We start from the raw sequence: 72,089 nt of genomic DNA on the forward strand, positions 1-72,089 counted from the left end.
CCAATTGGGACCAAGCATTGAAATATACGAGCCTATGGGGGTCATTCTCATTCACACCTCTACCACTCTACCCATAGATGAAGAGCTAAAAAAAAGTAATTAATGGCTGCTGAAAGGAAAAATCAGTCTCCTCTAGGAACAAGACCCTCGATAAGTTATCCAATCCCAAACCATCAGCCCTAAACACACACACACACACACACACACACACACACACACACACACACACACACGCATTAGTAAATGGACCCGGCAGGCTGTACTTATATGATACAGTAGTTATACATGAAAGTCTAAACAGAAAATACTTAAATAAAAAATCAAAGTCAAAAGTAGCAACGGCAACAAGTGTGAGGCTCCACAGTACTTTCTTCCACTGAGATTCTTGTTGCTAAAGCCGTGGAAGCCCAAAGCATTAACCCGTGTGAGAGCTCCAGGTCACAAACAAGCTTTGGAGGATTATCAAAGACCTTCATGTCAGGAGCAGCCGTCCAAAGAGAACAAAGATAGTCCAGCAGAACTGGAACTCCTGCAGAGGGTTCCAGGCACTGTGCACCAGGACAGAGGACAACACGGAAGCTACTTTGATCAGGTGTACAGGAGCACGGCATCAATGGGAGGCAATCTCTGCGAGTCTCTCTGTGGGAGACACAGACTTCAGGTCAACTCAAACCTGAAGTTCAGCCTTTGTTGTCTCTTGTGTTGGAGGAAACGTTTTTATTTTAGTTATTAGGAAATTTACTTCAAAAACAATTCTTCAGCATACACATAATTTTACCATTTATTGAAGGTTAAAGCAAATTCGCACACTGATATTTATATTCTTGTTTTACGTAAGAAACCCCTTCTTTTATTTATGGGGTGCACATATCTGCCACGGTGCGCTTGTGGAGGTCGGAGATCAGGTTGTAGGAGTCGGTTCTCTTGGAGGGAACAGGTTTTGGAGGCAAGCAGAATGGGCCCTGGCACTCCTCTGAGTAAAGCTTTAGTTTTCTTAGCTGTAAAACAAGAAGTTTCTCACTAATACTATTGCATTTCGATAAAGGCTAACATGCATTAAGTCACATAAAACCCTAGGATAGTGAGATTTTAATAAATTACAATTACTGAGAAATGTAGGCCTGCCAAAATAATGAGAACACTCCATGATCTACTATTGAATACATGGTTGGCCAGTGTTGGGTAAGAGCAGGCCAAACTGAGACTTGCTAGGGCTATCAGGTGTTGACCTACCCTAAGGTAAGAGATGAGACCCTGGGGTTGAGGTTTCTGGAAGCTATTTCTCCTCTTTTTCTCATAGAGGATGTTCAAATCAGGAGATGCTTGTTTGGTGTGGGAGGTGTTGATGGCTGTCATGACAATGTCACCTCCCTAAACTGGGACAATGGCGCATAAGATGTGCGGTGCTGACTGAAAGGAGATTGTTAGGTTTCAAAGGGTCTCAGGCAGTGGGAGACGGAAAAGATCACCTGCCCATTCTCAGTGACATCTTGGGTTATGGAAGCACCAGGTAATAACCAGACCCAGAGGCTTGCTGCCCATGGGTGCGAGGCAAGGATGACTAAACTGTACTCCCAGGAGATTCTGAGAAGCTGCCTTTCTCTCCTGTCCCACACATCCACTCGAAGAGATTCCTAGCCCTGTGACAATCCACAGAAAGAAGAAGAGGAGGAGTTGCTGCTGGCGTTTGTAGTAACAGGATGAGAAAGTGTGAGACTTCCTGTTATGTATGTGTGACAGCTGGTGATAAGTGGAGGGGCCCGCGCAGGAAATCCGCTCAGCTTCTGCAGTGTGACCTCCCCGAAACTTGGCAGCTCCTTTAGTCTGGACGTCGATGGCAGGACAAAGAGGCGCCTGCACCATGAGTGATGACGAAGTGGTAGAGAGGAGCTTGGAAGGCCCCTCAGCACTCACTACGGACAAGTCCTCCCAGAAAAGGGGGGACTTGGTGGAAATATTAAATGGGGAGAAGGTAAAATTTGATGACTCGAGACTTTCCTTAATTCTTCAGAACGGCCTGGAGACCCTCCGAGAGGAAAACGCTCTGACAGATGTCATCTTGTGTGTGGACATTCAGGAATTTTCTTGCCATCGTGTGGTGCTTGCTGCAGCCAGCAACTATTTCAGGTCAGCCTGCCTTGAATCAAAGTCAAACTGCATGCATGCTGCGGGAAAGTACCTGTAGATGTGAGAGCTAAACCTAATCTGCTTACTGTTACATTTATGGTTATTTATTATTGTAATATATAGGATATGTTACATATTATATCTTATATTACATTCTATATTATATAAAATGTAAATATGTATGTATATATACTAAGACTTGTGTGCCCAACTAAAATAGAAGAAAGGAAACTATCAAAGTTTAGATTTTGGATTTAGGCCATGTTATAAGAGAAATTGGGACCCTTTAGAAGCAGGGCTTATTTATTACAGTAAACTTTACATATATAAGTATGTTCTTGATTTTAAGGATGTGAAATTACTTAAGTCAGGGAGATTTTTTTCCCAATCTATTCCCTTATTTTGACTAATGTGTTAGGAACATGGTGTTGTCTTTGTTCATCAGTGGAGGTAGAGAAAAAGGATGTGGCCTCGCTCTTGAAGTTATCAGATGACTTGCTAAAATTCAGGGCTTCTGTTGTGCAAGGAGAGGTAGGAAGGCTAAATAATACAGTAAGTCTCTGTGTGTGAAAGGCTCCTGGCTGTCATAGTGGGAGACCTGGGGCCACAAGACCTGTTTCCATTTCACTTGGACCCTTTCTGGCTGTGAGGTTTTAGGCAAATTTCCTTGGTACCCTTGAGTTTCAGTGTGTGAACTGGAAGATGGGTTCAGTGACTGTTTCTCTTGTCGTTGTTGTAAGGGTCCTTCTAGTGAAAGGTCTTACACGGTGCCTGGCAGATACATTTGCTCAAAGCGGCTTTGTGGAAACCCCCTATGAATACAGCCGGATCAGCATTGTCCACACGAGTGTGGGCATGACAGGGAATCAGTGTTTAAGGGTGGTGTAGATGAGGGAGGTACTTTGGAAACTGGAGGGTGGAAGAATCACTTTGTTTATCTTAGTGAGATTTTCCTACCTTTCAGTTCTGATTGAGGATTTTAAGAGATTATCGTAGAAAGTATATTTATATATATAACAATATTTTATTTGGAATAGCTCCCATGTATTGACAAGGCAAGGGGCAAGGGGCTATGCTGATTTGAAGGAAGTCATGCCTGCTCTGCACCACAAACAATGGTCGCCGGTTTCACTCGGCAGTGGCATGATGAAGGTAACAGATGCCCCCTTTTCGGATGAGGAAATGCAAGCCACACTTTATGTACCTGGCTGTTGCTGGAGCAAGGATGCCACACATTCTGAAAGTATTTGCTTTAACTGCAGTACTGCTGCTAAGTTTGGAGCATCTTTCTACGGGCATCATTCTACGGACAGCATCCCTAGGTGAAATGCAAGCACAGTCATGAAAACGGGTTGACACAGCACGCTGCTTAGCCTGCCACTGTGCTGGCAACTAGCTTTCCACTTAGGAGTGAAGGAAATCCAGTTTGCCTCAGTGCCCTGGGTACTTGTTTTCAGTTTATTCTTTTTCCTTTGAGTCACTGAAAAACTGCTGTCATTGGTTATTAATATTAAAACTGTGTTTGCCTGCTCATGAGACAGGACTACTGGCTCTCTGCCCTTGAGACATCACTTTGTTTTGGTCCTTGGGTTTCTCCTCATAAGCAGAGGTGCCTCAGCTCAGATCTTCTACCCTTGCTGATGTAGAAAACACTCTTCTGGTCCTCAGGGCAAGTGGTGGTGGTGAGACGTTGAAGCACACGTGGGTGCGAGTGTCTGCCTGTGGACGGAGACTTTCTAGCCAAATTGCTTGATCTTATTTTTTCTTTAGATTGACATCTAGGTATTTCCAACATAGTTTTCTTCCTATAATGGGTACAGTTCTGGAGATAGGACTCTGTGTTTGTTGAACAATTGTGTGGGATGGGCCCAATGTCACACGCACCTAGTCCATTTAATGTGCACAACAACCTAATGAGGTGGGATATTGGGCTCATCTTACAGATGAGCGAATGAAGTCTAGGATGCCTTTAATTTAAAAAAAAAAATTAGCCAACTTGTGTCCTATGACCAAGGACCCACACTAGGTCTGACAGTGACTCACTGACTCTTTGCTGTTTCTAAGATTTTGTAAGGAGTGAATTATCTGTCATTGTCTTCACACCACAGCAGATGGAAATCAGCAGTCTCTGTGGTACAGTGTAGGCATCACTTCCCTAAGATGCAGCCCCTTGCCTTGTCAATATATCAGAGCTGTTTCGCCCACAGCAACCTGCTGGTCCTGTTTAACACACACACACACACACACACACACACACACAAAACTAGTTGCAAGAATTTAATTGTATGCCCAAAGAATGATAGGGTAAGAATGTGTCAGCCAAACAGGGACAATATTAGTCACTCAGACAGTGAATTTCCCTTTGTGGATCTATTTTAAAGTCTGGGGAGGAATGAGGAAGTTGGAGAAAAATACGTTTTGTTGAGACCGAGACATGAACAAAGGATGGTAAACCTTAAAAGTTAGCCCATCGGCTTCATAGAATCTGGGAGGAATTACTCGAGTTCAAAGGCTTAGCGCCCTTATCTATAGTTAAAGATTTCAGGTCTACATCTACTAGTGAGCTATCGTGGAATGTAAATAATACAATTTATTTATTAATCTGTTTGCCTAAAAACACATCTTGTGTGGCAGTAAGTCAGATTTCCTACTTTTGTGATCAGAAATGGTCTCTGGCTTATTTGAAAAGAGAAATTTACGTGTGTGGTGGTATGGGCTTGGAAAATCCCCTCCCAAGAAGTATAGAGAAGCAGACTCAGAAAAGAGACAGGTGCAAGGCAGGTCAGGCTGTAGTCCAGGTCTCAGCCACTGAGCCTGGGTCAGAAGCCCAGCTGCTACGGAATCTTGAAGGGGACAGCATGGACTGTCAACTCCCTCCTTGTTCTGTGCCCATTCCTGAAAACTGGAACTCACTGGTGCTTCTGTTTCTTCTACACAAATAGGCTTTCGTGTGTCCTTGCTTCTCTGTCTCCCCAAGCCAAAGGTTACAGCTCTGATTGTTTGCTGGGACAGGAGCTGGGAAGGAACATCAAGCCTTTCAACCTAGTAGAGCAGAGGCTCCTGCCACATGCCCACTCAGAAGGGGGAATTTTCCATGCTTATGGAGGGTCCAGTACCCCAATGACTTCTGTGGCCCCGAATTAGATGAAGAATAACTGCTATGCTCTGACTCTTGTCTCACAGGTGATGGCTGTGTAACTTAAGGTCCCCGCAGGCAAAATGGCAACCATTCACACTGTTTTTCGTCCTTTCCCCATCTTCTGTGAAAACAGACTGACCTGCCTATGGTAGCATACACCTTTAATTCCAACACTTGAGAGGCAGAAGCTGGCAGATCTCTGTGAGGCCAGTCTAATCTGCGTAGGAGTTCCAGGCCAGCCAGTGAAACAGAGTGAGCTATGTGAAGGCAGTGACTTCCTTATTCATTCCTGTGTCCTTGGTGCCACTTGCAGTAACTGATTTTTTAGGAGGATATATATATATATTCAGAGTCAATAAAACCTGGATAGTCCTCCTACAGTTGACTCACTGGTTAAGTAGAAGTTCTCATAAGATTGGGAGGCAGTGTATGCTTTAGAAAAGGGAAGGATGATGAAGTTCAGTCATCATAGGAAAAATTAGAAGGAGCATTTAAAATCCAAAATGCAAGCCTGGGAGACAGCTCAGTGGGTCACATGCTTATTGTGCAAGCAGGACTCAAGTTCAGATCCCTAGCATTCATGTTAAAATCTAGGCATAGCAGTGCAAACCTATAATCCCGTCCTGGGAAGTAGAGACAGCCTAGCCACTCAGTGAGCTCCACATTCAGCGACAGATTCTGACTCAAAACATATGATGGGGAGCAACAGAGAAAGACAGCCATGTCCACCTCTGGCCTCTATACATGTATACATGGGTCTGTTTTCTTAAACACACACACATGCCCCAAATCCAAAATGGTTCAGAATAGTATAGTGTCAATTCGTCCCTCATATAACCATGTGGACATAGGTATGCTATGCCCATATAGTGATTCTAGCAGCACTAGTTTAGACTAGGAGGTGTGTGTGGGGGGCGTGGGGTAGGGTGTTGGGACAGAGTGGGCGGTAGTATTATAGTCCATGCAAAAGATGAATAAGTTTCTTTGGTATTTTCCTAAATAAAATGGACCCATACCCATATCTAGTGTCTAGGGCATATGGAATTATGAATCATTAAATCAAGAACCAGAGTGTTGGTGTGATGCCTCAGCATAGATGCTTGTCTCCAAGCCTGAGGACCTGAGTTCCCACTGTAGAAAGAGGGAGCTCCTTCAGGTTGTCCCCTCACCTCCCACATGGCCATGACATGCACATGTGTCCATAAACACACATATATGCAACAAATAAACGTGGCAAAAAGAATTTTTTTATAAAGAACAAGAAGTCTAGTTGCTTAGTTCTGGGTATTTTTCATGCAGTTTTTCAATTAAAAAAAGCACAACAGAGAAATATTTCCCATGGGTGTGCAAGCAGTCCTTTGTAAAAGCACTGTGTGAGCCCTGGGCAGCGTGACGGTGGACAGCTAGTCCCTGAGAAGAGCTGACTGTGTGTGACACCTGAGCTTTTCATAGATGGGCCTGCAGCCCCATCTACCATGCTCACATTAGTCAGCATGGTTTCTTGGGTTTTGCTTGTTTGTTTGTTCTGGTGGGTGGGTTGGCGGGTGTTGCTTTGTTTTGTTTGATTTTGGTTCCAAGGGATGGAAACTCAAATGAAATTGGCTCTAATGTATAGCTATATCATAGAAAGACTGGGGTGCAGCAGAGAACAAGGAGAAGGCCAGGCCTGCAGTGCAGTTGGATGCTCACTCACTGTCACTCCCTCCCACTCCCTCTCACTCCCTCCTTCTTACTCCCTCCCACTCCCTCCCACTCCCTCTCTCTCCCTCTTATTGGCTGCACCTTCACTCACTCTCCACTTCTGCCACATGGTTGACATTTGCTTTTTGGTAGATTTGAGACTCATTTCTTGCAGCTTTGGCTCCAGAGGGAACTTAAGAGATTTTCTCTACTTTTAGTATAAAGAACCTTGGGAAAGATGCCTATTGGCCTAGATCCACTCAGTTATGATTCCTAGACCAATCTCCATGTCAAGGAATAAGGGCACAATGATTAGCCTAACTTAGGAGGTTAGCCAAAGAAGTAGGTGTGTGTGTGCGTGGGTGTGTGCGTGTGTGTGTGTGTGTGTGGGGGGGGAGAATCTAAAAGCAAGTGTCTCCACAGACCACATTAACCGTGTTGTCTGAGTGAATCTTGGGTAGGGGAGACACTCAACAAACAGAAAAACAAATTAATGTGCATTAAAGACAGATAGTAAATTCTGCTTTACTTCCTTTTACTGGCCAATTTACTGTAACTTTTTATTTGCTTTGGCTGTCTGGAAACTCATGCATTAATTAACATAACATCAATTTCAGTGAAAAGACCATACTAATTACATGACTGATATACTACTATGACTTTAAAACATGATAAAACTGAAAACTAACAGTTTGCATGAGGGATCTATAAAAAATGATAGACACAATGATCCATGCCTGTGTCAAATAAAAGCTTACCAGATTTGTGGGATCCTTAATTGTATAGAGTAAGTCTGATTATCTGGGACATTTTAGTTTCGGAGGCATCCGGAGAGGGTCAGAACTCTGTGACTATCCTAGAAAGAGGGATCAGTAGACAAGGACACACACACGGACACAGGCACACACGCGCGTGCGTGTGTGCGCACACACACACGGACACACAGAGAGACATACACAGCAGCACGTACAAACAAGGAAGATGAGGAAAGGGTAGTGTCAATTTGTAGCTGCATCCTAAGACTCAGGGTGGCGTATTAGGTTGATAGACCTGCAGTGGACCTGGAGCTGGCGGGAAGAACCATCTGGAGAGGTAGCATGCACACACACATGCAAATCGCTGGGAGAAGTAGAGTAGATGTGCATGCAGTTCAGCACGGCTGCGAAACTACTAGGGTCAGAGCATGAAAGGTTTTGTTATGACTGGCTAAAGAGTGGAATGTATCTGACCAGCAGAAGGACGCCATGGAGGAGTATTAGAGAATAAAAAAATGGCACGATTTGATATCTGTGAAAATACCGTATTGGGCTGTAAGGAGGGAGAGCCTCATCAGAGAGACTCTCTAGAAGTTCCAGTGGAAAAGTTACGGTGTAGTTGGGCATGGTGAAATGGGTGTTTGGGAGGTAGAAGCAGGAGGATCCGGAATAGGAGGCTGTTCTGAGCCGCATGGCAAGATGTTGTCTTAAGAAGAGAGGTTACAGTGAGAGTGATGTAGGCTGGGATGAAGGATGAAGGCAGAGGCAGTAGGAGGTAATCTCAGGTAACCTTCACTCCTCTCTGATAGCAGCCAGACCACAGACATCCCCTGGCAGCTACCACTGCCTAGGAGGAGACAGCGCAGAGCAGGGAGGACAGGGAGGTAACCAAGCTGACATAATGCTCTCCTGCAGACGGCTCTGAGTTTACAGATTGGGAAGGGACGGATAAGACAGGTGCTCTTGCCAGTCCTTCACCTGCCCACCCATCTCATTTAGAGACAAGGTCAGAAGTAAAACAAGTTCAAAGTATCTTGCCCGCCCCCAATCCAAAAAACATGGATTAATTAGGGCTGGGGAGATGGTGCTTGTTGCTCTTACAGAGGATGTAGGTTTAGTTCTCAGAACCCACATGGTAGCTCACAGCCACCTATAACTCCATTTCCAGGGGATCTGATCCCCTCTTCTGACCTTCTCAGGCACCAGGCACACCCATGATATACACACATGCAGGAAGTAGTCATACACAGAAAATAAAAATCAATAAGTTGTGATAAAATTAAATAGGAAGCATGGGTTGTTCCTGCTGTTTCAGGCAGGTACGATTTCTACGTTAACCAGCAGCAGCACAATAAGCCTCTCCGAGAGCAGCGTTCATCTGTGGATGTGAACACGAGAATTTAGAAGGCGCTTTGACATGACCATTCAGCAAAACAATAGTTGTAGTTTCCCTCCGGGGCCCAGGATCTTAGTCTATATCACAGAAAAGGAGGTGGCAAGATTCTGAGAGGCAGAGGAAGGGCAGATGCGCAGCACAAGGATGGCTTCGGACACCGTAACCCTGGCGCTCATGAGCTCACCGTAGCTCTTGTCTGCCCAGGAGTGGGCTCAACAGTGCATGATCATAGATGAGGGGTGTGGGAGGGGCCTCTAGGCCCAGCCTTCCCTGGGGTTATTGACAGTTAGTGGTTGCTGGAGGGGATGCCACTGATAAATTGCCCATATTCCAGCAGATAACTGCTCCCCATATACACACTTGTGAAAGCAGCTCTAGCTAACTCAGTGGGTCACACACAGGAAGGAAACTTAAAACTAGCTTGGGAATAAAGAGATTTCAACATGAGAAGGAGAGGGCTGAGATAGGGGAAGGGGTATGTGTGAAAATGACCGAAATCTATTTGATGCATGTGTTAACGGTGAAAGAATTATAAACCGTGGATTATTCAAAGTTGCAACTTCTTATTCTAGATTAAGGATCTGCACAGTTGTTCTGTAAGGGGCCCTGAAGTGCATGCTTTAAGCTTTGGGCTCATGTGATCTCTGTGCCAGTTGCTGGACACATAAATTAATGGGTGTTGCTGACGCTTTGTTCACAGAAACGGGGTGGATGCCGTTGTCCCCCTCCTTGGATGTGGTTGACTGGCCTCTCAACCCAGTTGTGTGATTTAAATAACGACTTAGCAGCTCTAGAAACTGCCTCCCCGTAAACAACTTCTTTCTTTCTGTGTCGTCTTTAACTATCGATGGTGTTTCAGTGTCAGGAGAGACACACTGACGTCAGGACAACCATCGTGGTTAAGAAAACGCTGTGCTCACTCTGGTATCATTTTTCTACTCTGTCATCTCCTCTTTGCACATGTGACTCTTTGTTTCAGATATCAGTTGCCCAGAATTCTCCTGTGCAGAAGCCTAGCTTTATATTTCCTTATACCTACCACTGTAAGTAATCCTACTGTTGTTTTTAATGCTTATTTTCTTTTACATAAATAGGTCAGATTTGTGAAGGCAAATCTGGGAAAAATAAGAAATATTAAAGACTGATGAATACATATTGAGCTCTAAATTTACAGAAAAAAATACCTAGAAGTCTTTTATTAACATTTAAATGTGCTGTCCCGTCTTTCTTCCAGGTATAGATGCTAAGAAGTCATTGTTCTTGTACCATATATTATCACTTATTCTTTATGTCCAATTCAATTACGTAGTGTAAGCATTTCCTCTGGTATTCTATACTTGCTAGGCATAGTTATTTCTTTCAAACTGTGGATATATTGCAATTCACTTACTACTTAATTATGAACACTATCATAATTATTCTCACAGGTTTTTGTATAAAGTTAGATATTTTGAAATTGGAACAAAATGAGTAGTTTTCATCTCAAGGGGACAAAAGGTATTTGTCCATTCTGGAGGCTAATATGAGAGATCATGGGCCAGGAGCGCAACTTCTGGTTCTCCCTGAATACCGTGTTCCAATGAGGTAGCAATGGCATGAAGCTTCTACAGAAACAGAACAAAGAAAGTAAGAGATCAACATGCTTGGTGAACATTGGTGGGTGTGCTGGATCAGTGGGGTGTTAGCAAAGTGAGAAACCCCAGCTACAGGCCCCAGACGTTATCTGAGAGCATTCTTCGCCTTTTTGTTGGTGAGAGTTAGTGTTTGGTTGGTGCATTCCAGAGATTACCTAAGAGTTAGGTCACAAAGACTTAGGTCACACGCAGAAGAGGGCAATAAACGACTTTAAGGGCACTAATGATGGCTTAACATAATTTGAGACTCAACACATCCAAACTCCCCCCTCACTGGTGCTCAAATCATTCAGTTGGCCTTTGTAGTCACAGCTTTTTTCCCCCCAGGAGTTCTCATTTACACAGGCATGGAACTATGGACTCAAATTATGTAAATAGTTTGAAAACAAATGAAGAATATGGCCCGATTGCTCTGAAAAACTTGCCTGCTCCCAGGCGTGCAGACAAGGTATCCAGAGGCTTCTGCGAGTGTCTCCTCCTCTTCAGTAGCACTGAAAGCTGCATTGCAACCACCTTGCAGGAAGCACCACAGCTGTTATTACACTCTGTGCCCTATGCCATCTAGACCAGCGTAGGCTTTGGGGGTGCTGCCCTTTGAGCTTTAAAGAGTTATCTATGAGAGAGGACTGGAAGTAGAGAATTCTTTCCCTGGGTACTGATGAAGTCTGCATTCAGGGGCAAAGGCTGACAAGTACCCTAGGTGCTGGTTTGATGCCCTAGCCTTGGCACCTGTGCACTAGATGCCTGTGTATAAATCTTTCCCTTCCCCATCTTCCCCTTCCTCCTTCTCTGGTTTTGCTCTTGTTCTCTGGAAGTAGTGCTCAGCTTTGTCCTTTTACCCTCTGCCTTCTGTATCATGGACAGCCAAATGTCAGGTTTGTGGTCCAGGTCAGTCTGGAAGTTGGCAGAGGGAGCACTCTGGAACATGCATAGGACCAGCATCCTGCTCCACAGTAGGGATAATCTGCTTCTGGTAGATCCTCCACGTGTCAATATCTTGGGATGAAGATGGGGACCGAAGTACATGTGCAGGATTCTAAGACCAGGGAATGCTCAGTCAGGTCAGAGGCTGATCTGAAATTTCTTGATAATGACCTGTCCACCATGGAGTGCCGTCACAGGGTCCTGGGTGAGTTGGGATGGGACATGTTCAGAAGAGAAAGAAAATGGCATGGGATGCCTAGGCTCAGACTGTGGCTGTGGGCAGTAAGCACCAACGCTCACCGTTTCTCATCTAATAAGGTGGTAACAACTCCAAGTAGACCTCAAGGAACTGGTCTGGGAGGCAAATGGCATTCGGTTAGGGCAGCGGTTCTCAACCTTCCTAATGCTGCCACCCTTGAACACAGTTTCTCATGTGATAACCCTAACCATAAAATTATTTTTGTTACTAACTGTAATTTTGTGACTGTTATGAATCATCATGTAAAAATCTGTGGTTTCCTGTGGTCCAGTTGACCCCTATGAGATGTCTTGAACCACAGATCGAGAACCACTGGGCTGGGGCAGCCGGGCTTCATTTCCAGTGGGAAGTATGAGGCACAAACCCAAAGGCAAACCGAGTCAAGTGATAACCACCATGTGTGTAACATGGGAGCTCTGACAAGAGAGTGCAGGAGGTCTGATTCCGAGCATAATTGACCATACAGTTCTCATCACACATATCTGTGTAAGGTCATGACAATCATTTATGCTCATGGTACTCAGAGTGTGGGAGCGTGTGTGGAGGTAGGATGGAGTAGCTAGGTCTTCTTGTCCTAGACTATCCATGTGGGTGAGTATCTTTTCATCCCTCTGTCCATCCACCTCTGCATCTGGCTATTATTAAAAATGCTTGCTGTGGCATTTCTAAAAGAATAAAATGTACTCACTCATTTTTGCTTTAAAAGCCTAGATGCATTGCTTTCAGGTACAGATGAATACCTGTGCTCAATTTAATCTCTCTTTGTGCATCTCTCTCTGTGTCTCTCCTCTCCTTCTTCTCCCCTTCTCTCTCCTCTTCCCTCATCTGTTGGATAGAGACAAGGAGGTCACAAGTATCATTGAACTTTCATTTCAACAATTTCAATGGGAAGCAAACTTCTCGTAGTAGTATCTCCCCAGAAAGTTCTAAAACTGGCTCTGCTCGGACCTGTGCTCAGCCATAACTAACTAGGGCTTGGGGGATGTACCATATAAGTTGGATCATGTTCTCCACTGGCCTAAGAAGTGAGGCTAGCTCCACACAGACATTCAAGATAGTGCGCGAGGAGGGGTAGCTCACTGTGGGAAGCCGGAGTGTTCCTACTAAATAGGGTAAGAATAATACTGAGCAAGAAAACAAGAATGGCCATTACATGTGTGGCTGGATCATCACTGGGTCCTGGGCACAAGTATTTATTGTTATGTTCTATTGGGCCCGATCTCGTAGGTCAGAATAAGCCTTTCTGCCATAAATTTGGATGATTAGAATTCCACCGCTTGCCAAGTCACTACTGATACCCTAGTGGAGTTTTGAGGGTTCTGAATGCACACTAAGCAAGTCAGCTTCTGCTTCCCCAAAGCCGTGTGTAGTGGCTGAGGCTTAGTAAACATGAGCCAGAAAGTTGGCAAACAGAAGTTCTGTAAAGGCTTGATGCTATTTAAAGTCGGTGGAAGAAATTCTCAGTTTTAAGCTCCTCTATCACTTTAGTTCAAATGCTTGTTCAATGGTTGGAGGTGTTAAACACCCACTTCAAGCTTAAGAGAGAAATGTGGGCTCTGTTTATGAGGTATGTGTCTGAAGTAGAAAGAAAGAAGTCTATGTACTCCCAAATGCTCCTCTGAAGGTACATGTTACTTCTCTTCTCTTCTCTTCTCTTCTCTTCTCTTCTCTTCTCTTCTCTTCTCTTCTCTTCTCTTCTCTTCTCTTCTCCTTTCCTCTCCTCTTCTTTTCTTTTCTTTTGTTATATAACAAATACCCGAGGCTGGGAACTTTAAGAAGAAAGGGTTATGTAGTTCAGGAGGTTCAACAAGATGATGCTAGCATTGACCTGGCTCTGACCTTGATGGAGTCAGAATCACTTAATAGGTAATATTATGGTGGGAATGTATAGGAGAGCAAGGTCCCATGGTGAGATCAGAAGCCAGAGAGCATGGGGGTGGGACCCGTCTTCCTCTTCCAAATAACCCTCTTTGAACAACTACGCAGGGTCCTATGAGAACCACATTGGTTCTTCTGTTGGTAGTGCCCTAACAGCCCAATGCCTTGTGTTAGGTGCTCAGTGTTTCAAAGGTCCCAGCACTTCTACACTGCTATACTTGTGGACCAAGCTTAGAACACACAAGCCCCTGGGGAATAAGCCACAGTAGAAGGCACTCTCCCAGGTGTGAGAGATTTGCATGTTCACAACAGACAAGAACAGAATCGTGTGTTATTTATTATTAATAAGGCTGTTTATGGAAACTCTGAGCTCCAATGAACTGTGCTACCTGAGTGGAGGCTGCAGCACCTTCTCTGATAATATTAGCTAGAGACATAGAGGGTGGGCAAGGCCTGGCACTGAGAGCTTTCCATGCCGGGAGAGCTTGTTTCTTGTCCCTTTCCTTTGTGAAAGATCCCCAAGCCTGATGGAATCCCAGGAGCACTGGATCTCAAAAGATGGAAGGGAACCTTTAGTGCCCAAAAGGAATATCCAGGTGCATACCTGTCTGGGTCCTAGCTCCTTGTTTTCTTAACTTTGATCTGTATTACAACTTATTGTAAGGCGGGAGCCAAAGGGGCCTGTGTTAGGGGACTATTTATTTATTTATTTATTTATTGGTTCTTGTTTTGTACACACTGTGGTTTGAATGAGAATATCCCCAGAGGCTCAAAATTTTGAATTCTTGATACCACTTGGTGAAAGTGTTTGGAAAGAATTAGGAGACATGGCCTTGTTAGAGAACTTGTGTCACTGGGGGTGGGCTTTGAGGTTTCAGAAGCCCATGTCATTCCTCGTTAGCTTTCTCTCCCAGCTTTATGCTTGTGCATCAGGATGTAATGCCCCCAATTACTACCCAGGGCCATGCCTGCCTGCCCTGCTCCCTGCCATGATGGTCATGGACTCACTTCTGAAACTGTAAGCCCCCAATAAACTCTTTGTCTATAAATTGCCTTGTCACAGTGTGTTAACACAGCAATAGAAAGGTAAGCAGGACAGTAGCCTAGCCTGTCCGTTAATGCACGCTCCTCCAGTTTTAGCCTCTCATGCTGGGATCTTAGACACATGCTATCATGTTCAGATTAGGACAGTGGATTTTCAATTTTGTTTTGCCAAGGAATCATGAGAGCCAGCATAGGGTCTAATAAAATGCATCTAGCTAGCCCCATTACCAAAGATTTTTAATTCATTCGACTTGGGGTTGGTAAAATTCAGGATTCTCTTGACAGGCACACACAGTATTCATATGTACCTGGCCTTGGAGCTTACATTGTGACTCACCCTGTGAGGCTGTAGTACTTGAGGCAAAGGATGTCAACAGGATCCAGATATGGTAAGAGCTGACACAATAGGCTTTAGAGACTAACTGGAGATCGGAAACTGGACTGAGCTGTTTGCGTGCTTTCTTTGGTTAGAATTGGCTTAGGGAAAGAGCTGGAGAGATGGCTCAGCAGTTAGACCATTGGCTGCTCTTTCCAAGGACTTGTGTTTAATTTCCAGCACCCACACGGCTGCTCACAACCATCTCTAAGTCCAGTTACTTAGCGGTATCTAATACTCTCTTCTGACATACACAGGCTCTTCATGCACCTACTGTGCATCATGCGTGCAGGCAAGACACCCACACACATAAAATAAACGAATTCTTGTGAAAAATGAGATGAAAAATAAGAACTGGTTTGGGAAATGAAGATGGAAGGTTTTGGTACTTGCAGCTTAGAGTTTCTGGCTGCCATAGCCAGCAAATTCATGCTGTTTTCCAGCACAGTTGGATCTAGTGACTCCCTGATCCTTTGTGGTAGAAACTCCTCTGGCTACACTAGAACAATAACCCTTTCTTTTTTTAAAAATTGATTTTATTGAGCTATATATTTTTTTCTGCTCCCCTCCCTTCTTCTCCCCTCCACTTAAACCCTACCCCATGGTTCCCATGCTCCCAATTTACTCAGAAAATCTTGTCTTTTTCTACTTCCCATGTATATTAGATCTATGTATGTCTCTCTTGGGGTCCTCATTGTTGTCTAGGTTCTCTGGGATTGTGAATTGTAGGCTGGTTTTCTTTGCTTTATGTCTAAAAGTCACTTATGAGTCAGTACATATGATGTTTGTCTTTCTGGGTCTGGGTTACTTTACTCAATATGATGTTTTCTAGATTCATCCATTTACCTGCAAATTTCAAGATAGCATTTTTTCCTGCTGTGTAGTACTCTATTGTGTAAATGTACCACATTTTCCTTATCCATTCTTCAGTCGAGGAACATTAGGTTTTTTTCTAAGTTCTGTTTTTTTTTTTTTTTTTTCTTCGAGACAGGGTTTCTCTGTAGCTTTGGAGCCTGTCCTGGAACTAGCTCTGTAGACCAGGCTGGTCTCGAACTCAGAGATCCGCCTGCCTCTGCCTCCCGAGTGCTGGGATTAAAGGCGTACACCACCATCGCCCGACTTTTTCTGAGTTCTGGAATTACAGACATGTGCCATCTGTACACATCTGCACTCCTGAGTTGAATTTTGCTCACTTTGCAATTAAGTTAGTGCCGCAACACGGAATATCTTAGTGAAGCAGAGAAGTTAATTCTTGGTCTGGCCGGGTGGTGGTGGCGCACGCCTTTAATCCCAGCACTTGGGAGGCAGAGGCAGGTGGATCTCTGTGAGTTCGAGACCAGCCTGGTCTACAAGAGTTCCAGGACAGGCTCCAAAAAGCCACAGAGAAACCCTGTCTCGAAAACGAAAAAAAAAAATTATTCGTCTGAAGAAGATGGGGAAGGGGGGATGAGTAGGGAACTAAGTATTGGTAAGCAGGGATTAAAATGCATAAGACAGCAGAGGTGAGGGAGTACTTGTTTATAGGGCTGGTTGTGTTGACGGGAGCTCTGAAACACAGAGTTTGTAGGAGAGGGTAAACCACAGGTTAGTTGGGGTGGAGCGAAAATTCCGGTAGGGATGTTCAGGCCGTTCAGGAATAGTAAGTGGGATGCATGTAGAGGTTTAGCCCTTTCCAATTCCAGGCCCCAGGTGCATGATGGGAATTTTTTTGGTGGGAGGCCGGGATCGGCTCCTCTTCATTCGTTAGAGGATGTTTGACAATTTTTGGAGTGGTAGATGACTGAAAAGAAAACCACTCCAAGGATCTCAGAGAGACCTCTAGAGACGGAATCCCAGTGGATCGGGAGAACTGGTCTAGGCAGTGGGGACTCTGTAACCGTGACAGTCAGTCCAGTCAGTTCAAACGGTAGCTGAGAAGATGATCATCACACTAGTGAACAAAGGGTGTCCCGTGCAGTGTCGGGCTGTGAGAGTTCTACGAGGAAGAGTAAAGCAAATAAATGTGGAGTGGTGGTTTTAGACGGGGTACAGCACGAGAGAGAACCTCTCTGAAGAAATGACATTTGAGGAGGGGCCTCAATGAGGCGTAAGCCCCATGGACACGGGAGAGCTGTGTGGCCCAGGCAGAGTGTTTTCACCTGGGGCCTGGCTTCATCTAGGTGAGCCTTGGGCCTGTGGTATGTCCATGGCTGTGGTGAGAGGCATGCTGAGTGATCTGGGCTCTGCTCTGGCTCTCTGGATTGGGCAACTGGCATACCGCTCTGAAACGACTTTGTTTGGTTTTAAAATGAGGATCTCATGTTTATTCCTTTCTAGAAATACTTTATTATGCAATATCTTACGTGCTATGGCATATGTTTATTTTATTATTTTTATTTTTGAGAGAGGCAGGGAGGAATATGTGTGTGGCACACGTATCATAGAACAATGCTGGGAGTTGTTTCTCTTTCCACAACATGGGTCCTTGGGACTAAACTCATGCCATCATGTTTTGTGACAGGCATCTTTACCTACGAGCCCTCTCACCAGGCCTCTTTATTCTTCTCTTTCGCCCTTCCTTCCTTCCTTCCTTCCTTCCTTCCTTCCTTCCTTCCTTCCTTCCTTCCTTCCTTCCTTCCTCTATTTCTTTGAGACAGGCAAGCATCAGACATCAAACTCAGAGATCTGCCTACCTCTGAATCTCAAGTGCTGGGACTAAAGACACGGGCTACCAAACCTAACCTAAAAAAACGTAGAACTATATGTATCCTAGGCTGGACTTGAACACCTTGATCCTCTTACCTTTGGTTCTTTGGCATATCCTACCGGCATGTACCATCACAACTGTTGTAATTTGTAATAATTATTCTTCTCAAAGGGCGAGTTTCATCATAGCATTTCCGTCCCACCATTTTGACTTTTCTTGAGATAGCCTCTTTTATCCTGGGCTGACTTTGAATTTGCTATACAGTGAATGGTGGTTGGCTATGAGTTCATCTTCTGCCTTCACCTCCTGTGTGCTTGGATGATAGGCATGTGCCACCATGCCTAGTTGCCATTTTCATATGTCTGTGCCATTATCTTTTATTCTTATGCATCCCTTCTCCCCACCCCTACTACCCTTACTAAGAGGTAAATTGCTAACAACCAACCCAGGTGTGCTACCTGAGAACAGAACCTGGTCTAGTGTACTTAGAGTGATACCGAGTCAATCCCCCCAGCATTTGACTTTGTATCTTACTGATTTTCTTGACTATTGTATCCTGTTAGACTCAAGGTTGGGGGCTTAAGTCCTAACTTCTGTTTATTCTGTGGCTGACCATCTCTGGAGACCAAAATTTGCCCATGCATGTATGTCTATGGGTCTCTGGGAGCAGCAATAACTGCTTGGTAGTTCGGCCTATAAAGAATTTGTAGGCTTAGCTTTTGTGTTCAACATGGTGGCCATGGCCCAGGGCAGTGATGACATGTCCAAGGAGAGCAAGGAAATACTGGGGCTGTAGGAGCTAGATGTGCACGAACCCTGGAGAGAAAGACGTTTCCCTTATACTTCCCCTTTTCCCTCTCCCATAAACAGTTATGGAGTTAGTGTACTTCGAGCGATGTTAATGGAACCCAGACTCTGCCTTTGCTGTAGCTGAAGAGTGGACAGCATGCAGAAACTCTGACATCAGGAATCTGATAGAGACCAGGACGCATGCTGACAAGCTAAGACTGAAATGGTGTATGACATTCTCTCAGAGTTTAGAAGTAAAGCATCCCTGGCATGCTTGTGTGTTTGAAGACTCAGTTCCTAGCTGGTGGTGCTGTGTAGGGAGGATGTGGGACCTAGTTGGAGGAAGTGGGTCTCGGGGAGCAGGCCTTGATGCTTACAGCCCAGCCCTACTTCCTGCCCTATCTCTGCCTTCTGATTTGAAAATGCAAGGAAGCCGCTCACTCTCCTGCTGTACAGCTGTCCTTGCTGCTGTGCCTTCTCTCCCACTGTAGCCTGTGCCCTCAGTCCTGGAGCTGGAGGGTTCGTCTTCCTTTAAGTTACTTCTTGTGAGGTGTTTAGTTGCAGTAACAAGAAAAGTAACTAATTCATCCACATACTCCCATGTCTCTCCTCAGCTAAAATCCCCCTGATTTATTCTGGAATATCTTGTTTGTTTGAGCTTTTACTGATGCATAGTATATTATGTATTCTTCAAATACATCAGTAAGGTAGAGATTTACCAATAACCATTAAACATTTGCATTGATTTATATTTTCTCATTTATGCCATGAAGTAGAGTGAGTTCAAGCTTTGCCCGGACACTAGCCTTCTTCCGCCCACCACAGCCATTGGGCAGCACTTTTCAGCTTTCTCCTGGGCTTCTAGAAAACCAGGATGCTTAAGAATTACCCATTCCTGGACACTGGTCCCACAGTGTCAAAGCAGTATCTTTATCTATGCTGGGACAGCTGTGGAGTGCACTTTCCCATCCCTGCAGGATTAGGCTGGAGCTGATTTCTCTCTGGACACAGTCTTGCTTGTTTATCCCTTCCTGGTACTGGGCCCTGGCCTCTCTAACTCTGTTGATTGTCTGGGGAATAGGGATATGGGCTAAACCGGAGTGGGATATTATCCACTGTGTGTGATTCTAAGAGAGAGTTTGAAAGTCACATCTAGGAACGACAGCTCAGTTCAGAGTACAGGTGATCCCAGAGAGACTAATGACAAAATACGTTAAACACGTTGAAATACATTGACTTCATTCAAGAGTTCTTTATGCTAGGCACTGAATTAGCATCTACAAGGAGAGCCAAAGAATCAAGGGGCAAAATCTCAAGAAGTCAGCACGTCAAATGATTTTGTTTCTATGTTGGCCATCAGTTCAGGTTTTGATTTGGGACTTCACTGTCGCAGGAGGGCAGATGACTCTAAAAAGGGATTTGTTCAGGTTTGGAACTCGGAGTCCTGGAAGGATTCACATCAAAGGTCTCTCTTCCAGGGCCATGTTCTGCAACGACTTAAAGGAGAAGTATGAGAAGAGGATCATTATTAAAGGGGTGGATGCGGAGACCATGCACACTCTCCTGAACTACACATATACAAGCAAGGCTCTGATCACCAAGCACAATGTTCAGCGGGTTCTGGAGGCCGCCAATCTTTTCCAGGTGTGTGAACCAACAAGTTCTGTGCTTTCCTTTGAAGTGAGTGAAAGCAGGCAGCTCTAGAGACCTGCTTAGGCTGGCTTCCTGATCTGTATCTGGAATTTACACACACACACACACACACACACACACACGGAGAGACAGAGGCAGAGAGACACACAGAGAGACACACAGAAAGACAGAGAGAGACATACAGAGAGAGACACAAATAGAGAAAGAGAGACAGGAGAGATAAACACAGAAACAGACAGAAAGATGGACACACTCACTAAGACAGGCATACAGAGAAAGACAGATACACAGAGATAAACACAGAGAGAGGCAGGCACACACACACATGGAGAGAGAGAGGAAAGGAGGGAGCAAGCGAGCGAGCAAGCTTACCTGAAGGTCAGAAGATGCTCAGTTGGGCACTCGGTGACAGGCGATGCGATGAGGTGTTGCCTGCTTTACCATATAACACTGGGGAAGTGTGGTGCCTTGGTCCCTGACTGCAGCACAGTGTCTGCCAGGCATTGCAGCCTAGTTAGAGCCAGTGGTGTGACCAGGGCTTCCTACACACAACATTTGACTTTATCATAAGTTGGGCACAAAATTAAGGCAACACGGAGGATAACTGAAAGTGCTGTGATGTGGAACTGACTTTTCTGATGGGAGACACTACTGCTTGCTGTCACACCATGCAGCTTTCGGGTGATGCTGTCTAGGTATGGGGGAGTCAAGACTTTGTGTGGCTGTGAAACAAGAGCGTTGAGAGGTAAGAAGTGTCACAGAGGGGGGAGGACTTCAGAAATACTTCCAAGTAATATATAGTTTCTGTGCAGTAATATTTGCTTCATGTGATTGTACCAATTACACTAGCTTCAGAAAATAATTAGACTATGAATAATATCAGTTGCATCCATAATGAAAACAGGGGTCCCATCCAAATTATCATCTTTGCCTAGGTTGAGAGTCATACTATTGATCTTGATTGCATTGTATTAATGTTGTCTCATTGCCTAGATGTGTAAGAAACAGTCCAGGGAGAGACCATATCACTTCTAGGAACCAGGGATAAGTATCAGATCTTGTACATGGCTTGTTTCCTATGGAGGTGGTCTCTGCTTGGGTCATAATTAGCTTGGCATCGAAGGGAACAGAACCCAGGATGCTTACCTTCTGAGGGGTTCATGATCCAAGCTTATTATTGGTAGTGGGATTAGCTCTGTTGAGGCTGGAGTTAGGGAGTGATTTGTAAGGTCTGACAAAAGACAGGATCATGGAAAGAAAATAGAAAATCCACTACAAAGCAGCGCTGATGAATTCTGAGTAACAGATCACCACCAGTTAGGCTCAGTTTCCCAGGGCTTCCTGAAGATGTCAAGCCAATTATTTCTGGCTGGGCTGGTTTTCTGGTGATGTCCCCAAGCCAGTAAACACTCACTGCCTTGACCGTCTCTCTGTGCTCACCATCAACCCGTTTGATTGACAGGAAACCATCCTTCTTTATGGCGGGGGGGAACTCACCAACTTCATGCTCAGTGTTTATAGTTAATCTCGTCCTGCCCACCATCCAACAACATACCCTCAGAGCCATCTTTCTGTGTCAAGAGGTCTTCTGAACTTAATGTGCCTACAACCTTGAACAGAGTGACCTTTGCTCAGAAAAGCTGCACCAGTCCTTGTTATTTTCATGCTAATACCCTCTATTGGAATGTAGGGAGGGTGGCTCACTTGTCTAAAGATGGGAAAACTGGAAATAGTAATAGCAATGACATTTACTGTTACACATTTAGTGTCTGGCACCAAAGTAGAAGCTTATTTTTTTAAGTGACAAAGTTTGGAGTCGTTGTCAAGTCTCCTAATTCTCTCACTGTCTCAAAGCAGGTCTCACACAATAAAAAGATCTTTATTTATTTTCTTTCTAAATGTAGTTTTTAGTATTTTTAGTTTTCACATTTTTACGTATTTGTGTGTGTGTGTGTGAGAGAGAGAGAGAGAGAGGGAGAGAGAGAGGGAGATAGAGAGAGAGAGAGAGAGAGAGAGAGAGAGAGAGAGAGAGAGAGAGAGAGAGAGATGAGTGTACCCATGCCAACAGAGACCAGAAGAGGGTGTCAGATTCCCTGCAGCTAGAGTTGTTTCTAGCAGCTGTGAGCTGACAGATGAGGATGCTGGAACCGGAACTTGGGTCATCCTGCCCAGCCAACTTTCTAGTTCTCTCTAACTGCCCAGACTCAGTTCTGGTGTGTGCTGGGGGAGTCGCACTGGGCAGCTTCTTTGTATGCCATCTGATCCTCAGAGCTGGGGTTTGTACAGGTAGACGTGTGTTGATAAGCGTGTATCAGAGTGGGGCATCCTGCAGCCTGTAACTTCACTAGCTGGGGTGTGTAAGGAGCACTGTGTGTGCTCCAGCTGTTAGCACAACACACTCTCCTACTTCCTGGACCAGGGAGTATGCCCAGCAGCACGTGACTTTCCTTATTTTATTCCTCTGTTTGTATTCTAACCCAGGAGCTTCTTTTCTTCTTTGAACGTGCTTGTAATCACTCCTTTGAGTTCTCTGTCTAGGATTTTATTTAATTCACCCTCACTAAGTGTCCTACTGTGGGATTAGTCATTTTGGGAGGAATTATTGTATCTTGGCTTTTCATATGTTACTTCATCGGACGGTGTGTACCTGGTGCTATTTTTTTGCTTTTTTTTTTTTTTAATCAGCTATATTCTTTTAGTTGAAGTATTTGCAATGTTCACATGAGACTAAGGTGTGGTAGGGTTAAGTGTTCAGAAATAGTTCTCATAGTCCAGCATCCCAGACGGCCTGGTGTTAACTATATATTACTCTCAGAGTAGGATATTAATTGTGAGAACAACCATGTTGATATTTTCATGTTTGACATAATATGCAAATGCTGTACTGTGTGTGTGTGAGTCCACACATGTAGTACACACACACACACACACAAATGCACTGAAAGATTTTAAAATGAATAAAGAATTAGAATAGATACTCCTCAAAAGACCTTCAAATGGCTTCTTTAAGGCATACATTTCTTATGGGAACTGTGGCCATGTCTCTTTGATGGTATTTTAGGAGTTCCTGTGTGGTCGTGTCTCTTTGGTGGTATTTTAGGAGTTCCTGTCAGAGTCAGGTGTTGACTGTAACTTTTAATTCACTTATCCATCTAAACAGGAAACTGGTTATACGTGTTACTATTATTTGTCATCTCTCAGTTCTAAAAACCAGGTTCGAGGAACAACATGCTGGAAATTTATCCAAAGGCAAATACATAAAAAAATGTTCTTGTTTTCATGACTCCCTCACATGCCAGCAAATTCCTAGCTACTGGTTGGATCACTCTGAAATACTTGTTGACACATATTTTGGGAAAACATAGGCGTCAGAGAAGCCTACTTTCCCTTGTGGTCATAAGGTCTCTTGAGATTCTCCTGGCTTTTGTTAGCCCAACAGCGCAAGCCTGCCACTGTCCTTAGCAAGCAGGCTAAAGGTTCATCTTGCCCCCTTCTATGTGACTTCAGGCAATGTCTTTTTCTCTGAATTCTCTATTTCCTCCTCTCTGTAGAGGGACAGGGAGGGAGGAAGGGAGAGAGAAGAGGGCTGAGGCATGTGCGCACATTCTTTGTCAGGGTGCAGGTAAAATCTTAAGTGTTTAAATTTGTAAATGTAGCGTGTAAATGTCCACTTGCAAGTGTAGTTGGAATATCCTCTTTTTACTAATTAAATAAGAGAGTTTTGTTTAAAAATAGTTTGTGAAGTGCAATGACAGATGAAAAACTCATGGGTCTTAGTGCATTTCAGATGTCTAATAAGGATTTTTTTCTTCTGTCTGGCCTTTCCAATTCATCTGCTGTCAGACTTTCGTAGTAGACATTGCTGGAAATAAAAACAAAATCATGACCTAGAACCTCTGGGATGCTAGATCTGGCTGGGCAGAGCACAGAGCAGAGCTGTTACAGGCACCTCCACATGAGGCTGAGGAAGGGATAAGAACAGATTCCACATCAGGGAATTAGAGAAGCCACTGGGGAGAACTAGCTTTTAAGAAAGAGCTTCATGGAGAGGTGGGCTTTTTCTATTCTTCCTATTGCACTTTTTATTTATACAGTTATTTACCCAGAACTAAAGTGCCCAGGGTGAAGTAGATACTTCATAATGTTATCATAACAGTGAGTAGCTCATAGTTTCCCAGAGTTGAGCGTGGTGGCACAAGCCTGTAATCTCAGTCTTTAAAAGGATGAGGCATCTTGCTTAAGTAATATTATATCCTTCTGGAGTCTTTGATGGAGTTAAAAAATGGTTAGTTATAGTTATAGTTTTCCTTAGTTATGATCAAAGAACTGTAATTATTGCTTGATAACTGTTATATATAATTTTACTATGTTAAAGTTAAAGCCTTTCTTTTTTTGTTTAAACAGAAAAAGGGGAAATGATGGAGGTGGGTCATCTGTCTATGTGTTACTTTCATTGGTTAATAAAGAAACTGCCTTGGCCCTCATAGGACAGCAGCTTAGATAGGCAGAGTAGACAGAACAAAATGCTGGGAGAAAGAAGCCGAGTCAGTCAGTCGCAATGATTCTCCCACCTGACACAGATGCAGGTTAAGATCTTTCCTGATAAGCCACATCTCATGGTGCTACACACATTAATAGAGATGGGTTAAAGCAAGATGTGAAAATTAGCCAACAAGAGGTTATAGATAACAGGGCAGACAGTGTTTAAAAGAATACAGTTTCCATGTAATTATTTCGGGGCATAAGCTAGCCATGCGGGAGCAGGGGCGGCCAGAATGCAACCCATCGCCGCTCCTTACTACAGAGGCAGGAGGATAAAGAGTTTGAGGCGTCTTTGGGCTACTAAAATATAAATCAAAAATTAAAAAAAAAACATAAAAAAATCAAACAAAAAGTTTGGATTAGGATTCTCAGCTCAATCACTTTCATAGTTCCTCAAGCAAGGAGCTGAGCTGCAGGAACACTGGGTTCTACAGACAGAGCAGAGGGAGGCAACACCAACTCCATCTTTGTGTTGGCTCTCAAAGAAACATTTTCTAGATGATCAATTGGAAGCTATGCTCTGATACGGGAAAATCATGTTTTGTGATTGAAAATGACATTGAAAATGGGGGATAATGTGTTTTGGAGGGGTACTCCAGTGTAAAGATTGAACTCTCTTCAACTCAGTCTGCCAGTTCAAAACCAGTCCCAACACCACTCCTGCCCTACCCTCCCCTTTTATTCTCATAGCTTCTTGTCACCAGAACCTGTCCTTTGCATACCATACTTCCCCCTGCCAGGTCTGTCCCCATATCTCTTCCCAGTACCTGCCCTCAGAGGGGCTTCCTCATCTGGCCCTTCCCTGTGATCTCCTTCTTCCTTCACTTAGATGAGCAGCTCAAGCACACTGAAAACATGATCTTGTGATCCCAGTGGACAAAGAGAGGTCCAGACTTGTGCAGAGCAGAGCCCCAGAGAACATTAGTGAACTAGATGCCTGTGAGATGTGATCTGTGAAATATCAGCATTGAACACAATGGCAATGATGGTGTTTTGTAATTTATAAAATGTTTCCCAAACATTAAATTCACATTCTCTGTGGAAGATGATGTAGAGTTGAAGTGGGATATGGGAGCCAACCAATATTTTCTTTTTTTTTACAAACTATTCTTTTTTCAATTACAAAAGTGATAGTAATTCATTGGGGGAGGGGTAAATAACACATTAACAAAGAGAAAACGTCCCATAGCTTGATTAGTGAGTGTGATACCTTAAACTGTAGTATTTTATATGTAGGTTCACTTGGGGAACAGAACTTGGGTCACCAGGCATGATTAAAAAGATAAAGACTCTTATTAAAAATAACTGTAAGACCATAATTGCCCCTAAAATTAATAATACTTTTTCATGTCTTCAGATATTAGTGCTTGTAAACATTTCTCTGCTTATATCAGACATTCAAGTATGGTCCATACTTTGTAGTAAGTTGATATAACTTCTAAATCCCTCATCTTTCTATTTTTAGTCTTTGATAATTTATACATGCATATAATGGTTCTTGGTCATATTTACACCTCACTTCTCTAACTCCTTGAGGATCCACTCTGACCCTTCATCCCTCCTCCCAACTTCATCATCCCCCTTTAGAAAAATAACCCACTAAATCCAGTCTGTGCTGCCCATAGACTCATGGGTGTAAGCAGTGTTCCTGTTTTTACATTTTCCCTCCTTCTCTCCCTTTTTTACATTTGTAGCATATTTACAGGAGAAATTAGACCAGTTGTTCCATGGAGTTTCCTGCCATCTTGATGTGGATGAATGTTTATGTGTGTGTGTGTGTGTGTGTGTGTATATTTACTTCTATATCTTTTCTGTAAATTGATGATTAAATCTAGAGGCTTAAATTTAGGAAAAATAGCTTGATACCAGAGCACTTACTTAACACATGCAATGCTATGTGTTCCACCCCAGTCCTATAAAATAAAAAACAATAAATCTAGATGTCCGATCAGATTTAATGCATGGATCTGAAAACCCAATACATTATATTTTTTAGAGGACTTAATGTAATCTTGTAAGATGCTTTTAAATTATTTACAGAGTTCTTGGCTATGTGAATGTAGTGTTCAAAATTTAGGCTGCTGCTGAGTTTTTGCTGGCACACAACTCACTGATCAATGTTCTTGTGGACTAAGCACTTCCTGGCCTAACTCTCCACCCTTCTGTTAGTTTCTGCAGCTGGTGGATGCCTGTGCCAGCTTCCTCACAGAAGCCTTGAACCCAGAAAATTGTATCGGAATACTGAGGCTGGCAGACACACACTCCTTGGACAGTTTAAAGATGCAAGTTCAAAGTTACATCATTCAAAACTTCGTTCAGATTCTGAACTCCGAGGAGTTCCTTGAACTTCCGGTGGATACCTTGTATCACATCTTGAAGAGTGACGATCTTTGTGTGACGGAGGAGGCTCAGGTGTTTGAGACAGTGATGAGCTGGGTCCGGCACAAACAATCAGAACGACTCTGCCTACTCCCCTGTGTTCTTGAGAATGTGCGCTTACCACTTCTGGACCCGTGGTACTTCGTGGAGATGGTTGAAGCAGATCCTCTCATACGGCAGTGTCCCGAGGTCTTCCCCCTGCTTCAGGAAGCCAGGATGTACCACCTTTCCGGCAATGAGGTAGGTTGGATGTAAGAGGCGCTGCATTTCATTGGCAATGTAATAAGTGAGCCAGGGCTCTCAGAAATGCAAGTGACCTTTGCTCACACCTCAGGACAGCAAGTAGAGGAGTCCAGTCCTTCCAGAACCTGGGATTCCTGTTCTGTATAACGGGGATAATAGCACGTTTTTACAGAGCCGTGGGGGAGGATTTAGTGAGAAGTGGAAACCGTTTGGCACCGTGGCTGTCACATCTGTCCTCTGCCCGGTTGTGTGGGGTCCCCTTCAGTCACCATTCTGAAGGGGTTCTATTTCCTTACATTTTCCCACTCTTGCAAGCATTTGTGTCTGTTGTTCTGTTCTGACGCTGCCTTGCATCACTTTTCCCTTCCATTTCCTCCCTCTCACTCTTCTCCTGTATCCCCCTTATGCTCAAGTTCATGGACTCTGTTTCTTTAGTTGTTGATGTTTACATTCTGCTGTGGTTTTTATTTATTGTGTCCAGTTCTCCCAAAGGATATGGTTTTCCAGCCTTCAGGACAAGGCAAGGTCCAGAGTCCCCTCATTTCTTCCTTGAATTTATAGAAATTCCTTAGACCTCATTACTGTGCTCCCAGTCTGTTCTCCCACCAACTCATCCCCACTCCTGGGATGATGGAGGATGCAGGTGTGAACTTTGCTCCTGGCCTGACCTTTTCATTGGCTCTCCTTCACCTTCAGGAAGCCATCCACTTTTTCTTCTAAAGTCCCCTGAGCTCTGTTCACTAAAATACCTCCTGCTTAGGTCTCTGGCATCATTACTACCCACCTCTACTGTGTGCGTTTGTATTTACAAATTAAGAACAAATTTAATTAAAATCCGTTTTTGAATGAAAATATAATTGCATCACTTTTCTCTTCCATTTCCTCCCTCTCACTCTTCTCCTGTATCCCCCTTATGCTCAAGTTCATGGTCTCTGTTTCTTTAGTTGATATTTATGTTCTGCTGTGGTTTTTATATATTGTGTACAGTTCCCCCAAAGGATATGGTTTTCCAGCCTTCAGGACAAGGCAAATGTTGTCTAATGCTTCCTTCTTCTTCCTCTACCTAACTTCTTCATCTACTCAAAATCCAAGATTACCTTCTTCAGAGAACCCTTTGTGTTCTTCTGGCCATTGGTTCGGTCTTTGGTCATGACACAAATGTCACATGGTGGGCATTGAATCATCATCTTGTAATACTCTAAACTTGCAACTTGTTATAGTAGGAATCGAGTCTTACTGGACTTTTCGTCTCTAGATCTTAGGAGAAATCTCTGGCGTGTTGAGAATGGCAATGTTTATGGATCACCCAATGGGCACCAAGAAGGTGTTTGCTGCTACCTGTTCTCCTTTGCAATTCCTCAAGATGTTTTTTACTCATAATCTTGTAAAGACAAGGCCAGATTTAGTGGAGGAGCAAGCTCACAAAAAAGCTATGGTATAGGGAGAGGTTGCTGTTGATTGACAGGCGTGAAACCTCATATGTACCTATCACTGTGCAAAATGTGCCAAATGTCATCTGCAGGCTATGGTATAAACCTCAGCCCAAAGTTGTTCAGGAATCGTATCTGTCTGTGACTCCTCTGGAGGATGTTCCTTCATCTGTGTGGATCACTGTACTCCTTGCCTGTTCTTGGAACTGCTTGCTGCTCATTTATTCTTCACAGGTATCCTCGGAGTTTGGCGTTTGGTCAACCTGGGGTTTTCCTTGAGAGAGGAGATTCTCACTTCAAATCATATCACGCTAACAGACACAGTGCTGGTCTGTTACTTCTCAAATGGAGTTGCGGAGAATTTCTCCATCCATACAGGTTGCGGATTTGTTGGCATAAAGCTGTTCTCAACTCCGCTCATCATCATACTATCTATAGACTATGTAGTGACGTGGATCTATACTATCCATATAGAATCTGTAGTAACATAGCATCTTGAATTCCAGATAGTGGCTCTTTGTGCCCCCATTGGTCTTGCTAGAGATATCATAAATTCTGTTCAGTTTTTCAATAAACTAACTCCTGGTTTAATTTTATTTTCTCTGTTTTCTATTTAATTTCCTTTCTATTTTGATCATGATAAAATTCTTTTTTTTCTGTTTACATTCTGAATTTACTTCCCCCCCACCTAGTTTCTTAAAGAATAAGTTTTGGACATTGATTTGAGATCTTTCTTTCTCCTATCCTTGTTACCCCATTGGGAATCACTACATAATGAATCATCCTACAACTTCAAGTTTAAAGCAGCAGACAGGGTTGCAGATCCATGGTAGAGTTCTTGCCTAGCATGCATGATGCTCTGTGTTCAATCCTACACTGGAAGAAGAAGAAGGAGGAGGAGGAGGAGGAGGAGGAGGAGGAGGAGGAGGAGGAGGAGAAGAAGAAGAAGAAGAAGAAGAAGAAGAAGAAGAAGAAGAAGAAGAAGAAGAAGAAGAAGAAGAAGAAGAAGAAGAAGAAGTGGAACGTAAAATAGCTTGGCTTAGTTGGGTGGCTCTGATGTAAAGTTTCTCACTAGGTGTCGATCCAACTATTATCTATTGGCTTAGACTTCTGCAACCTCAAAGTTCAAATGAGATCCGAGCATCTACATTCTACTCACTCACAGTATTGCAGGCATGCATCAGTTCCTTACTGCCTATTGGCTTGAAGCTGTGCTTTCTTGCCATGAGGGCATCTACATAGCAGATGGCATTCCGCCAGAGCAAACTATCTTAGAGAGACGAAGAAAGCAATCAATATGGAAGCTTTATTGCCTTTAGTAGTCTGGTGGAACACCACTTCTGCTGTAATCTTTTGGTTAGAGAGACTGATTCCGGAACAGTATGGGCTCTGAATTCTGGGAGGCCATTGTGGAGACTGGGTACCACACTGATTTGTATTGTAAGAGGTAGTTTATACCAGGGACCTTGGTTTCTTGTCCCATCCATCCATCCATCCATCCATCCATCCATCCATCCATCCATCCATCCATCCATCCACTGACTCATAGAAACCCATAAGACCCAGGTACTGATTATTCTTTGTGCTGAGAATCCATTAGAGAAAAAGGGATGTCCTTATAGTAAATTATAAGACTGTTCTTGAAGCGTTGCCTACCATACCAAAATCCTGACTGAACAAAGATGAGCAGATTGTTTTGGAGGTTGTGCCTCGGCTATGAGGGGGGAATGTTTGGGAACAGAAACCAGGCTGATGTTGGGAAGAAAGATGTAGAGAAGCACTTTTTTGTTTGTTTGTTTGTCTTTGGTGTCAACTCTTTGCTTGAATCCTACCAACCTGCTTCATACGTTCAGATGTCCCCAAGCTCTGGCCCACTGCTCCCATCCTTGCCCCATGGACTTTCTACTGCTTATGCCCTCAGGCTCAACACATTAATGAGGGTTTATCCTGTCACACGTCTTCCCGCTCTTCCTTTGTACTCACAACTAGTAGGCCCGCCACAAATGTTATGGCCACAATACAAGCTCACAAAGTGGGGATGCAAAATTTGCTGGATCTGGCTCTTTGGCACAAATAAAAAAAAAAACAAGCAACAAACAAAATTGATGTTGTTAACTTTTGCTGGGAGCCACCCGGTTAATGGTGGTGCACACTTTTAAATACAGCACTTGGGAGGCAGAGGCAGGTGGATCTCAGTGAGTTCAAGGCCAGCCTGGTCTACAAGAGCTAGTTCCAGGACGGGCTCCAGAGCTACAGGGAATCCCTGTCTCAAAAAATCAAACAACAACAACAAAAAACTTTTGTTGGGGAGACACAAACAAACTACAAGATTCACTCTAGACACTAATGACAAACCGTAATAACGATTCCACTGAAGTTAGCTTGGTGAGCTGGGTGACCCCCAGACGGCTGCATGACTGAAAAGTCTCATCTCCTTATGGATGATGAAGTTACACAAACTGCACCCTGGAGTCCCATTTTCATTTACCGATGGACTTCTTCTTTACTGTAACATTTCCCAAGATCGCTTGCAGCTGGAGGAGAGCAGGAGACAAATAATGGCTGAACTCCCGCATAAGGCCCCTCTTCCTTCTATTAGGGAATGTCAATAGTATCAGTGACCATTACCATAGACTGCAATGTTATATAATGTGCTTGGCCCAGAGCTTGGTGTATAATAAGTATTAGAAAACAGACCCTCTTTCTATTTCTTTCTCCCCAAACAAGCCCCCCGTCCCCCTAGCTCTCTTTCTGGAACAAACAATTGATAAGGAAGGAAAGCATGCATCTACAGCCTGGTAGCCCCTCTCCCTTGTACGAGCAAGACAAGCTTCTGGTCCTTCCTACAGCCTACTCCATGCCCCTTGGCAGGTGCAATAGGACAGACTGAATTTTGAAGTACCTGTGTGAAGTTAGTCTCTCTCTTGAAAACCCATGACTCAGAAACACCCTTTCTTCTTGGGGTTTGAAGCAAAGGCTCTCTGTCTCTGCGATCACTCCCCCCCCCCAAACACACACATCTTCAAGGTCCCATTAGGGCTGTTTGTGGTCACAATGCTTTATTTCTCTTAAGGAAGCTCTTCTTTGGATTTGAAGACCTGCCATCCCTTGCAGCCCCACCCCCAACCCCCACCCAAATAAAGACCTTCTGAAGGGTGATGTGTGTCAGCTCCTTCCCGTGGACCCCCCAGCCTGTTCTTTCTCTTTTACATTTTGACAATAGGTATTGAATAAATACTAACTTTGACATTCATTCCAGGAGCTCAGGTTTCAGAACAGGTAGGAGAGAAGAGGCGGGAAGTGCATTTGGTGGTAAACAGATTTTTGTCTTAAAATAGCAGCAGAAATGACAGGTAACAATTCATTCAGTACCTGTTACACAGCAGGCCCTGGGTCATCACATTCCATGTGTTATACCATTTAATACAACAACCTACTGGGTTGTTACAGTCAGACAGCCACCATACAGATGATGAAGGCATGGTCAAGGGGAAGTCACAAGACTAACAGTGGTGGAGGCAGAAACTGGGACCTGCCTTTGTGGTTCCACAGCTCAGGCTGTGCATTGTCATGTTCTATTCCCTCTGTCCACACATCCTCTCATTGATTTCTAGATTATTTCAGAGCGCACCAAGCCCAGGATGCATGAGTTCCAGTCTGAGGTGTTCATGATTATTGGCGGTTGCACAAAAGATGAACGATTTGTGGCCGAGGTAACCTGCCTGGACCCCCTGAGGCGCAGTCGCCTGGAGGTGGCCAAGCTCCCACTGACAGAGCATGAGCTGGAGAGCGAGAATAAGAAGTGGGTAGAGTTTGCCTGTGTGACATTAAAAAATGAGGTCTACATCTCAGGTAAGCTGGAGGCTGGGATCAGAGCGGTTCCTCAATAGCATTCTATGGTTCTTTAAGTAAAAACCAACCAACCAACTGCCGTGCGAGTTCACAGTGTTCTAGCTCTGTGGGTCAGGATATAGAACCAGGAGCTTAGGTAGTCTTATCCTGGAGAAAACATTATCACTCCATACATGCTGAAATATAAGCAGCACAGACAGCAAAATGGTTTGTTAGTCTGCTGCAGGCGCAGGGCACTGATCTGAGTGTAGGACTGGCATAATAAAATGTTGCATCCTCCCACAAACCCGACCTTCCCAAACTTCTTAGGCATTCTGTGATCCGCTTCTACTGAAGGAACGGGAATACATATACATTTTCATTGTTAAGTTGTTTCTTAATCGTTAACAGTTATTTGCGCTTGCCTTCTTCTTAGACTTGAAGTCCTGTGAGAGTTAAATCTCTCTCGCACACCTAGCAATGTAAATGCTCAATAGACATGTTTGAATGACACAGTCTCTGTCATCTTTACCGCTTAGTAGGTAAACCTGTACTTTAACAACACGTAATCACCAGTCACAGCAAGAGAGGGTAAATTATGAAGTAGGAGAAAACAGGGCTCAGAGAGGTTCTAGGTTATATCCTGGGGTTGGACAGGATCATAATCTAGGGGTAAGCCCAGGTCCTAGTCCTTTTCATTCATATAAAAAGAAGAGTGCAAACATCCCCTTCCCACTTCTTTGTATTTAGTGTCCTCCAAAGAGTAACATTAGCTGCTCCCCGTGTCTGTTCATAATGTTGATCAGACTATAAGTTTCTTTTTATTGTAGGAATACCATATGATTTCAACAATACAGAGAATGGCATTTGGTTCCATGATAATTTCCACGTTTTAATATTTTTTATAAATTATTTTTATATTCTGTTAGGATAACTAATATTAGCTATTTCAACAAGCCCCAAGTCCCACTTAATGAATGAACAAGGCTGTGTGGGAGTGGTGGGGTCAGGAGGCCATGGCTTAACTTAGGCCTTCAGGGACTCGGGTTCCTTCTGACGTAGGATTCTGCCGCCCCCCACACAGGGCCTGAAGGAGAAGACACAGCTACTCCACAAAGCTTTAGCTTGCAAAGCCACAAGGCCACTGGCAAGAGCCAACAGCGTGCCCTTCTTTCCCAGAATAGAGGTAGGGTTGGCAATGTTTAGGTTATGCGTCCAGGAAGGAGGAACAGATTTGGTAATCAGAACTGATCTCAGCCACTGCACATGTATTTGCTGTTTATAATCTACTTCAGAAAAATACTCTAGCAGACATTTGCATACACAATAGCTTTGAATTTGTGGAAAGACTCGTAGAAACAGTCTTAAGACTAGTGAATTGAGAATTTGTCAGTTGCTATATGTTTCTCCAAAAAGATTACACATTTTGTAGCTTAACCTATGCCCATTTTCTACATTCTTCAAAACGATTGTTATCAACAATTATTTTTGATGTAATAGACTAAAATATATACATTTACACTCTTGTATCTTTAGTGATATTGAGTAAATTTTCATATAATTATTGGCTAATTGTATTTATTTTAAAGTATGTCTCCTCATACCCGTTGACTGTTTTCTATTGTTGTGTATTTGTCTTTTTCTTACTAAATATCCTTTGCTCTGTGGTGTAGTTATTTTCCCTTTAGATTGTGGTTGTCTTTTAACTTTCATTTACATTCTCACTACCATTTTCTTTCCTGTGTGATTCTACTTTCATATCACACTCTCCAAATCACTGAGTTAGTCTCCTACACCCTTCTCCCAGTCACATTTGAAAACCGTTTTACATGTAATGTAACATAGCTATCTAACTTGTCTCTAGATGGCCAACTGCTAAGGGCAAAATTTAATCATTTCTATATATTTGAGTTTGTTTTTGTATTCAATTTTAATCAGTCAGTTTATCTAACCTTATACTCACACTAGTTTAATTTTGTTATTATTTTCATATTTTATAAATCTTCATATTTGACCTTCTCTCTTCATTTCTTTTTCCTAAAAGTCCTTCCGGTGGTGGTGGAACACTTGCCTGGCATTCGCTTCCTCACCCGCACCACAGAAAGCTTTTTCTGGAGAATCTTCTAATTATCTTGTAGTAGTCTACACACTGTCGAAAGAACTGAGGACGCATACACCTGAGGGAGGCTGGGCAGATGTTAGGTAGCTCTTCTCATCTTTGCAATATGATGTTAAGTCACTAAGGAAAACACAACATTTGTTCTCTCTTTATAAAGATCTTGTTGAAAGTTTTAATCATGTTTTCTATTCTTTAATACTACCCAAATGGAACCGACATCATAATGTCTTGAGTAGAGACCCCCCCCCCCCCGAAAAGTACAAAACAAAGACTAAGGCTCAAGGCATGTGGGCACAGCACTAGGAAAGGAAATGCAGCCCCTCCACAGCCATGGTACCAGACGTTGACACACTCACCAAACTCAGGCACACAGTTTCTACACCAAGGATCCAAGCTTGACCACACTTATGCCCAAGAAACTGATTTAAACATTCATTAGTAGTAAAAGTCAGTTAATACAGCCAAATTAATAGTAAAATGCAGAAAGAGGAGATTTACTCAGTGAGGCCACATTGGAAAGAAGGACAAAGATGATCAGGCAACCCCACTCAAGTTCATATTTGGGGTCCCCAAATGAAGTCACAGGCTTTTGATTTGATTTTATTTGCTTTATTGAGACAGGGTCTCACTGAGTAGCCTTGGCAGCCTTAGATCTCTCTGTGTAGACCAGGTTGGCTTCAACTTCTTAGAGATTGCCCACCTCTGCCTCTGGAGTGCTGGGGTTAAAGATATGGTATCATTGTACCTGGTGAGATTGGTTAATGTGAACAGAGGGCCAGGGACTGCACGACTAAGCAAACAGTCCTAAGGACCATTAAAGTGTGGTTCTATTTATTAATAACCCATCTTTGGCTGGGCTTCAGTGTTACCTAGAAGATTGTCTGAAAATTTTCTAGAACTCTGGGAAATCTCTTCATGGCAGACAAGTTCTCCCCCTGGCCAACACTTTCCTTTCAGCCTTTTTCGTCTTCCAACATGAGATTCCTGGAGAAATTCTCATGTCCTGGGGTCCATGGTTTCATCTCTTCATTCCTGCCATACTGGTCACGTCGTCATGCCATTGTTCTTTATTGCAGAGGGGGTGGGGCATCTTTGAGGACTATTGAAAGCATCTATAAAAATTCACAAGCATGTGCCTTTGACACAGACATCATAATTTTTGTGTTCTAAGAGAGTGGTTGTAAAGAAAACATTAGCCATTTCACCCTCAAGTGATCAATTGTAAGCATTCCATATTTTCATAATAAAAATTAATTAAAAATAGGACAAAGCACATTGTCATCTAGAGGTGCAGGGATGGGTTCCTTGACTCTTCCAGCTAAAGAAATAAAGGCGGGAAAAGAGTGCTGCTAGAAATCATAGGGAACCCCAGAAGATCCACCCAGGAAGTCTGTTCTCCTTTGGGGTTCTTGGTCTTCTTATTAATAAAAGATTTAAGAACAGACTCAAATGAAGCTCAAGGGCAATTAATTAGAGTTTAAAAGAGAAACCTAGGAGAGGAAGCTGTAACTCTTACAGCTGCCTGGAGAGGAGGAGGAGACAGAAGGGGAGAAAAACAAAAGTCACGCTGCTTTAGATAAGACAGCATGGAGGTCAGCCAGCTGGGCACAGGCAGCTCCGGGAGTCTGGGGGGGGGGGGAGGAGTGAGTGTGGGGATAAGAGGTGGGCAGTGTCTTTAGAAAGAGTACAGAATCCCAAAACCTTTCTTAGGGAGTTTAAAGTGCATTAAAGTTCTGGCCAGTATCTGATAGAAAAAGCTAGAAAAGAACTAGAAATAGTCAGGACATCATCCGGTTCTGGTTCAGTATAGGGAGGGCACTAGGGTGGGAACTCTGGAAAGGAAGAGATGCATTGTCTTAAGGTGGACCTGCTTTCCGGGCAGGAGCCCCAAACCATATTCCAGGCCTGCCCCACTGGATTAACCCTTGAGAGGAGGCAAAAGCTTGCCTAGAGGTCAATTCCATTCTTTATACTATTTACTCTTTTATATAGATTGAAGATGTAAGCGCAAATAATGTTGCAAGATCTCTTGGTAATTTCTTCCACACTGTTGCTTCTTCTACTTTTTTGTTTGTTTGTTTAAATAAATGAATAAATAAATACACTTAGAACATGAACTTCCTTCTAACTTTCTGACTGTCAAGCCCTTGCTCAGCCTTGCTCCCCGCTTCTTGGGGAGCACAAACACTGGATTAGACTCTCCCACCCACCAAGACTGACCTCACTGAAGCCTTCTCTGGATCCTTCCACGTGGCCCCCCTTCCTGAGCTTTAGAGGCACAGCTCGGCCTTTGTGGTTTCTCATTCTTTTGAGTTTTTCTTGTCCTTCCTATGAGACCTTCAGGATTTCCCCATCTCCCCTTGGCTGGGACTTGGCTGAACACTTAGCGCTTTGAGGAGAATGCTGGGGGGAAAATGGATTTGGAGACATCTGCTTGGTGTTTTTAAAGTACTTTGTGTCTCTTGTAGGTGGCAAAGAAACACAGCATGATGTTTGGAAATATAATTCTTCAATCAACAAATGGATTCAGATTGAATATTTAAACATAGGCCGCTGGAGGCATAAGATGGTCGTGTTGGGTGGCAAAGTCTACGTCATTGGGGGTTTTGATGGCTTACAGAGGATCAACAATGTGGAGACTTATGATCCCTTCCACAACTGCTGGTCAGAGGTAAGGGAGATTGTTCCCGGGGGAATTTCAAAGCTTCAACAACAAGAACAAAACAAAAATCCTGCTAATGGTGGTAGCTGGTGATTGATCACTTTGACACTGTCAATGGTGGTGGCTGGTGATTGATCACTTTGACACTGTCAATGGTGGTGGCTGGTGGTTGATCACTTTGACACTGCCTATGGTGTTGGCTGGTGATTGATCACTTTGACACTGCATATGGTGGTGGCTGGTGATTGATCACTTTGACATTGTCTATGGTGGTGGCTGGTTGATTGATCACTTTGACATTGTCTATGGTGGTGGCTGGTGATTGATCACATTGACATTGTCTATGGTGGTGGCTGGTTGATTGATCACTTTGCTCCCATAGACATCTTCTTGAACTTCTCTCTTCCTAGGGGTCAAGAGTCAACATTATTGATCCAGTTATAGTAGTAATATTCTTCCAGGCGACCTGGCTCTGTGTGGGCGTTGTCCTGTGCTAGCCAGAGCCCCAGCTATAGAGGGGATTCTGAACCTCCCTGAGATGGTTAACCCCATTGGTCACATGGCCTGGCCCAGAGTCTGTCTCACCTCAGATGCCTTCTGTCCTGTTCCCCTCCATACCAGAAAAGGGAGGATCCATTTCCTCCACCATCTGTGAACCCTGGGTCATTTGGTGATGAATGGAAGGCAGGCTGTATTTATTTTCTCATTATTGATGAGCCATTTCCAGGCCTTTGTGCAAGTCTCTAGCAAAGCCCCCTCTGCTTAAAAACTGGCCTAGGATAAGAAAACAACCTTATCTCCAGCGTTTCCAGATCATTCTCAAGTGCAGATTTTCTTTCTTATTGTCAGAGCATGTTCCAGCTTCAGAAAGTTTAAAAGCACAAGGAACGGTTATCATCCCATTACTACGACATCCAACTAAGGCCTGTGAACCATGGGGCTTGGGTCCAAGATCTTCTCTAATCATCAAGTCCCATCACTTAGTCCTTCAAACTAAAGGGTTATGCAGATTGACAAGAGGCTCCTAAAAGTCTCCTTTAGTGTCCATGGGCTCACAAACAGAAATCTGGCTTAATTCCCAAATCTGCAGTGTTGCCCTTGCGTGGGAGCATCTACATATGTGCGTACCCTTAAACTGACCTTGGCACCTAGCAATTGACCATTGAATGAATATGAACATGCTGGCTTCCTGTACAGGGACATTTAGTCTTGCCTGTGTCCCTTCTTCCCTGAGAGCTGGACTCGGGGATAAACAAGCAGGATCAGCCAAGGCTCAGCTTGCTCCAGGCTTCCTAGAATCTGTAGAGACAGTGGGTTCTGTTTCTCTCTGCATTTTCTTGGGAGCCCATGGGCTTTGCCATTTCAGTTGAAGCATGCCCGAGTATGTGCTCTGAGCTCCTCCAGCAATCTGAGCAGCACACTGACTCCTTGCCCTCTGCCCCTGCAGGCTGCACCCCTCCTTGTTCATGTCAGTTCCTTTGCCGCTGCTAGCCACAAGAAGAAGCTGTATGTCATTGGAGGAGGACCCAATGGGAAGCTGGCCACAGATAAGACTCAGTGTTATGATCCTTCGACCAATAAATGGATTTTGAAGTCGGCCATGCCAGTAGAGGCTAAATGCATCAATGCAGTGAGCTTCCAGGATCACATCTATGTTGTCGGTGAGTTGGTGAGGGTTTCTTACATCTGTAGCCCGTCGTCCCTGTGACCATCCGGGAGACCAGATATTATCGTTTTGAGAATGCCTGGGTGATGTGAATAAGGCTGAGAAGGAAGAGAAGGTGGTGTTGACCCAGGCCTTGTTGGAATTTCCCTTGAAGTCCGGGAGGCAGAAGCAACCACACAAAGTGTGGATGCCATAGTCCAGTGGAGGAGGCCAGGGGTCAGTGCAGGAGTAAAGCTGTGTAGCAAACATAGCAAATACACAGAAATTGAAACATGCAGTGTAGCAAATGCTCAACGAAAAGGAACCATTTGTACGGGCCAGTTTGTGATCATGGACATGCTCCTCTCCTGCTTGGTTTTAGGTACTTGGGAAAAAAAAATGTACTTAGTTGAGAGGAAGCCTGGCCAGCCAGACCACAGTTGGCGTGTAATTGTTAAAGACTGGTGGTTTTCAGCCCTGACCATTCCTTAGGATTACCAGAGAGTACTTTACAAAGTTACAGTAGCCAGGCCTTATGTCAGGAGGGGAGAAAGGTGTCTGGGAAGAGTACAGCTGGGGTCTTCAAAACTACAGCTGATTTTCATGTGCAGCCACGATAGAGAACTGCCGATTAAAGAGATGCCAGAATACAAACAGCTTCGGTGGGTAACTCAGGGTTGATCAGGGGAGGCACTGGGAGGTGACCATCACAGAAAACGTAGCTCTCCCTTGCTTCGGGTCTCTTGAGGTTTTGTTTGTGGTCAGTTCTCCAAGGTCTCAAAGGTCCAGTATCAAGATGGGCAACCTTGATGTCCTTGATCCTGTTTACTCTCCAAACAGAGGCTGTTCCTGGCTATTGCCAGGCTGACGGCTGGTATGAATTGCCTCTGTACATGGTCCTTTTGTTATCTGTAAAACTGATTTTAGTGTATAGGGTCGCAGATGAGAACGTAGCCATGCTGAGATACCTGAGGCACCAGCTGGGGTTCCCAGGGAGCCAGTCTGAAGGTGTGTTTTGCAGCTGTGCTTAGTCAGATATCTTTTAGAACCAGATTCCCAGCCGGTAAGAATTGAAAGGAGATGAAGTTTGCACCTCAGTAACCTGGGGTCCATCTCGGCTTTCTGGGAAGAAAGCCACCAGTCTACTATCTAAGATGGTAGATAGATCTGGCCTAATCAAAAGAGGAAAGGCCCAGAAAGATGCCCAGCATGCGTGTTCTTTCTTTGCAGGTGGTGCCATGAGAGCGCTCTATTCCTACAGCCCTCTGGAAGATAGCTGGTGTCTGGTGACACAGTTCAGTCATGAGCGAGCCAGCTGTGGCATTGCGCCCTGCAACAACAGGCTGTACATCACCGGAGGGAGGGATGAGAAGAATGAGGTCATTGCCACTGTGCTCTGCTGGGACCCCGAGGCTCAGAAGCTGACAGAGGAATGTGTCCTGCCGCGAGGAGTGTCCCACCACGGCAGTGTCACCATCAGGAAGTCATATACTCACATCCGGCGGGTTGTGCCTGGGGCAGTGTCCGTGTGACTGTGAAGGGACTCAGGAAGGTGCCCCTGGAGTCTCTGAGCACTGATTCCGCACCCCAGCTTATTCAGGTCCCTTGTGAGCCTTAGGCGAGCCTTGACTTTAAGGCTTATCATGGGGCAGCTTATGAGACCAGCCGGGAATGCTTGTGTGACCTACCTCAAGATGCAGGGTAATGTTTAACATTCCATACATGCCTACTTACCCTGGCCGGTGCCAGTCTCTTATCCATGATAATTCGCTTAACTTTGGTAATGACCTGCTGCCGGATAGTATTACGCCTGTCTTAGAGGCGAAGAAAAGGCATTTCAGACAGGCCAACCTTCACCAGGCACTCAGAGAGCAAGCAGCTAAGCCGGAATTAACACAGGTCTTCCCACATCAGTGTCTCTTTCACCACACTTAACTCAGATAGGAAAATCGAAAGTTAGCCCCAAACTTGGCTGGTGTCTCTTTCTGGCAACTTTGCTGAAGACAAGGGAATAAAGGTGTTTTTCTGTGCTGTCTTCCTTTTATTCCTTGTAAATATGAGACCACTGGTCTTGGAATCTTTTGGGCCACTTGTCAAGAGCATCTTCTAAGGTCTTCCCCTGGACTTGTCTGTTGAGACTAGTCTGGGATGGCCCAGTTGTTTTGAAAAAGGTGAAAGACAGGTCTTGTTTTCCCCCACATCGTGGCCATTGTTTTTGATTACAGGATGCGCCATTTTGGACTAGAACTACCACTGCCTCTTAGTGGCTGGGGGTGGCTCAGTGGATAAGCACTTGCTGTGCAAGCCTGAAGAACAGCGTTAGGAGCCCTAGAGCCCACATGAAAGCTGAGCAGGCGTGAGCTGCCTGCAATCCCAGCGTTTGGAAAGCAGAGACAGGGGTTCCGCAGGGCAAGCTGGGCAGTTCAGTCAGTCAGCGTTGGTGACTTCAGTTCATCCAAAGACCCCATGTCAGTAAACAAAAATGAAGAGGGGTTGCCTGGAAGAGGTCTCAGCAGTGAAAAGCGGAGCATTACTAAGGAAATCATTTGACATCTACTTTGGGTCTTCACACTTGTGAACACACCACTCACACATTAAAAAATAAAATTTAATTAAAGTTTGAAATAAAAACATTTTTTGAAGTTTTGCCTTCTCAATGGCTTGATGTCCTGGCTTCTCAGTGTACAACTACTGTTTTATTTTTGTGTTCTCTTTCCTCACCGCTTGTGAACACCTTCATACTACTGGTCACTCCTAAGAATGCTCTTCTAGAAGTGATTCTTCTGGATGGCATTCAAGACTTTGAGTCTATGTTCCCAGGACCTGACTTTCCCAGATTTAGTTTTCAGGGTCCCTGTAAACCCTTCATGTAGGCTTCATATCAACTTGCTTCAGTTTCCACTTAAAACACAGAGTCAACCCTTCACCTAAAGCAAAGGTATTTCAAATGAACTTAGTGGAAATGCATTTTCATTCCTGAGGTGGAGACAGGGGCCATGAGGTCTTGTTTCACAAGCTGTAGTAAAGAACACAGTGACTACATCATCCAAGATGCCTTATTTTCGTTGTATAAGTTCTGGATTCTCTTGGTAGAGTTGTACTTCATGTCAGAGGATCATACTATGCTTGTGCACCTCCACAGTTTGAGAAGCTAGTAGAATTAGAGTTGATAGTGAACTTCATTTTCATTAAAAAGTTATGTCTGGAAGAAACTACTGTTCAAACTAGATTTTAAAACCTTGGGAATTCCAGCTATTTTTACTTCTACCTAGGTTTTTGAAGATAAACAGCAATGTGTGTTTATCGGTGTGTGCACTGCTCTATCTTCTCATCAAGCATGGCCGCTCTGCTCCTGCCTGTAGGATGTAAGATGGGACAACACCTTTGTGTATCCACTCTGCATGTTTGCACATTTAGAGCACATTGTCTCTCGTGAGCCCTAAGCACGTTCACAACACTCTACTGAAACTTCCCTCAGTTCACTCCAGTTCAACATCAAGTGTTCATGGCGTCTTCTGTGCTTGCTGTGCTTAGGTCTGATGAGTGAATGACAAATACCCCCTGCCAAGAGAGACTCAAGAACTAAGTAAAAGGCTCACTATACAATGTTCTAAGTCACCCTTTCCTTGAGTTAGCTAAAGCGGAGAGGCACATGAACTCATGAGGCTGCATCCATGTTTTGATTGCCCTCCATGGGCCCTTTCTGGAATCTAGGCACTAAGATCAGCTAGTCTAGTTGCTTATGTGATCCTCTCTGAGAGTGAAATTCGCTTGTGAGCCCAGGGAAAGTCGGTCTAGTCCAAAGCCTAAGCCAGGGAAGAGCTGCCAAAGAGTAAATGTCATGATAACATCATTAGCAAATATGGAGAATTCTGTCCAGTGGATCGCTGCTCTACCTTCGGATTAGTAAACAGCTCTCAGTGTGTGATTGCTGAGAAGGTAAGGACTTTGAATCTGACTTACAGACCTGACTCAAAATGGAGGTCATGTGTTTCAGGACGACTTCAGAATTTATAGGTGCTCATAAGGAAGAGCTGCATGATTTTTATAATACCAGATAAGCATATGAATTGTAGCAAAGCCACAGGTACTTGTACTCAAGAAAAAGGGATCCTCAGGAAATGGATGGGAGTGGGAACACATGTTCTTGTAAAAAGATTTCACATTTTGACATTTGAAGCTTCCCCACTGTAGCTCACAGAAAGAAAAAGTTTGTTATCCTGAGTATAATTTGTAGAGTACTCAAGGTTTGGGTTTCCAAGTGTCAGATGTATGGGCAGGGGCCTCGAGGGTAGGCACTAAGGTTTTCAGGTTCTTGTGCCACGTTATGGTGAATTGTACATAGACACATGGATAGTTGCTGGAAAAGAGACACCTGATTAAGGGGAGATACAGAAAGGCCTGGAGTGTGCCATACCTACCCAGTGACCTGACTCTGAGATGGCTTGAAGGGAGAAAAGGGCTGGGATGAGGGCTCCAGGGGGTTACTTCCATAGTACCTATGTCAACTAAGTTCATACAACATGTTTTTTCCCAGCATGCTTTCTTGGCTGACTAAAGCTTGGTTAGGCCAAAGGCATTTCTGTGATGTCACCCTTTGTACATTAATTTGTGAAATTTCCTCTTTCACTGTATTTGTGCTATATACGTACTAATCTGGGTTTCTTTTCTAAAAGGTTTTCATTACTTTGATGTTGTTGGGATAAAACAGCACGACCCACACCAATGTCCTTTGGCTTATATTTCCATGGAAGAGTCTTCGGTGGTGAAGCGACATGGCACAGGTAGCCAGAGCCAGAGGCTGAGAGTCACATCTTTAACACTCCTTCCATATCTGGCTCCAATATCAATTAGGTAATGGCCATACCTGGCCAGAATTAGGAATTCTGGATTTCTAAATCCTCACAGACTTAGATAACTTCATCAGGGAAACTGACAAATGCTCTGGGATCCCCTGTGCCCAAACCTCCTTTGCCCAAGATTTCAGTCCTGCCCATAGCCTACTGAGATCTCTCCCTCTTTCATCATTTTTGGTCCAGCCCACTTCTGTGAAGACAGGAAGGAACTCCTTAACTACCCTATGCCTAACACCAAGAGGGAATTTATGACCTTTCAAGGCCTCTTTAAACTTTCTAAATCTGGATCCCTAACTTCTCTTTCATTACCCATCCCCCTCTATCTAGGAACTTCTCTCCTCCCCCTCGTCTGCTATTAATGCCACTGACAATTTAAGACGATCTCTATCTAGAGTCTCTACCCTCACACTCCCAGACCCTTCCTGGTAATTCTTTCTCTTCTTTCACATTACCCAGGGCCATACCCCTGCTGTCCTGTCAGTGAGCAGGAGCCACTTAAACCCCAATTGGATCTAAACAACTGGACTTGGTTGTTAAAGGGTGATTTCTTTGTCTATAGACCATAGCTACTGCCGCCATTCTTATCCCCGAGGCCAACAAAATATTCCCCCATAGTCCCTTCACTGTTCTTTGCACATTGTCTTTTAAAGATCCCATTGGCCACCATACATTCCAAACCCTACCACCTTCCAGGTTCAGGTTCTCCATGCCTATGTCCTGGACCCCAACCTAACCTTCCAACCCTCCTCAACCTACAACCCTGCCACTTTATTACTCACCACCTCCTCTAAGGCCCCCAATCTGCTCCCTCTTCATCTCCACATCAAAGTTTTAGACTTCACCCTCAACCCATTCATAGAACTCACCCAAGACACCCCATTTTGTGGCTGTCTATCCCACCATCTAGGGCCAACTTCACTCTCAACACTCTTGCTGAGGCCAGATCCTTCCTCCATCGCACTTTCTTGTAGAAGGCAGAACTCACACCTCCAACTTTAGACCTGACCTTGGCTGCAGACAAACAAGTCAACATCTACCTAGATTTAAAAAATATATTATCCATTCCAACATCCTAGGATGGAGACAGGGAATTCCTCAGACAAAGGGGAACTCCCATCTTTAATTTGGTCCAGATCCCAAATCTCTTAAATGCTGCTTTACTTCCTGAGACAGCTTCTGCTGTTCATGGTCACAGGACAATTGTGCTGATAAGCTCACGGAGGAAGTTGCCCTCACTCATCTCTACCTTACTGATTCCACCTCTCACCACAAAACCTCCTCACTCATGCCTATCAGGCTCCCCACTCCCAATCTACTCCAGGCACCGCATGTTCCTCTGACTAAATACATCCTTACCCACTCCAGCCATTCTGTTCCAGCCCTCTAACCAAGTTTACTCCAGTTTCTCCAACCACACTCTTCCCTCCAACCTTCAGACAAACAGGACTTATGTAACTTATCTAACTCCTGTGATTCCTGCAGAAGAACGTACTCCAGTAGAAACCTTAGATGCTGCCATTTCTTACACCAGATGCCTGCCCTGGGCTGGCAACTGGACTTTACCAGCGTGCCTCCTGTAAAAGAAAAAAGGTATAAATACCTTTTATTAATGGTAGGTACATTTTCAGGATAGGTCAAGGCTTTCCCAACTACTAACAAAGGCGGCCCTACTGTGGCCCATATCTTACTCTCTGAACTTATCCCCTGATTCAGTCTCTTATCTTCTTTTCAACCAGACAATGAATGGCTTCAAATTTACATCCATGATCACCCTACAAGTTGTGACCTCTCTCCAGATTCCTGAAGATTTCATATCCCATATCACTCCAATTGTCAGAGAAAGTAGAAATGACTAACTGAACTCTCAAGGAAATTCTCATCAAACAAGCTCTAGATTAAAACAAGACTGGCTCAAACTCCAATGCCTTGCACATCTAAAGCTTAGGGCTCTCCCTGCAAACCCTTTTATCTCAGCCCCTTTCATCTTAAGTATGGGGAGGGTCTCTGGTCCCCCTGGATTGTTCCCTCACTCCTCTCTGATTCCTCCTTTTCTTGATAACAGTATCATTTCCTTCCTAAGGACTCAGCTCTTTTCACAAATGAATATCTCCTGCCCTCTTCTTGCTCTGATGGGTGCCCACTCCCACCTTAGAGATTGGGGATATCTCTGCCTCTTGTTAGGCTTACTATTGCTGTTATGAAAGACCATGACCAAAAGCAACTTGGGGAGGAAAGAGTTTATTTCACTGACAGTTCCGCATAACAGTTCATCATCAAAAACAGTGAGGGCAGGAACTGAAGCAGGGCAGGAACCTGCAGGCAGGAGCTGATACAGAGGCCATGGGAGAGATGCTGCTCACTAGCTGTTCATCATGGCAGGCTCAGCCAGCTTTCTTATAGAACCCAGGACCAGCAGCCTAGGGGTGTCACAACCCACAATAGGCTGGTCCCTCCCACATCAATCATGAATCAAGAAAATGCCATACAGACTTGTCTGCAGCCCAATCTTAGGGAGGCATTTTCTCAACTGATGCTCCCTCCTCTCAGATGACTTTAGCTTGTGTCAAACTGACATAAAACTGGGCAGCCAATTATCTAATTCTAATCCTCAGGACCTCTCCCAGAAAGGACTGGCTCCAGTAATATAGTGCTCCTTACCCAAATTGCCTCTCCTCATGTATTAGCCTATCTTGTCTCCAAAAGGTTTGAAACATCTTTTGAACAATACTGAACCTGCCTCTTTTAAAAGAACTAGACTCCCACCTGTACCTGAACAGGCAAGTCCTGACATGAGCTGTTCTAGTGGCTTGTAATTCCCTATACACTTACAAGGAGACTCACAGCTGATCCCACTGTTCATCATCACCTTTGAGGACTTCCTGGACATTTCGCAGAGACTAAGGCTTCAAGGAACCTTCATCCTTTTCACTTCAGATTACATATTATTATTTACTATTATATTTTCTATAAATTATATTTATTTATTTAAAGACATTTCCCTTCCATATCTTTTATCTCTTATTAAAAGAGAATAGGGTTCTTAGAGATAACAACAAAATATAACTGGGTAATATATAATGAGCTAAAACAAAAACTGTCATATCAAAGTTGGACAATATAAATCAACAGAAAAATGGAAGATCTTTAAGAGAAGGCACAAAAATCAGAGACACACACATTTAGGAGTTCCAAGCTAAATGCTAAAATACTGAACTGAAAACTATAATACATATAATCTGCAGAGGACCTGGTGCAGACCTGTGCAGACCTGTGTATGCTGCTTCAGTCTCTGAGTTCATATGAGCTTAGCTCAGTTGTTTCAAAGGTCCTTGTTCTCCTGGAGTCCTTCCCCAATTTTTCTGTCTTCTCTTCTGAGGAGTTCCCTGTGCTGTGAGGGGAAGAATTTAATAGGGATATCTCATTTAGAGCTGTGTGTTCCAAGGTCTCTCTCTTTCTAAGTAACGTCTGGCTGTGGTTTCCATCTAGTCAGGAGGAAGCCTCTCTGATGATGGCTGAATAAGGCACCCATCTTTGTGTAGAGAAGGATATCATTAGGAATAATTTTACTGTTATGTTTAGACCAGTAGTATTTGGTTTTGCCCTAGATCTCTGGGATGTCTAGATTCTGGTTATTAGTGACCCAAGCAGTGTCCAGTATGGGTTCCATCTAATGGAGTGGTCTATAACTCAAATTGGACATTGGTTGGTTACTCCCAAAGGTTTGTGCCACCACTGCCCTAGCGTATTTTGCAGGCAGGACAGATTGCAGATCAGAGATTTTGTTGTTGGTTTGGTGTTTACTTTTCTCTTTTGCTAGCCTACAGAGTACCTTTCTGTGTCATAGACACTAGAATGTAGGGGATGGGGGTTCTATGTAGGCACCAGATCAAACTTTCCATGTTCAATGCATTGTATGGGTATTGTCTCCAGCAATAGGGTTTTGCTTTCAGTGTATGGAGAGCAATCTATTGTCTTGGAAACAGCCTGGGTTGTTCGGAGATTTTCATGGGACCCCTTTGGCTAACAACTCAATTGGATGAAACCCAATTCTGGCACTGAGGTTCCATAAAGAGATGATGAGTAGGGGTTATGTTTCTCTCATTATTTGGAGACTTCATTGGGATCACCTTCATATATTATGGGAAGTTTCCACCACACTAGGGTTCCATACCAGCTGCTCAAATGCTCTCTAAATGCTCCAGTTCTAGCTGTATTTCCTCTCATTCTGTTCTTCAACCCCACCCCCCTCCTCCTTCCCACCTGATCTTGTCTTGCCTACCCAGCTCCAGTAGAATCACTTCTATTTTCCTTTCCTAGAGATATGCATGTATTCTCTCCTCCCCAGTCCCTTCCTTTATATCTAACCTCTTTGGGTCTATAGACTGTAGTTTAGTTATCATTTATTAAATGGCTAATATACAGATATAAGCAAATCAATATATACTATACTTATCTTTCTAGGTCTGGGTTACCTCACTCAGGATTATTATTTTTTTAGTTCCATTCATTTGCCTACAAACATTATAATGTTATTTTTAAAAGATCCAAGTAAAACTCCATTGTTTAAATGTATTACACTTTATACATTCTTCTGTTGAGGGCCATCTAGGTTGCTTCCAGTTTCTGGCTATTATGAACAGAGCAGCAATGAACACGTTCCAGGTGCCTCTGAGCTTACATTGCTCTCCTCTATAGGAACAATCCAAATTGGCCACAAAAGTTTAAAGTCTGAGGTCTTATCTCAATAGATTCAGAATGAAAAATGAATTGTCATAGTGACAAACCTAAAAGGACAAAAAGACAGACTGAGTGTTTGCTATCCTACCTACTTACAGGTTAAACTCTCATTCCTGAGTAGAAAGGATTCTAGTCAGACCGAAACAACAGGTTTTTTCCTTTCTCAAGACTCCTAATTAATTTTACCTCATGCTTTGCTTTTTTTCTGGTCTATTCTATCCTAACTTCTCTTGACAGACATGGATAAACAGGAAAGTGAAAGCAGTCTCCCTGAGATGGCGTTTTTGTTTTGTTTGTTTCAAGAAGACTTGAAAGCACATGGTTGTGTGTGGTTTCTAAACAGCACCTATAGGTGAAGGGGAGGACCAGAGCTCAATAAAAACTCCCACAAAAGGTCTGGTGCTGGTGGGACACACCTTTAATTCCAGCACTTGGGAGGAAGGTGGATCTCTATGAGTCTGAGGCGAGCCTGATCTACAGAGCGAGTTCTAGGACAGCCAGACTACACGGTAAAACTGTGTTTTGAAAAACGAAATAAAACAAAAGAAACCCTTCTCAAAAAACAAAACAACATAAAACACAAACAAACAAAAACCACCCACAACAGAGTCCATTTAATGGATTTAGAGTTAGGCCTCTCCAATCCTGAAGTGTTAAAGTTGCTTCTTTCTTTTTCTTCAGGGCTTGACCCTCCGTCTTTCCCAGATGTTCAGATTTTCATCTGCACCAGAGAACAAACTTGGCAATCCATAGACAACCACCTGCACCCCGGTTACCTTCTTCATTTTTGGTAGTTCATTTCTGTAGACAACTCTTTACCTGTGAGTAAAGAGATAATGCCCCAGATATAATGCAGTCCCTTGAGCAATATATCCAAAGGAGGCATTACTAGACCAGTATGGTGGGTTCTTTCAGTTTAAAAGTTTTATGTAGTTATTGGGTCCTGAAGGGAAATTGTGTTAGTTACCCTGTGCCTCTAACACACTGTGGCCAGAAATAGGCAGCCTTTTCTTTTTAAGTACTCTCTCAATCATCTCAAATACTTAATGGTTAATGACTTATCTGAAAGAGACAATGATATGTTTTCTATTGGGGGGGGTGGTGATCTTGACATGTGCTGATGAAGACTTGTTGTAGCTCTTAACTCTGGCTGGTCAGGAGGCTTAGTCTCACCGATTAAAGTAACTCTGGAATTGTGGAGAGAAGATGCTACCCCAATTCCCAGCAAGATTTTGTGTCTTAGCTCTTTTCATTGACCAAAGTCAATATAGAACTAAGCAGTATGTAGGCTGTTGATTCCCAGGCAACCTGTAAGGCTTCCCCCATGCCAGTCAGGAAACAGAAACTTCAACTAAGGTTAATTCTAGATTCCTTTCGACTGGCCTTTCAAATGCACTGTCTGTAACATGCTCATACCTTAGCACAGTTGACTCCATGATGAGAATACCATTCATGCCATAACTCCTGCCAAAATGAAACAAAGACTGAATCCATCAGAGTCCATATAGTTCTGGGAAAGTCTCTAAATGTACTAACCTTGCTTTTGGCTTCTGTAGTTCTCCTTGCTCTAAGTGTTCTTGTTAACTGAAATATGTCAACCCAGAATATGGTTTCTGTGCTTAAAGACGGATCCTGAGAAAGGCTCGGGGCTACACTGGGATCCTGGACAGCCAGTGTAGTCACTGGGCAGCTAAGAAAAACTTTCTATTTGCTTAAACCCACGTCTGGGCAGTCTTCTTTGGTGATACCCCCCGCCCCACTCTCCAAAACAAAAAAAAATGTAATCTCAAGCAAACAGATTCTTGAGGATTAAATAAAAGAAACTAAAGAAAGTAAAACACACAAAATGACCACTTTGAACTTGAATGACAATTCAAATCAAAAAGACCAAAGTCATTTGGACGTTGCCTCTTAGTTTTTTTTTGTTTTTGTTTTTCTCCCATCCCTTCACCTCTTCTCACAGGCTTCTTAAAAGAGATTTCAAGGAGGGAAAAACAAAAACAACAAACAAAACCACAAAACCATCAGAGATGCTCGTGGCAGAACCTTTCATCAAAAGTTTTGGAATTTAATTTTGAGAGATAGACAGACAGACAGACACACACACACACACGAGACAGAGAGAGAGAGAGAGAGAGAGAGAGAGAGAGAGAGAGAGAGAGAGAGAGAGAGAGAGAGAGAGCTCACATAGAAGCCCCAGACTCAGAATATGCAGATCCAAAGATCCAAACCTGTGTTTCTCTTTGTTTTGGGCTGTGCTGTTTGTGCTGTTCCTCAAGAGCACCTGGAGTAAGAAAAGGCAGGAAAAAAGCATTCTAGCCATCTGGTCTCAGGCCCAGAGCTGTCACTGAAAGATTCTTATGGATGATTTTAATGCTAAGTGGACATAAATTAGGGAGTCCCACCCTGAAAAGTCCAAGTTGTGGCAGCCCCTTCTGGTAGCAGTAGATGTGGCAGGAGGATTTTCTCTCCTTTGCTAATATGACCTTCCCCGTGGCACCAAACGGACTTGATGCCTTTGCAGAGAGCAGAACCAGTGTTTCCGAGCTTTTCTCATGGGCTCAGGACTGCTGTTCTCCAGGAAACATCCCTGTTTCTGTCCTCAGAGTGAGGCTGTTGGGGTCCAGTCTCATTGCCTGAGTAACCATTGGTTGCTGCTCCTACCCCTACCCCACGCGCCCTTTCCCATCCTGTGACAGAGAGCCTTGGTGGGACTGCTGAGCCTCTGAGCTAGGTCTGAGTCTGTTGTTACTGTTTTAAAGCTAACGAGTTCTTCCTATTGGTTGTGTTCTCTAAAGAACCCTGTCTCAGGGCTGCCCTAGTCTACTGCTAAGGCTCTACTGCTGGTCTCTTTGTCCTTAGGATCATCACCAACATGTGCTTAGTCTTGTGGCTATGACAGCCTCAAGGGTTAGGATAACTCAAATCCCAAAAACCTTAAGTAAGGAACCTAATGCTTTACTACAGTATTCTCTGGCTACGTGTTGGAAAAAGTTTGGGCAAAGAAAATATTAACCCCTAATACTATCCAACAGCTGGACTTGTTTTTCTAAAAACCAAGGGAAATGGTGTATTATATATGATCTAATGCCTTATATACAGACTTTCATGGCTCTCTAAAAGGAGAGGGGAAACCCAAATTCTACAGAGTATACTGGCAACAAAGCTCATGCATCCATTCACTCCTGTCTCCAGCACTCTCCCCAGGGAGACCCCTGGCTTCTCAGGAGTGAGTTAGCACCCATGCTCCTGTTTAAGCGTGGGTGCTCACAGTGCAAAAAGCTCCAAGGATGCTGCCGGGTTCCTCCAAACCGCACAGGACCCCGAGTATCCACCTGCCCATCTTGATTCTCTTTTCTTGTGCACTGTCATTCTGAGGCCTGACACAGAAAGGCATAATTATTTCCTTTTCATCTCTTCTGACTTTTCTTTCAGATGTTAACTAGAGCTCGAGCCTTCTTTAAAATTCTGTAACTAATGCTTTGGTCTCTCTCTCTCTCTCTCTCTCTCTCTCTCTCTCTCTCTCTCTCTCTCTCTCTCTCTCTCCTCTTATGGGGACTTCCCAGAGCCCAATTTTCTGTCCCATTTCATAACAGAACATAATGTCTGACAGACATAATGTCTCATTCCTGTTGCCTTCCCAAATGGGTAAAACTTTTTTTTTGTCCCAGTACTATTTTTCTTTTTACTTCTCAAAGATTTCTTAAAAACTTAATAACCAACCAGGTGGTGCTGGCACATACCTTTAATTCCAGCATTTGGGAGGCAGAGGCAGGAGGATCTCTGTGAGTTTGGGGCCAGCCTGGTCTACAAGAGTTAGTTCCAGGACAGACTTCAAAGCTACAGACAAACCCTGTCTCGAAAAACCAACCAACCAACCAAACAGACAAACAAACAAACAACAACAACAACAACAACAACAAAAAAAAAACCCTTAATAACCAGGCTGGGCAGTGGTGGCACTTGCCCTTAATTCCAAAGGCGGTTGTATCTCTGAGTTCAAGGTCAGCCTAGCCTAAGGAGAGAGAGTTTCAGGACAGTCAGGAATACACAGAGAAACCTTATCTTGAAAAACTGAAAAACCAAAATCAAAGCAAACCAACCAACCAAAGAAACAAATGAAACAAAACCAACAAAGCAAAACAAAAACAACTTAATAACAGAAATGACTATGTCAACACAGGATCTTCCAATAATATAGAAACTTCAGGCTTCATGTGCTTGACTGTGGAACACTGCCTTCTCCATGTTTAACAACAGAAACCTGAAAACCCAACCCTGACACGAACATCTCACAGAACTGAAGATGTTTGGGACACAGACTGACAAAAGACCTCCTCAGGGGAGCAGGCAGGTTAAGGTGAACCTCATAAGTAGCTCAGCTCCTAGAGCTGCCCCAGTTCCTAAGGACTGTGCTGGGGGGGGGGGGGAGGTCTCTAAATGTACCTGCTTTATCTTCTTGAGTCTGCCTTCCAGGGAGTGGTTTCTAGAGAATGTCCACCTATCCATTTGAGTAACCCTTAAGGGAGTAGACAAGGTCATGTCTCCACCTAGCGGTAGGTTGCATTATGTGCAGGATTTTGCTGTGTACTCCAGGCTGGACTTGTAATCCATCCCGTTCCTGAGTACAAGGTTTATGAATTCTTTGACAGCCTTCACATATTCCAGGCAATAACTGAACAGAGGATTGAGTTATTCTTGGGGTTTTGCCTTGAACTTCTGAAAGATAAGCTAAAGTGCAGTCCATATCTTTGGATGAAGAGTTTGCATGGGCAGATATGCTGAGCATCTCATTACACAGTGGCCCTTGACAAATGAAGAAAATAAAGTCAGAGGACCAGGGGAACTGACCACTTGCATTGATGCTGAAGTTGATAGTAGGAAAACTTTGACCAATCTGTCCCACAGACTTTAACACCAGGTATCAAAATAAAGTGCATGTTTCTGCCATTCCTTAATGTGTTATTCATAACCCACCACAATCCACACATATCAAAACAAACTGCATGTTTCTGACATTCACGAAAGTGCTGTTCATCATCCACCCATTAACTTCATTGCCTACCATCGAGGGTCACAACTTCCATCTGTAAAACAAGGCTGGAGGGTGCTGGCTGTGCAAAGATGATGAGAAGAAAGAGTTGGGGGGCTGTGATTTGGCCCCGAGAGCAGCACCCCTTAAAAAACAGAGGGACACATCCGACTGTAGAGAAAAACATAAGACTGACCTTAGACACGAGTTCTGTGGGCGAAATTCTATTCTTTCATAATGAAAATGTAGTAATAGGCGTTATCTGTTGAGTAATTTCCCAGAAACACAAGACCAAATGAGGAACAGTAAAAGGGATTAGGCCAGGGACAAATGCAGGAGGGCCTGAGATATGGCTGCAGACTACAAAATTTAGTCCATATATTTAGGAGCTACGTTTGAGTGGGTACAATCGCTATGTGCTTTCAGCTTGCCAAAGTGCATCCTGGTAGTAGAATATTGGTCCTAGTTAGGGTTTCTAGTTCTGGGAGGAAGCACACGACAAAACCAGCTGGAGTAGGAAAGGGTTTGTTTAGCTTACGCTTTCACGTTCATCACTGGAGAAAATCAGGGCAGGAACTTGGACTCAAGAGCAGATGGAGAGGCTATGGAGAAGTGCTGCTTACTAGCTTGCTCCTCAGACTTGCTCAGCCTTCTCTTTCTTTCTTTCTTTCTTTCTTTCTTTCTTTCTTTCTTTCTTTCTTTCTTTCTTTCTTTCTTTCTTTCTTTCAATTTTAATAAATTGTCTAATGTCCAGCATGATGGCAGTTATCCCTTGTCTCTTCCCAGTTCCTCCCTCCAGGCCCCATCTACTCCTGTTCCTTTCTCTTCAGGAAAGGGCAGCCTCCCATGTATATCAGTCAGCCATGGCGTATCAAGTTACAGTAAGACTAGGCACCTCCTTTCCTATTAAGGCTGGATGAGACAACCCAGTAGGAGGAAAGGGTCCCAAATGCAGGTAACAGAGTTAGAAACAGCCCCCATTGCCTGCTTTCTTATAGAACCTAGGACCACTAGCCCAGGGTATGACACCACCCACAATGGACTGGGCTGTCCATCCTACATCACTAATTTAGAAAATAGCCTACAAACTTGCTTACAGTCCAATCTTAGGCAGACATTTTCTTAATTGAGGCTCCTTCCTCTCAGATGACTCTAGCTTGTGGCGAGTTGACAATAAAACTAGCTGTCACAGTTGTGTTCTCAGAAAGATTGATTCATTGTGGAAACCCTAGGAAAATTAATACCTTACATTTTGTCCCAAGTCCTAAACAGACGGTGGAGTAGGAACAAACTGGTCTTAGTGAAGCAGTACATAGTTATTGAGTACCAGTGTGAGCCAGGGGAAAACTTAAGCACTAGGTTTCCATAAGAATGTGGGGACAGAACCCAGAGGCGGCTAGGACACAGTTCATACCTGCAGCAGCCTTCCCCTCCCTCCCAGGAAACCCTCCAGAGATACCACATGGATCCCTAGTTAGCAGGCTTCTAGGAGCCAAGGGGGTGACCAAAAGTCCTGTTCCCCATTCTCTCCCATGACTGGGAATCAGAAAGCCTGACCAAAGGCTTATGCTGCAAAACCACCCCATGCTCAGAAAAGCATGAGACTCTCACTTCTCCCCATTGGCCATAGTTTCTTCTCTGCAGAGCTATACCATGCTGTCTGACTTTGGTGCTGAGTCCTGAACTTTCCTCAGAGCCCCCGCCATGCTGTTGTTTAGTCTGTCTATAGCATTAATAATTCTTCTTCCTCCTCTTCTTTTTCTGATCGGATACAGGGTTCTCTGTGTAGCCCTTGCTGTCCTGGAACTTATTCTGTACACTAGACTGGCCTTGAACTCACAGAGATCTGCCTGCCTCTGCCTCGGGAGTACTGGGATTAAAGGCGTGTGCCACCATACCCAGCTTAACCCTTCTAATAAACCTTTTACCCCAACAATCTGTCTGTGTGTCCCCTTTGAACTCACATCTGAGTCCTTTCAGGTTCCACCTGTGAACAAAGAAAGTCCTTGCTCTCTGGTTCGGGACAATTGAATAAGTGTTTAATATAATGCTAAGCAGTGACAAATGCTAGCTGCTGAGCAGGGGAAGGTTGGCTTGTTACTTGTGAGACTTGAGAGAAGAGGAAGGCCTTTAGTTTGTAAATACAAGTTGGCTAGACTCATAGGTGGTTGCAAGATATTCCATGACAAACCCAAAGTTCTGTGAATGCAACTACTTTGAATGCCTATATTGTTGGTCTGACTGATCCTGTTCTGTGCAACCTCAGTTGGGCTGTGGATGACTTTGCAGAATGCCTGTTAACCTGTCCTAGGGTGTCCTGGATAAACTCAGATGACAGAGACATGCTGCTCACTGCCAGAAGAAATGGGCACAGCAGCACTTGGACCATATGCATTCATTCCTTCAGAATCCTCCTGGGAACAGGAACCAAAACCCCATACTTGAATAGTCAACCAGGAAGTCTAGGTCCGGCACATTGAAATACAGTCTGTGGTTGGCCCACTTCAATCCATGCTTCTACATCCATGTATATGGAGAACCTCTGAGTGCCAGCCTCAGTGTCCCCTCAGGGTTCAGAAGAAGACTCACAGCACGCGCTGGACTTAAAAGGATCGGAGGGCAAAATGAATTCTCCACTATGTGTTTTTCTACATCAGTTTCTTTATTCTTCTGCTGTTCTCCCTGTTATGTAAAGTTTCCAGTTTATACACACACACAAGACAGGCAATACTCTGAGCTTGGACATCCCTTTATCTTTGAAGGTCCCAATGTTATCTATATGAAAGACTCCTTTCTTGACTGCATGTCCTGCCAAATGGAAGACAATTGCAGGGAGGTGGCTTCTAATGTATCTCAGGGAACAGAATGGAGATATGGCTGTGGGAACAAAGGTTTTTGGCTATGTGACTAAATTTCCCACTGGAGATACAAATATACCAATACAGAAAGAATTGTGTCCAATAATCTATACTCTGCTGAATTTTTCACTAAGAGAGAGTGTTTATGGTTTCACAAGAGATCTACTGTAGGAACAGCTGATATACAAAAGGTGGTAGGCCCAGCCCCTTGTGAATCTGGATATATCTCCATCAGAACTATTCATTGGTGGTTCAGCCTTCTGCTCTATCAGCTGAAATCTCACTGCACAATTCCTGTGGACCACAGCACATGTAGTCAATTGTTGATAAAAAATATTCGAAAACAAACCATATCTCTGATAAGCATGTTGACATTTTTTAAATCATTATTCCCTAAACAACATAGTGTAGCAACCATAACGTTTGAAACATGTCAGGTATTATAAGTAATTTAGACCAAATAAAAAAATATTTGAGATACCCATAGCTCATAGGCAAAATCCACATCATTTTGTATAAGGGACTTAAGTATATCTGTATTATGGTCCTTTGGTAGTCTGATCCATCTTCCCCAGGCACTGAAGAACAGCAGCAATAAATACCTTCAGGTGTTAAGCACCAATTCATTAAAAAATACTTGAATACAAAATGGCAGCTCTGATACAGAGTAGATTTTAGTTGATAAAAGTGATGTTTTAGAAATGTGATTTTAGAAAATGTATCTTCTTGAAGGTGGGTCTCCATCCTCAGTAGGAACTACGGATGGAGGTGTGTGCTGTGGAAGTGCTACCCCAGAAAACCGTCGCGGTGGCACACAGTTCCCAACTCCAGTGGTCACATCTTGAAAACAGGGTAACAGGAAGGCTTCTTCAGCTTTTCCACTCATAACTCTGTTTGCCAGAGAACTCTTTTTATGACTGCGGACATATAAGCATATAAGACATGTATAGAAGTCAAACATTTACCAATGGAAAACATAGTTTATTTTAAAACAATTATTTAAGATACATACTTTACCATCTATTAAAAATGAAAGCAAATTCCCATACTGAGGAGGTGTGTGTGCTTATTTATTTATTTATTTATTTATTTTGGATTTTTCAAGACAGGGTTTCTCCGTAGCTTTTTTTTGGTTCCTGTCCTGGAACTAGCTCTTGTAGACCAGGCTGGCTTCGAACTCACAGAGATCCACCTGCCTCTGCCTCCCAAGTGCTGGGATTAAAGGCGTGCGCCACCACTGCCTGGCTATTTATTTTTACAGAAAGAATTAAACCTTGGCAGAATATTTGGTACAGCTGGGCACAGAGCATCTTTGACATCTTTAGAGATGGCCAACACTTTTATTATTTTGTAGTTGTCAATATTGATACTTTTTCACATAAATATGCAGAACAAAAGTGGCAGAAGTTTGTTTAGGGCCATTTCAGAAATAATTGGTATTTATTTTCTAATTCCAAGCCAAAATTCATTTAGAGAGTTATTTATTTAATTTGAGATAGGGTCTCACTGTAACCATGCTGGCCTAGAACTCAACATATAGACCATAATGGCCTTGAACTCACAGAGACCAGTCTGCCTTTGCCTCCCAAGTGTTGGGATTATGAGCCTGTCTCTTCTAGAGGTTTTTTTTTTTTTTTTAACTTAAGTCAACCACTCAAACAGCAATTTTAAAAACTAAGCATTCTAATGCAGTGCAATGCAGGACACTATCTGAAGCTGACATGCTAGGGGATGATGGGAGGAAAACACAAACGTATTTGCTTTCCATAGCTTAGCCGCCACATTTGCAGTGACCGGAAAGTGAAGACACTGCAATCCAGAATGTGCAGTCTCAGGCAGCATTCTCTGGTGCTGTGTGGTGTGTCTGTATGTGACAGAAGCGTCACAAAGTGGACACACTTTGTGTTTAGAAACAAGAATGCAGCTAGGCTGCAGGATCAGTAGTGCCAGAACAGCTCGGATCCATTATGTGTTTTATCTTGATAAATTTTGGTCAGCTTGTGTCCTGAAACCTTCTACTATTGCCAAATTTTCACAATTTTCACAATCATCAGTTACATGTGGGGTCATAACCCACAGCTTAAGAAGTCAGTGTGTGATCATGAGGGTGGACACCTACATCTCCAGCACTTGCTGGAGGCTCACAGAACTCAGTTACAGAGAGTGAGCTGGCGGCAGCATGGGTTATGTGAGACTTTGTTTCACAATACACAAGAAAACAAAACAACCAAAGAAAATCTGTGTAATAGAATGTATGCTGTATGGTTTGAACGAGGGTTAGATGAGATCATACTCAAGAAACATTTAGTTCATTGCCTAATGTAAATGCTCCCAACCCAGGTGCTAGAACAGTCCTTATCTGACCAGAGGCTCGCAGGCCTGAGGATTCCTTTCTTGCCCATCTCTGTGAAAAACAAGGGCTGGAGATGACTTCAAATCACACTTTCAGCCTCAAGATTTTCATACAAAATGTAAATTGCACTTTTAAACATGTCCACCAGAGGGTCAACAAAGTCTTCACCTAGGGTTCTAGTGATGGACTGAGAGAAGGACTGTGGCCTGTTTGATGGATTTCTCCCCCAAATGGTGGGGTAGTTGAATCAAAGATGCCATCAATTGTAAGTCATCCACTTATTCTAGGTGATTCTGAGGAAGGAAGAATGGCACAATACACAAGTCAGCCACACCAACTTTTTTGCTATAAAATTTCTTATCCTCCTTCATACATAAAGCCGTGGAATATTACTCAATGTAGGAGATAAATCTTTCTGGTACGTTTCTGGTATGAGGTTCACAGAGTCCCATACAGTGAGGAGGCACTCAGCCCAGATCTTGCTTAGCTGATGGCTGAGTACTACTTGCCTCAGAATTGTGAGAGCTGAGAAGTTGCCAACAGTGTGCAGCATGACTGAGCTTACAATTAGAAAAGGAAACCACCTCAAAAGCCCAGAGTATTCATTGGACGAGTCTTTGCATCCTGAACCAATAGGGTAAGAAGCTTGAAAAGGGGCTAGGCTAGAAGAATAAGACACTTGTGACTCTCTATAGTACCATCCAGCCTATGAGGGAAGAGTGCAAAAAATAGAAATGAGGAAAAATTTATTCCAAGTAAGGTTACTCAGGCTTCTAAAGGACAATAACACATGTTCTCTCCCATGTATGGATCCTAGCTTCACATCTTTTGTATTTATCCTGGAGCACATGTGGAAGTCACAAAACTCGGAATGGTTCATGGGGGGCATGTTATTTAAGGAGGGAGGATAGTAGAAAATAGCAAACTGAATACAGAGGAGGTGTACTACGAGCAGAAATATTTGAGCAGGTAGTGGAGTGCTGGGGATGAGAAGCAAGGGGTCAGACAAAGGGTTAACTAAAATGAATCGTAAAAGCTATTTGGAGACTTGTAATCTTGCAAACCAAGTACAAAATTTAATAAAAGGGACTAGTAGGACACATGTGGTGTGAAAGAACAGGAGAAAATACTGGGGTGGGAGAATAAGTGGGGATGGAAAAAAGGGGCGATAAGGAGAAGTTTTTACCAAAGCGAAAGATGAAAGAAGAAGCCTCATAAAAACCTACTGAATGTAAGCTAATTAAAACTACATAAAAAAAAAAAACTAAGTTTGACTGATAGGAAGGCTCTGTTGCTGAAGACAACACTTACAAACCTCATTGAGCATGGAGAAGCTGAGCCAGTGCCTAACTAGAGCCCTCACCCCTCTTGACTAGTGTTCACTGTATAGGAAGAAGGTCTGCATGCTATCAGAGGAGAAAAGTAAACACCAATTCAACTGAAACCCAGCTATCTACAACAGTGACTTGCTTATTTCATATGTTACTGCTATACTGGCATACACATTGGGGGATGTGATGTGGGATGCCCCTCTGTAAGCCGTGAATATGTTTTATTACCATTGGGTAATAAAGAAGCTGTTTTGGCCTATGGTAGGGCAGAATATAGCTAGGCAGGTAATCCATGCGAGAGACAGGGAGAAAGAAGGCAGAGTTGGGGAGACTCCAGCTTCCAGGGGAGTAAGATGCCAGAGCATTACTGGAAAGCCATGGGGCACATGGCAATACATAGATTGTTAGAAATGGGTTAATTTATATGTAGAGCTAGTCAGCAAGAAGCCTGAGCCATTGGTCAAACAATTATAATTAATATTAAGCCTCCAAATGATTATTTTATAAGTGGCTATGGGGACAGGCAGGCAGGAGAGAAACTGGTCCAGCAGGTCAGGTGGGACACAGAAAAATCTCCAGTTACAGGGAGTAGCCAACCTGTTCTCTGGTTGAATTTAAGGCCCGCTTCATGAGATGAAACTCATGGCTGACATTACTGAGGTGGTCAAGAACCTGACAATGGATAGGCCGTGGGCTTAGGGGAAAACAAGATGCTGCTAAAAAAATGTAGCAAAAAATTACTCCTAGGGACATTCTGCCTCAGATCTGTGCTTCATTCAGAAGAGAAGCTTCTTCTTGCAGTGATGGAAACTAATACAGAGATCCACACTGGACAACGTACAGAGAGTAAGAGACTTCAGAATTAAATGGGATGTCTTTATCAAACCTCTCACCCTCAGAGCTCAGAGAAAGAGCTGTGAAAACAAGGAAACAGAGTCTTCCAGACACAACAAGACTGATGCAGATATGAACTCAGAGACTGTGGCCGCATGCATGCACAGGGCCTGCACAGGCGTAAGTCAGATGGGGTCCCAGAGCTGAGAAGGGAAAGCAGACATGAGCTCCTGTCCCTAAGAAGCTATTTCCAATCAACATTTACTTGGGAAAGGAAAATTTGTTTTCAATGGCTTCTCTTTGAATTTATTAACAACAATTTAGGGTAGGCTTTATGGCCAGTAGTAGATGACCACCACAAGTGAATTCAATAGTATTTTTGCAGACTTTTGTCTCATATTACTTCATTTGGGAAGTTTTTGTTTATTGGTCTTTTGTTTGTATATCATGGTTTCTGATTTTGTAGATTTAGTTATTTCTTGATTGATTGTATGTGTATCTCTCTCTCTGTGTTTCTTGTGCTTTTCCCTCCTTCCTTCCTTCTTTTATTAAAAAAAGAAATCTGGTTTCTTTGCCTATATGTTTCCTAAAGAGAGATAAGAAAAAGTTGAGTGGGTGGGGAGGTGAGAAGGATCTGGAGGAGTTGAGGGAGGGGAAACCATAATCAGAATATATTAAATGAAATATAATTTATTTTCAATAAATTGCAGGAGTTTGAGCAGAGGTATCCCGCATAGGTGAATGATTCTGCTCCCAGAAAATATGGGTTACTAAATAAAGATCACAGTGTTAGGCACAGGTTACTACCCCAAGAGGAAACAGGTTGGGGGACCCCAAAGACATTCTGAACTGTACAGGCTAATGGCTCAGAGAGAGGCCTCTTTCAGATGTTCAAGATTTCAGTCCTGGCAACGAGAACTAATCTGGCAAGAATTATGCTTCTTGAGCAAAGAAACAAGAGAAATCTGGATAGATATACCAATACAGAAGCTGCTCTGGGTCAGAAATGAAAGCAGATACTGCGGGAACTCATGATCATAGTAACCAGAGTCAAAGGTTTTGTTCTTTCCCGACCTGACAGTGAGTTCTCCCAGCAGCTCCAGGCAGGAACCTTGTTTTCCAGCTCTTGTTAGGTACCAGTCACAAGGGTGGGAAATGGCCCTGTGGCCTAGACCACATTTCTTCTGAAAACTGTTGTGCAGGGAATGAAGGTCATAAGCCAAGAACAGAAGGGCAAAAAGTATTCACCAGACCAGTGCAGAAACAAAAAGATTTAATAAGATACTCTGCAGGAGAGACAGAGATGCAGTGGGCTAATTGCCCACCTGAAGGGCAAGGTTAGTTTTTTAATAGTAGTTATGAAATATTATTTGATTTTTGAATCATATGCCAGTTGTGTGGAATCCAATTCTAAATAGGTAATTGGGCATCTCCCTATCTTGTTACATAGTAAATTTTACAGCATTAGCTGTCTTCCCTTGAGATTGACCATTTGGACAAGACACTGTGGTACCAGGAGTTAGGCTTTAAATATTTGCATAAAACATCACAAGTCATGAGCCAGGCTAGAAGTCTGTAGTCAGGTTCTGATTGTTAAAGTAGAGAATTTTTGCTTCTCCTTTTGTCTTTGCATGTCTTCCCTGAACATATCATCAAGGTCAAATCACTAATAAGAGATTTTATTTTTCTTTTGGAACTTATTGAGAGCTGAGTGCGGGACTTGAGTGATTTCTGATTTCTCATAGGGTACTATGGACTGTAGAGCATAAGAATTTGGTTGATATTTTGAAGAGTGTATGAAGTAATTACTATAAGTTTAAGGCCAGAAACATTACTTGCAGGTTGAAGGGTGCTTAAGCACCAAAGGAAGACAAATACAGATACTGATTTTACAGGAGAAGGCAGTTCAGGTACTCTATCCACCTATAGTCAAGAGTCTTATCTGGGGTCATCTTTATGGATTTCTGGGTGTTTCCCTAGGCCCAAGTTTCCCCCTAACCCCATAATGGCTCCCTCTATCAAAATACCTCTTTCATTGCTCTCCTCTCTCTCTCTCTCTCTGCGCCCCCCCAACCATTCTGTTCTCTCATATTCTCATCCTCTTTTCCTCCACTCTTCACCCTCCCCCCACCCCCAGTTTACCCTAGAGATCTTATTTATTGTCCCTTTTTTAGGGCAATCCCTGTGTGTCCCTCTTATGGTCGTCCTTGTTACCCAGCTTCTTTGGGACTGTGGGTTATAGCTTGATTATCTTTGTTTTACATCTAATATCAATTATGAATAAGTGCGTACGCATGGTTTTCTTTCTGGGTCTGGGTTACATTGTTCAGAATGATTTTTTCAGTTCTATCCATTTGCCTGCAAATTTCATGACACCATTGGTTTTTTTTATTTTAACTACTGAGTAGTACTCCATTGTGTAACTGTACCACATTTTCTTTATCCATTCTTTGGTTGAGGGACATCTAGATTGTTTCTAGGTTATGGTTATTATGAATAATGCTGCTATGAAAATAGTTGAGAAAGTGTCCTTGTGGTGTGATTGAACATCCTTTGGTTATATGCTTAAGAGTGGTATTGCTGGGTCTTGAGATAGATGGATACCAATTTTCTGAGAAACTGCCATACTGATTTCCAAAGTGGTTGTATAAGTTTGCACTCTTACCAGCAGTAGAGGAGTGTTCCCCTAAAGGGAATATCTTTAAGACCCAAGAATTAAACAGTTCAGAAGTCTCAGAAAGAGCCTAAAACTTACCAGATTCATAGGACTCTTAGGGTTTCTATTTCTGCTGCTGTGAAGAGGACACCATGACCAAAGCAACTCTTATAAAGGAAATCTTTTAGCTGGGGCTGGCAGACATAGTACTGCAGAGGTACCTGAACGTTCTATACATGGTTCTGCAGGCAGCAGAAAGAGACTGGTTATTCACTGACCTGGCTTAAGTATCTGAGACCTCAAAGTCCACCTCCAGTGACACACTTCCTCCAAAAAGGTTATACCTCCTTTAGAAGGGCCACATTTCCTAATAGTGCCACTTCTTGTAAGCCTATGGAGGCCATTTTTTTTTTCAAGTCACATTCCACTCCCCGGCCCCCATAAGCTTGTAGCCATATAATAAGGCAGAATTGCCTTAAATCCAACTTTAAAAATAACCATAGTCTATAAAGGTCCAGTCTCTTCTGAAGCTCATGGCAATCTTTTAACTCTATAAATCTTTTATAAAATCAAAATGAAAAAGCAGGTCACAGACTTTAAACAAACAGTGGCAGGGGATATACATTACCATTCCAAAAGGGAGCACAGTGAGGAAATGCTGCACCAAAGCAAGACCCAAAACCAGCTGGGCAAACTCCAAAGTCTACATCCCCGTATCTGTTGTCAAAATGCTCTTCAGCTCTCCAACTCCTTTCAGCTTTGTTGACTGCCGCGCACTCCTCTCTCTTGGCTGGCTCCACTCCATGTTAGCAGCTCTCCTCAGCAGGTACTGTACAGCTCTGCCACCCCCAAGAGTTTGGGGTCTCTAAGGCAACCCAGGGTTCACCTTCACAGCTTCACACAATGGCCTCTCTGGGCATCCATTCAGGGACACCCCTGACACATGTCTGACTTCAGTGGTTTTCCTTAGGTGTGGAGGAAGATTCCATAACCCCTTTCTTCTGTCCTTGACTCTAAAGCCAGAACCATGTGTCCTAAGCTGCCAAGTTCTGTTGCTTTCTGTGACTAGAACATGGCCTCCTCATTCAATTGCATCTTCTCCAGCTTCCTGCTTTCAATGGTTTCTTTCACTGCCTAAGCTTGGTTGTCCTAGAACTTGCTTTTTAGACTGGGCTTGTTTCAAACTTAAAGATCCACCAGCCTTTACCTCTGAGTGCTAGGATCAAATGTATGCACCACCATGCCTGGCCTTTAGGTTTTCTTTAACTCCTTTTCATGTTTCTTTAATTCCTTTTCACAGCTGGAAGCTTAGTTGTATGGGTTACCATTCTCTTTCTTTATTGTACTTAGCATCAGGCTTTTCTTTTTTTTTTAATTAATTAATTTATTTATTAAAGATTTCTGCCTTCCTCCCCGCCACCGCCTCCCATTTCCCTCCCCCTTCCCCAATCAAGTCCCCCTCCCTCGTCAGCCCGAAGAGCAATCAGGGTTCCCTGCCCTGTGGGAAGTCCAAGGACCACCCACCTCCATCCAGGTCTAGTAAGGTGAGCATCCAAACTGCCTAGGCTCCTACCAAGCCAGTACGTGCAGTAGGATCAAAAACCCATTGCCATTGTTCTTGAGTTCTCAGTAGTCCTCATTGTCTGCTATGTTCAGCGAGTCCGGTTTTATCCCATGCTTTTTCAGACCCAGGCCAGCTGGCCTTGGTGAGTTCCCGATAGATCATCCCCATTGTCTCAGTGTGTGGGTGCACCCCTCTTGGTCCTGAGTTCCTTGCTCATGCTCTTTCTCCTTCTGCTCCTGATTTGGACCTTGAGATTTCTGTCTGGTGCTCCAATGTGGGTCTCTGCCTCTGTCTCCTTTCATCGCATCAGGCTTTTCTTTATTCCACTTGTCTCTTTAAACACAGGATTTAGCTTCATTCCATTTCTTGGTGCCCCTTTCTCCTCAAAGTGTACATTTTGTACTTTTCCTTTTTTAGTGTGCTCCTTTTCATTATAAATCTGCATAAGAGTGAACACCAATAACCACATAACAGAGTCCATACCATGCTGTTTTGAGATTTTTCTCTGCCAACACAATTAATCCAAAACTCTTCACTTTAGCCTCAGGCTGAGTTTTCAAACAAGGGCAAAAAGGAACTACATTCTTGAACAAAATATAATGAGACCAGCCTTTAGGCCATATACTAAAATTATTCTTCTCTGAAATGTCTTGAGTCAGGCCCCCACAGTTCAAATCACCATCACCGTGGTTTTCCATGCTCCTACTAGGATGACCCATTAAGCCCCACTTAAAGTGTTCAACTGCTTTTCCAACCCAAAGTCCCAAAGTCCCAATTCTTTCAAATGAAAGTACGATCAGGCCTATCACAATAATACCCTAGTCCCTGGTACCAACTTCTTAATTAGGGTTTCTATTGCTATTAAGAGGCACCACGGCCATGGCAACTCTTATAAAGGAAAACATTTACTTGGGGCTGGCTTACAGTTTCTTGATGTCAAGCAGTCAGACATGACACTGGAGGAGGAGCTGAGAGATTTACATATGGATTGGCAGGCAGCAGGAAGTGAATGCCATACTAGACCTGGCTTGAACATTTGAGACTTCAAAGTCTTCCCTCTAGTGACAAACTTTCTCCAACAAAGTCATGCCTACTCTGCTGAAGTCCAGCTTCAGTGGGGTTCAAGTCCCAAAGAGGAGATGTGGAATCAGTGGGGGAAAATGCACATCTGAGGGTTCAACAGTCTCTCTCTTTCAGAGAGACTCTTTATTTACATAGTATATTGACTAAGTCATTTGGCAAGCATCAGAGCCCCAGATCTCTTCTTTACTTCCCCATTAAATGTCCAGGGTTTAAAGCAAAGCACAAAAAAACCTAGTCTTATTAGGAGACTAACTTCTGACAGACCAACTTCTGTCAAATCAGAAAATTGCAAATTGCTCCGGGTATACAAAGCACAGGACCTTCTATTTTTACAGCCTATGTCTTGGCTGGCTGCTCATGTGGTTACAGTATGTTAGATAGACTGAAATTATTTTTACCTTAACCAAGTTATGTACAGAATCCTTTCTAAAATGCAAGCTTTACAAATTATCTCATAATACTTATTTAACTGGCCAATTATAACCTTTTTGTGTTTCTCAGTTTTATAGCAGAGGCCTGTTCTTTTTGTATGCTCCCCAAAGGGAAGATTCCGGTATCTCATTCTCTCTCCATCAACTCACGTTATTTTTTCTCCTCCACATGGCTCCAGTATAGGGTAATGGATATACTTGTGGCATCTTGTATCCAGATCTAGGATCTACCCCACTGGTACCACAATCCTTGGGGCATATGGAGGATTCTTTCTTCTATGACTTTCTTCTCAGGTTAAGTCCCTCTGTCTTCAGTTTCTGTCAGGAACATGAATATATCTCCCCGGGGACTGCATAAGCAGAAAACTCCCCATTATGCAAACCACTGCTCCTTAAAGTGCAAACGGAAGCCAGCACTCCTGAGACTGAATCTCTTGATCATGTTAGAACCTTGTCAAGTAGTGTCCTCCACCTCAGGACTCAATCTGTGCCTTGTGCCGTGCCCTGCACCATTCCTCCAACAAGGCCACAACTTTTAATAGTGCCACTCGTGTGAGCCTGTGGGGGCCATTTTCTTTCAAGCCACCACAATGTCACAATGAGTTTATACCAGTGAACATGCAGCGTATGTCACAAAACACCCTGAAGCTAATCCCACACCACAGCACTGCCTTGGCTTCACAGAGCGTTTGAACTCTACAACAGTCAATACAAGCTCACTGTTCTTCAGGTACCCTGAAAGAAATAAAGCTTCCGTGTCTCAGCTACTGAGAGTCACACCTATATGCCATGCCTGCAAATCTAGTTCTTATTTCATTTAAACAAAAGCTCCATGGTGTGTAGAGACAATAATTAAAAATATTCTGGATAGATTAAGGCCTATACCACTCTTTATCATTAATTTTTTTTGTAATTTTATTTATTTTTCTTTTATATGTATGAATATTTCCCTTGCATGGATGTCTGTGTACCACATGTGTTCAATGTCTGTGAGTGCTGAAAGGGGGAATCAGATCCTCCAATTTTAATCTTTACAAAACGTCAGTTAGCTGGGAATCCAGGCTTCCCTGGATTGGACACAAAATAAATCAGCCTGCAGGCCCTCTGGCGAAGACAACTCCAAGAAGTGACCACATTGACTTCAGAATTTCATGGTACTTCCAGGGAGACAGAGTGGAAGAGGCAGCTTGCGTACAGGCTGGCATGCCTTTGTTTTCTTCCTATGCCATTCACCATGACTCTGTAACACGACGGCTGGGCTGCTTGTTGGGGTTTCTGTCCTGCCCGGTCCCCCTGCCATTTAGTCCCAGAGAAAATCACACAGAGAGTCTGCATTAATGATAAATTAATTGGCCCATTAGCTCAGGCTTCTTATTAGCTCTTGTAGCTCTTATTAACCCATTATTCTTACCTATGTTAGCCACATGGCTCAATACCCTTTTCAGCGGGGCAGATCACATCTTGCTTCTTCGGTAATCTGGACAGGACTGGGGACAGAGCTTCCTTCTTTCCAGAATACTCCTGTTCTCATCGCCCCACCTCTACTTCCTGTCTGGTTTTCCTGCCTCTACTTCCTGCCTGGCTATAAGTCAATCAGTGTTTATTTAAAATATAATTGACAGAATACAGACAATTCTCCTGCACCATGACTCCTCTATTTTTTTTTTTCTTTCAGAAAGTGTTCTTTTATTTTCCTCAGCTCCTCCTACTCCTTTTCTTCTTTCTTCTCTCTTGCTCTCTTTGGTCACACTGAGAATCGAACTTAAGGCCTTGCACAAGCTAAGCACATGTTTTGCCACTGAGACAAATTCCCAGCTACCACCAAACCTGTTATGCAGCCTTCCTAATTGTATTAGTTTGAACTCATTAATGACAAACTCAGAGCCACCAAGAATTCATTAGTGTTGCTTTAAGAAAATTAAATTAAGACGCACTTCTTCTTGATGGGAATTTAATAGTGAGCCCAGATAGGAGTCTGTCACTTCTCTCTGTGTGTCTTCTGTCATTCCTGTCTGTTGTATGAGTCCAAATCTGTGCCTGGCTAAATGTTGCCTTTTGAATTTATACCTGTCTCTGTGTCTCACTGTGTGTGTTCCTTAGATAGGGTTTTGTTTTCTCTTCTATTGAATAGCACAGAAAGCATCATGTGGTGTAGTGATATTTCATTTGTATTTTAATAAATAAAGCTTGCCTGAAGTTCAGAGAGTAAAGTAGCCACACTGGTAAGCTATAAAGAAGGTAGTAGTGGCACACACCTTTAATGCCAGTAGCCACACTAGTTCACCACAGAAGCCAGCAGCAGCGGTTCACACCTTTAATCTCAGCACTAGAGAATAATATAAAATGGGAGGAGGCACGTCTTAGTTCAGTCTCATTTTGAGGATTCCTGGAGGCAGGACTGCCCGTTTTGGTCTGAGGTAGAGGTAAGAGCCAGTGGCTGACTGCTTTGCTTTTCTGATCTTTAGGTTGAACCCCAATATCTGTCTCTGGGTTTTTATTATTCATGCTACATGTGGGAGAAGGAGTGAGGGATTCTTTACAGAAATCTTTCAACAGAGTTTTAGAGAGGATTGAGTCACTGACTCCAACTGATCCAGATAACAAATGGTATTGTAAAGGTTCATCAGGCAATATCCATATGTCCTGTCAAACACTTATGGTGGATTTTCATTTCATAAGACTGTCAGCCAACTTAATGTTTCCAGAAAATGATTATCATCACACACATATAAACACTCTTAGATCAGGGGTATGGTAAAATATATAACTTAAGATTACAGCTATGCATTAGCTTAGGTTGTAAAGGTTGATTACATAGGAAACCCAAGGCAAGGGAGGTTGGTTCTTACATTGTTCTGTAGAAGGCAGGTTATATAAACACACAGAAGACACAATAGGACAGAGGTATTAGGTTAATACACCTCAAGGTGTACTATTAACTCTGGCTGTGAAGTCCAGCAAAAGTTCCAGTCTTTTAAAATGTGAGACATATTTTCATCATCTCTTAGAATGTGAAAGATGCTTTTATCACCACACCAATAAATCCCTTGCACATTAATCTCTGTGCCTCAGGGCTGACTTCCAGGGCCATAAGATACACTGCATTTCTCTTTGCAGGAAGTAGAAATTAGTATTTTTGACAAATTTCTGAAGCAAAAATAAAGCTATTTGGGCATTGCTGATGCAAATGTAGGAAATAGATCTAAAAATGTTTTAGAATTCAAATTTAAGTATCAAAGACATCCCTTTACTTGGATACATGTTTCAAATATTTTTTCCCAGCCCAGTTTGTTGGTTGTTTCACTCCCCCTCCCCAGACAGAGTTTCTCTGTGTAACAGCCCTGGCTGTCCTGGAACTCCCTCTGTAGATCAGGCTGGCCTCAAACTCACAAAGATCCACCTGCCTCTGCTTCCAGAGTGCTGGCATTCAAGGAGTGCACCACCATGTCTGGCTTGTTGCTTGCCTATTAACATTATTAATGGTGTTTTTATCATGCAGTTTGGGATAGTCAACTTTATTAACTTTTTTCTTTTATGGCCTGTGGATTTTGAGTCTTTAGAGCAGTGGTTCTCAGCCTTCTTAATGCTGCGACCCTTTAATACAGCTCCTCATGTTGTGGTGACCCCCAACAATAAACTTATTTTTGTTGCTACTTCACAACTGTAATTTGCTATTGTTATGAATCATAATATATGATGGAGGTGGGTCATCTTTCTATCTGTTGTTTCATTGGTTAAGTAATAAAGAAACTGCTTGGCCTCTGATAGGACAGAAAATTAGGTAGGAGGAGTAAACAGAACAGAATGCTGGGAGAAAGAAGCCGAGTCAGGAGTCGCCATGATTCTCCCACTCCAGACAGACGCAGGTTAAGATCTTTCCTGGTAAGCCAGCTCGTGGTACTACACAGAATGTTAGAAATGGGTTAGATCAATATGTAAGAGCTAGCCAATAAGAGGCTGGAACTAATGGGCCAGGCAGTGATTAAAAGAATACAGTTTCGGTGTAATTATTTGGGGGCATAAGCTAGCCATGTGGGCGGTCGGGTGCTGGGGACGCAGCCCCGCCGCTCCTATTACAACAGAGTGGCACCCAACGTGCTAATGAACTCCACGTAAAACCTGAGAGGGCTTAAAAAGGACACAGAGAGAATTTAAGACAGCTTTTTGCTGTTTGTGGGTTGCATGCGGCAAAAAAATTGTCCTGACTCAGCAACAGGAAAAAACTGGCTGTTTTAAAATGCCGGCTTTCTGGGCTGTGCCGCCATTGCGATCTCTGTCTGGCTCCTGCAGGAGACAGAGCTTTTAAACGGAGCATTTGGAGTAAAGTGCTACGATTTGTTTGATGGCAACTAGACTCACTGTGTGCCTAAAAGGAAGTCATTTTGTGCTGCGGCTCAGAGGCACAAGCAGCTCCACCATGCTACTGGTGCAATGTGCAAGAATCAGAGGCACGAGCGGCTCCGCCATGTTGGACTGGGCGGGGCAAGCAGGCAGTACCTGTTTTTGACCTAGGAATGACACAGCTTAGATTGTTAAGCGCTTAGCGATTTAAAAGCGCAAAACAAAGTGCTCCTGGATAGTAAAAAAATTACAGATTCACAATAGAACTGATTCAGACACTGTTGGATGAATGTACGTAGGCTTGAGAGAGAGAAGAAAAATATATAGAGAATAAAGTTAATGGTTTAAAAAAAAGGGTAAAGTCTTTAAAGAGACAGAGTACAGATAGTTATAGATTAAAAGAAATAAAGAAAAATAAGCCACGTAAAAATGGAAAATTCACAGAGAGTCTGGATTCTTTGTATTATTGTGTTTTCTTTAAAATTTTTGACTGTAAAGGAGCTAAGTGCAGAGAGACATTTCATTATATGGGCTGCCAAGCTAAACCAGAATGGATACAAGGGTATTATGATTTCAGAATATGGGTCTAAGGATATGATGCTTTGGAGAGGGTCTTCTTTTGTTTTCACAGAGGATGAGACTCTGTGGATTGCGGCTATCCCAATGTGGTATGATAGACCACGCCCTCCTGAAAGGTTGCTGTGAACACCCTCAAAAAATTACTTCACTCAACTGCCAACTGAGATGACCCTGGCACAGAGATTATACCATGAAAGACCTAATTAACGACGCCCCCATTCAGCAGGAAGCAGTTTGGAGAGA

General features: G+C 43.4%; 1 protein-coding gene across 1 annotated transcript; it reads left to right on the plus strand.

Moving 5' to 3' along the window:
- Positions 1-1,801: 1,801 nt before the first annotated feature.
- Klhl6 (kelch like family member 6) lies at positions 1,802-41,778 on the plus strand. Its single transcript, XM_057764831.1, has 7 exons — positions 1,802-2,127; positions 20,166-20,331; positions 27,052-27,501; positions 32,549-32,786; positions 37,353-37,555; positions 38,994-39,207; positions 40,422-41,778. Exons 1-7 carry the CDS (start codon positions 1,835-1,837, stop codon positions 40,721-40,723), a joined length of 1,866 nt encoding a protein of 621 aa, XP_057620814.1. The 5' UTR covers positions 1,802-1,834; the 3' UTR covers positions 40,724-41,778.
- The last annotated feature ends 30,311 nt before the right edge of the window (positions 41,779-72,089 follow it).

This window comes from Chionomys nivalis, chromosome 3 (assembly GCF_950005125.1).
Source record: "Chionomys nivalis chromosome 3, mChiNiv1.1, whole genome shotgun sequence".
Lineage (NCBI taxonomy): Eukaryota > Metazoa > Chordata > Mammalia > Rodentia > Cricetidae > Chionomys > Chionomys nivalis.

Bases quoted from the DNA above. Each gene is read 5' to 3' on its own strand.
- Klhl6 (XM_057764831.1), top strand. From the start codon at position 1,835: ATGGCAGGACAAAGAGGCGCCTGCACCATGAGTGATGACGAAGTGGTA. The intron at 27,502-32,548 runs GTAGGTTGGATG...ATTGATTTCTAG, and splicing joins ACCACCTTTCCGGCAATGAG to ATTATTTCAGAGCGCACCAA. The intron at 39,208-40,421 runs GTGAGTTGGTGA...CTTTCTTTGCAG, and splicing joins GGATCACATCTATGTTGTCG to GTGGTGCCATGAGAGCGCTC.